Consider the following 72089-nt stretch of genomic DNA (forward strand, 5'->3'; position numbering starts at 1 on the left):
ATGACGAGGCCACCCCTGTCCCAAGAAAATATTTCCCGGACCATGACGCTCGCTCCTCCGGCCTGACACTTTCCGATGATTCTTGTAGTCTGTTTGATTTCAGATATTTCGCGCCATACGTGATTCATCTGAAAAGGCCACCTGTCGTCATTCAATGGACATCCAGTTGCGGTACTGGCGTGCAAATTACAGCCCTCGTAGCCGATGAACAGCAGTCAACATTTGTGTATGAACCAGGCGCCTGCTGCTGAAGCCCACACGTAGCAATGTTCGGCGAACAGTCGTTGAGGAGACACTATTGTTAGCCCCTTGGCTCATCTGGTCTGTTAGTTGTTTAGAAGTTGACCTCAGTTCGCCCGTACACAATTCGACAGCTGCCGTTCATCCCTGTCATCTATGGCCTATGGTACATCACAGCTGCCTCGGCGCCGATTTCGCTTAGCAGCGACCAGTTTACAGACTTAGCCGTTTCGAAGATGCTTCCACTCTTGACCCGAAAGCCAATGACAATGGCCTTTTGCGCGTCAGATAAGTCACTTCATTTCCGCATTACGACAGTGACTGCATTGTAGTCGGCGTCCTCTGACACTCTTTACATACAAATAATTAGAACTGTAGACGCTAAAAAATGCCAAGTGGAGAAATCGGAAAATTTCCGACATATTCCTCCTTTCTTGAGTTCAGTAGAGGGGCGAGAGCAGTGGAGGCAGCCAGAAACATTTGCGCCGTGTGTGGGGACAATGGCATTGGACAGAGAACACACACAAAAAAATGGCATTCTCGTTTTGAGCAGGATCGTTTTGATATTAGTGGCCATGCAAGTTCAGGAATACCTTCGAGATTTGATGAATATCATTTAAAAGCGTCAGTCCACAATGATCCCGCTCAGTGTACTCGAGAACTGGCAAATGTTGTGAACAGTCACTATTTCACTACCGTGCGACGTTTACTTGCAGTGTGGAAGGTTCAAAAATAGTGTGTGTAGGTACCTCATGCACTAAGCCAAAATCACAAAAACCAGTGGGTCGTCAATGTGTGAATGTCTGATTGCTCGTCATGAATTGTCCCGTGAACGACACCGACCATTCATATCCTGCATCGTTACTGGTGACGAGGAATGGTGCCTTTATGCAAACGTGAGGAAAAGCAAGAAATTCTTGAACTCGAACAAAGCAGCAGCTCCCCGTACAAAGAACTTCGAACATCCGCAAAAGATAAATGTTATGCATCTGGTGAAATAGCGACGGTGTGTACCAAGAATTGCTTCACAGAGGACCCAGCGGTTGTAGGCGCCTCAGTCTGGAACCGAGCAACCGCTATGGTCGCAGGTTCGAATCCTGCCTCGGGCATGGATGTGTGTGGTGTCCTTAGGTTAACTAGGTTTCAGTAGTTCTAAGTTCTAGGGGACCGATGACCTCAGATGTTAAGTCCCATAGTGCTCAGAGCCATTTGAACCATTTGAGCTTCACAGAGATGTAACAGGAAGACTGTGTGAAGTGATGATAGTCCACGATAACGCCCCCCCCCCCCCATTCTACTAAATTGACGAAAGACACTATACAGAACATGTGTCAGGAAGGTATCTTGCACCCTCAGATTTTCACCTTTCCAGTTCTCTATCAAACAGCCTTCAGGAATTTCCTTTCTGGTTCAAAATACACTCCGAACATGACTCGTCGAATTCTTCACCTCAAAACCAAGTGATTTCTACAGTAACGAGATCAGGAAGTTGCCCCAACGTTGGAAGACTTGTAAATAGTAAAAGAGAGTATCTTATTGATGACTAAAGTGTCTGTTCCTTGTATGTTTTATGTTTATTATACTTATGGAAAATCGCTACTAACTTATGCATCACCCTAACATTTTTGTGTTTTTTACCTCGTGGATTCGACACACCACAGCCTCTTTCACTGACGACAACTTCAATTGGAGAGAAAGGGCTCGACTGCTTGTCCCCGAGTTCCAGTCGTACGGTACACACGAAGATTCGCGGACTGAGTGCAGCCACACACGTGGAGTGAGTAACATGTGGCGACCGTTCGGAGGGTTGAGCTATTTATTTCAGACGAAATGAACGGAGCGCTCACGCCCGCGCCGCCACCCTTACGTAACCACGGCGGCCGCTGCTTGCGTAATGGCAAACGGCTTCGCGACGACTGCGGGAGGCAGTCTGGTCCGTGGGGCGTCTCGCGTGGTGCAAGGTCTGCTAGCGCTTCCACAGAGAACACATTCTGCAAAAACAGCTTCCACCGTCCTCCGCTGTCAAGAACCTTGCGAATTGGACGGAAACGCTAAACGATTAACGACTCGTATGGAGATATACAGACACCACCACACAACTTGACTGGTATGTTATACCGAGTAAGGATGCACAATAGGGTCAGAACCTCTTGCAGGAATACAGGAAACGATGCGAGCAAATGAGACAAACGGATAGGGACGCTACTTAGAACCGAGCAATAAATTGAGAATTTGAGTCAGACGCAAAGCGTGCTCGGGTAGCCGAAGTGGTTAAATCGACCGTTCGTGTGACGCTGGAAATCCGGAATCGAGTCCCGGACCGGCACAAATGTCCAACTTTGGCCACTGATTTATATCAATGCCCAGTTGCGGCCGATGGCGGTATCTCCCACGAAGTATCGAAGTACTGTAGCTGACCCGAATGTGGTGCCCAGGAATTTCTGTAGAACTGATGGCTCCAGAAACACAAATGGCATAACTTTGAGTAATATTTGGTGGTAAAATCGCTATAGGGTAAGGGAGTTGTTTTCCCCTTGAAAACATAATTCAAAAACCCCGACCAAGAGCAAAAGATTACTTTTCATGTGTATAAATGTAAGACAGTAACTATAAAAACGAGAAACAATTCGATAGTATCCGATTACAAGATTAGTTATGAAATCTTTAAAATATGACATTGCATAAGTATTTAGGAGTAATACCAAGAAGCAGTAGGGAAGGTGAAGAGATGATTCAGATTTCTTCGAAGAGTTCTTTGAAAGTGAAATGCATCTGTAAAGAAAACAGTGTATAACACGCTAGTGTGGCCACTTCTAGATTATTGTTCCAATATTTGAAGTCCCTATTAGATTGTCATGATAGTGTACATCGAATGAATTCAGGTGAAGGATATAGAACCGTAAAAGGTTACTATAGCCCTTATCAATGCCTGACACAAATTATGAGTCAGCTATGTACAGAACTTGATGGGAGTAAATACATTGCCTAACAAAAATGTTATTCACCACGAAGGGGCTGAGACAACCACCTGAAACTACACGGTTTGAGAGATTATGTGATATTATTTCAGTAATTACAATATTAAGTCAAATTCACAAAGAATTTCGCTGTAGGAGCGCATTTGACACTATGACGTTTCATCTCCTCGGAAGCAAGCACTGAGCCGATCGGGAGAGGTCTGATAAAACCATTGTATCCTCTCTTGAGCCAAGATGGCCCGTAACTGTTGCAAATGGTTCGTGATATCCTGGACGGAGTCAACATCCAAGCTGATTCCAACCATGTTCTATCGAAGAAAGATATGGGGCTCTTCGTGGCACTGAAGAACCTCAACATGTTGCAGAGAGTTCACAGTCACTTCTGCCATGTGTTGATGAGCAATGTCCTTTTGAAAAATAGCACCACGGTAGTGTCACATGAGTCCTAGCACATGAGCACGTACGATGTCCGTGACTTTATTTATCAATTTGGAGAATATTTTGCACTTCGCTTATTTTGATTAAACAATATACTAGAAGTTGAAGTTTTAATAACGATCTGGTAGGAACGTTCTGATTGATCATTCAGATCAACAGCCAATCATAATTAAGCTGTTCCCACGCAAATATAGTGGAGTGGGCAGTGAGTAGAATAGTCCGAGATAGTCGCTTGCTAACCGACCTAGGGATAACACCATGTTAGATAACTCCTTAAAAATAGTCTGCAAGAGGAAGAACAAGTGAGTTCATTTCGGATAGAACGTGTCGTGACTGAAGCGACTGGAGCTACGAACATTTTAATGAAATTTTGGTGTTTCTGCATTAAATAGTTTGAGAATTATGAGCGTGTGAACTTTCTGGTCGAAGTAACAATTCCGGATGGCATATTTAGTGCGCTATACATAATATTTTGGCGAGCAGTTCTTACTAAGAAGACCACTGAAACGACCGAATGTTTAACTCGCGAATAGTTGTGGGTCTGTGACTGTTAGAACGTGAAAATTAGTCGTGTCGGACTTGCAAAAATTCTGGCTGCTTTTCGAGTGAAACTATGTGGTACAAACAGTGAACTTTGAATGATAGAGCATTACCGTATTAAATACGGACTTGATAGCCATTTTATGTGTTTCCATATGAATAAAAAGCAGATTCAATCTAATTTTAAATGCTCTCTACAAGTAGACTGCATCCTCCGGACGCCCGATTTTTTGAATATGAACTTTCAGGAACTGACATTCAACTTGAGATGCGCGGCCTCTGTGTGGTAGGTATTAGGTAGTGGTTTCATCAACTCTGCTTTACACTGCCTAGCACGTATCTGCTACTACAGAGTGAAGGGACGTTAGAAGGAAGGAATGTCGAGGTAGATGGACTTTCGATAATTCAGAGGGAGAACGAAGACGGCCAACCCCTCCCCGCCGCAATTGGTGCATTTATCATCTGAAGTGTGGGAAATGTGAAGTTCAGCTGAATGCGAACATTAAAAGTAGCAGTGTAGTTAACCTGATAAAACTAAGACCCACACGTGCATAAATAAACTTTGATCAGAAAGGACAGCAACAGCAAAGTGGAAGATTTGGCGGCTAGAAAAACCAGTGGAGAAGGCGGCTGGCAACGTCAGCAACAGCTGAACATCGCGCGACAACGAGCAACAGCGGCCGGGAGTCTGCGGCAGTTGGCAGCAGTGGACGCAGTGTGGACCCAGAAGCTTCACCTGCGGGGGGGGGGGGGGGGGCAGAGCTTGGCGAACGGACCCACTGTAACATCTCGCTGTGCTGACGACGATCGAGAAAAGCTGAGTTGTATTCTACTTCGTTTGGTGGGAGTGTGTGCAAAGAAACTTGTGAACATGGCGGAAAATAAAAACCATGCTATAGTAGACGAGAATGTGGTGTTAAATTTCGGTAAAGTAATATATGCAGATGATGCAGTGGCTAGTGAATTTAGTTTTGATACATCACAAGCAAATGATAGTGGCTCGCCAGATTCAATGTATGCTAATTATGGGACAGACAATGAACAGAACACGGTGGAAACCGATGTCAAATTTACACCGTTTCGTGTTCAAAGGCTAAAAAGGGAATTGAAGGTTGAAAACTCCGTACCTATTTCTATTTATGAGGCAAAATGTGAAGCAGCACCTGAGGTTAATGTTAAGTTTATATCTGCTACTGTTACAGAGATAAAGCAGGAACCATTCTCAATTGCTTGTGAGCAGAAAGATAGTGTTTCAAAAATGTTAGCGAATATTTTTATACATATGAAGGAAACGAGTTCTGATATTGACACTAAAATGAATGGGCTGCATTCTGAAGTTAATCAAGGATTTACTAACAATTCTGTAGAAATGGAATCCAGAATGGAAAACAAGAGATTCATGGAACACGATATGAATCTGTTTAGTGACAGTGAGATTACTAAAGTAAAACAAGAATGTAATAATCTGTTGTAACAGTAAAAAATGAATTGACATCTCAGACTAAGCAAGTTGCTGATGACAGCAAACAGTTAAAGGAACAAGTAAATGCAGATTTAAATAAAATCCAGAAACAAGTGAATAATGTGGGAAAACAATATGAGGATAATCAAATTATAATGGAAAATCAAGTCGAGGAAGGAAAGGATGTGTGTGCGAAATTTGGTGTGCAAGTGGCTGCTAAATTGACTAACCTGGAAACTAACATAAATCAGTTTAGTACAGCTGTAGATGAACAACGGCGTAACCATGATGGTAGACTAAAAAGAGTAGAGCAAAGTGTTACTAACAGCAGTGGCTGTGTAATATCTAATGTTGTGGTAGAACCCTCAGAAATTGCATATGTGACACATCGGCAGTTTTTGCGATTCGATCCAAGTAAAAATTACACATCGTAATGAATTTTGGGGTGATTTTGAGGACTTTTGCCCAAATCATGGAACGATAAGCAAAAAATTGGTTTCATTATGTGAAGTTTGATGGGAGAAGCTATAGTGTGGGGAAATTGGGCAGTGGATAAGTGTGACAAGATAGAGGACTTTAAGCAGGCATTTTTCGAGAAATATTGGAGCAAACGAAAACAGATGGAAGTTTTAAACAAATTCTGGTCAGGTTAAAAATATGATCCAAAGAAAGAGACTATTGAGAGGTTTGTACAAAAATGGGTCACATTTTTGTCGTATTTGAAATCTAAAGTGGAGACAGAACAAATCATTAAGAGGATAGAGAATAAGTTGCCTTTGTACTGGCATAATAAAATAATCTCAGTGCCTAAGAATGATAATGATAAATTTATTCATTATCTTGAGAGGGTATAAAATACTTTAAAAGAGGAGGAGAATGCTAGAAGGGATTATAGGCCTCCGGTTAGACAAAATGAGAACAGAGCTGAGGTACATGTAAATGGAATAGGAGTGCAAAGATCTAGTAATTACAGAGGCAGATACCGAGGGCGAGGGGATCCTGTTGGAAGTAGGTATAATAACAGGGACCGAAACATTGAATATAGACAGCAACAGTCCGCTGACTGGGTGAAGTAGCGAAGACCGCCAGCCAAAAGGAATATCAGTGGCAATGATCGCCAGTGGAGAGGGGGAAAACTAATGGCAGTCTGTAATGGTGCTAGCGATTGCAGGTTGTGGCAGCGTAGTTTAAATCCGCTAGCAAAACCTCTTGTAAGGCAGGAGGTGGTATCGTAGAATCAGATGTTGAAGAGCAGAGGGACACTGTTAAAAATTATGTTTTCAAGAAAGTGTAGTCGACTTTTGAGAAAGACAAGGTCAAAACAGCGATTCCAGGAACCATGTTAATGAGGAACAGTTATTAGAAAGTAGCGATTCAGAACAGGATGTTAGTGTGAGTGAGCACCGCAAAGCAGATGAGGGGCATACAGTGAATTGTGGAATTAGTACGATAATAGGGTTAACGGTATTAGAAGTACCTGAGAAAAAATATAGAAGAGCAGAGGAAGTTTTACGAAGATTAGAAGGAGTAGTTTCTGATAATGACGAAGAAGGAACAGAATTGTAACAAGCAGGAGGTTATTTTGATGATTCTGACAACACGATGGGAATGGTTGGAAAATTTGATATTATTATTAAATAAGGATACTTCTAACATTCTGCGTGGTGTCTGTTTGTTCTATATCGTGTCATCCCTACCACTTTCGCGCAACGACTCTCTGAGCGTGTTTTTTAGGGAATTGACTAGTTTGAACCTGGGACCAGTTGCTGGTAAGGAGACGCCAGACCACACATGACGTAGAGTTCAGAAGAGTTCATTGAGACTAGCGATGATATAACCAAATACTTAACGATTTCAGCGTCAGCTCCACTGCACTCCCTGTAAAAGAATCTTAATACTAACTAAATTTAGAGGAAGGGGTCCAAGGCTTTTCTATTTATAGTTAGCTGGTAAAATAACGTCGAAAAATCAGGTTAAGTTTACCATTGGAAATTTTTTTCTACTTACAAAACATTGTTTATAAATTGCACTATTGATAAAGGGAAATGTTTTAATACAGGATGGTAAAAACCAACTGCGTTCAACAAAAATGTGAACAAATATTCCCTGAATGGGTTTCCAAGTTCTACAATGGACCTATGCCATATCACATCTATAATCTAGGTTTAAATTAAGTTTCACAAAAGAGAAAACTATCAAAATGGTCTACAGTGACCCATATTATCTTTAATTGCTTATCTAACTTGTCGTAAATTACAGTGGCTGATGCGACTTCTCAATAACTATATAACAGAAAAATCATCGCGTTTCAGATTTTTACTTCAAGTGGCAAATGTGAACACAATGAGCTTTAATTGACGATCGACACTAGTATTACGCAAAAAGGGGGGTGTGACAGATGAGACTTCTGCAGTTCTGAGTGAAGCTTTATGCGCTGTTATGCAGCATTACGTGCGTTCATTACCTTGTTGGTGTTCGTCAGGGGGTGGCGGGCAGCACAGCTCAGCTCACCTCGCCATCTCGGAAGCAACTCTCCTAACTTCTCCTTACTACAATTTACCGAAGTTGGTTTAAAAACCTATCTGGCTGTGGTTTCATCTGACCAATCAGGGTCTCAATGTTAACCTTAAGCTGCGCCTACAAAACTTCTGTCTATCCAATGAGAAACGTTATACTTTTCGTGGTGAGGCAATGTTTTTAAAGTTTGCAACGTACCAGAGACGCAAAAAAGTCTCACGCTAAAACTTGCAGGTGGTGTGGTCCTTTTAATGTTATCGTAAGATCTATACTGTTCTTCTGGAGGGCTCTAGCTCTTAACATGGGCTGGGGGGTGGTCCTGACGTAACAGAGACGCGTAAAATTCTCACGCTAATGCTCAAGCTTTCAACATTGGCTAGGGGGTGGTCCTAACGGTTAGCTGGCCACGAGGGTGTCCGTCCCTTATCGTAGAGCCTTCTAACTTAACACGGTTCTGCTCTCGGCTTCTGTTCTCGTTTCTCACCATGGAACTGCATCTGTCTTACGGTGGGAAGGTATGACATGCATTTAGGCATGCTTGTGTTAGTCTGTGGTATTCCATTTGCTCAGTCGTTACTCTTATTACTTTGGTTAATTTAATGTCACGATTTATTCGGAGCTATGTGACAAAAACAAAGAATAAAAAAATTATCTTGTTGGATGTTTTTCCTTCTTTTTTACATTTGTACCATTTGTTAGGATAATATCTCAATACTTGTAAATGTATATTTCTTTGTCAAAGCAATTCTTGGAAATAAGTCTTATTTGTTAGTGTAACAATGTTGAATTGAGTGTCTAGAAACAAAAACATTTTACTTGTACATGATCTTTAGAAAATGTGTTAGGAATTGATTTTACTTAATTACTAAATTTATAAAAGAAAATTTCTAAGAAAATCCATGTAAAATACTTCTCACTTTCGATAACAAACTTCTTAAAAAACAAACTTCACAGTTAAATAAAGAAAGAAAATAATTAAAAATTAATAGTAGCATAAAAATATTCTTCTCTTGTCATTTTTGAGAATAATGTGGAAGAATATAAAAATAGAAATTAGTAATACAAACTAGCATAGAACCAGAATGACATGGCTGAACAGTAGGCAACAAAATTTAGATAAAGGCATAATTTTTGACTGACTTATACAACGAATCAATCATTACCTAAATTCAGTGCAAAATTTAAGTTCTAAGGGTGGTGATATGTAAGGTGTCAGGCAAATCCAACACCTTCCATGAAAACCCTGACATGATAAGCAAATCCAGTAGTATGCCATATAACTCCAAATAAATCGAGACATTAAATTAACCAAAGTTATACGAGTAACGAGTGAGCAAATGGAATACCACAGACTAACACAAGAATGCTTAAATGCATGTCATACCTTCCCACCGTGACACAGACGCAGTTCTGAGGGGAGAAACGAGAACAGAAGCCGAGAGCAGAACCGTGTTAAGCTAGAAGGCCCTACGATAACGGACGGTCTGGACACCCACGTCGCCAGCTAACCACTAGGACCACCCCAGCTGCAAGTTTTAGTGTGAGACTTTCTCGCATCTCTGTTACGTCAGGACCACCCCCCAGCCCATGTTGAAAGCTAAAGCACTCCAGAAGAACAGTATAGATCTTACGATAACACAAAAAGGGCCACACCACAGCCGCAAGATTTAGCGTGAGACTTTTTCGTCTCTCTGTTACATCAGGACCACCCCCCAGCCCATGTTAAAAGCTAGAGCCCTCCAGAAGAACAGTATAGATCTTACGATAACACAAAAAGGACCACACCATCTGCAAGTTTTAGCGTGAGACTTTTTCGTGTCTCTGTTACGTTGCAAACTTTAAAAACATTGCCCCACCACGAGAAGTATAACGTTTCTCATTGGATGGACATAATTTTTGTAGATGGAGCTTAAGGTTAACATTGAGACCCTGATTGGTCAGATGAAACCACAGCCAGATAGTTTTCTTAAACCAACTTCGGTAAATTGTAGTAAGGAGAAGTTAGGAGAGTTGCTTCCGAGACGGCGAGGTGAGCTGAGCTGTGCTGCTCGCCGCCCCCTGCCGAACACCGACAAGGTAATGAACACACGCGATGCCGCATAACAGCGCATAAAGCTTCACTCAGAACTGCAGAAGTACCATCTGTTACACCCCTCTTTGCGTAATACTAGTGTTGATCGTCAATTAAAGCTCATGGTGTTCACATTTGCCACTTGAAGTAAAAATCTGAAACGCGATGATGTTTTTGTTATATAGTTATTGAGAAGCCACATCAGCCACTGTAATTTACGACAAGTTAGAGAAGTAATTAAAGATAATTGAGGGTCACTGTAGACCATTTGGATAGTTTTCTCTTTTGTGAAACTTAATTTAAACCTAGATTACAGATGTGATATGGCATAGGTCCATTGTAGAACTTGGAAACCCATTCAGGGAATATTTGTTCACATTTTTGTTGAACCCAGTTGGTTTTTACCATCCTGTATTAAAACATTTCCTTTTATCAATAGTGCAATTTATAAACAATGTTTTGTGAGTAGAATAAAATTTCCAATGGTAAACCTAACTGCTTTTTCGACGTTATTTTACCACCTAACTAAAAATAGGAAAGCCTTGAACCCCTTCCTCTAAATTTACTTAGTTTTAAGATTCTTTTACAGGGAGTGCAGTGGAGCTGACGCTGAAATCATTGTATTGGGTTACATCATCGCTAGTCTCACTGAACTCTTCTGAATTTTACATATGTGTGGTCTGGCGTCTCCTTACTTGCAACAGGTCCCAGGTTCAAACTAGTCAATTCCCTAAAAAACACACTGAGAGCGTCGTTGCGCGAAAGTGGTAGGGGGTGGTCCTAACGGTTAGCTGGCCACGAGGGTGTCCGTCCCTTATCGTAGGGCCTTCTAACTTAACACGTTTCTGCTCTCGGCTTCTGTTCTCGTTTCTCCCCTCGGAACTGCGTCTGTCTTACGGTGGGAAGGTATGACATGCATTTAGGCATTCTTTTGTTAGTCCGTGATATTCCATTTGCTCACTCGTTACTCGTATTACTTTGGTTAATTTAATGTCACGATTTATTCGGAGCTATGTGACATATTACTGGATTTGCTTATCATGTCAGGGTTTTCAAGGAAGGTGTTGGATTTGCCTGACACCTTACATAGTTCGGAAGAAATGTCTTGATTTGTCATTAGTGGACAGACTAATTGAAGCTGCCACAGTTAAAGAGGAAGAAGACCCAGTGAATGTGTGCGTAATTTCCACAGAATGTGTAGGATTCAATAGACGTGATATAGTGCAAGATTTGTTCGATGAACCTGATTCTGAAATCGTAGAAAAAACTGCAGGACAACCTATAATAGAAGTTACAATTTTCAAGAGATATTTCCTTGTTTATTGGATAGTGGTTCTAATTTATGTGCAGTGTCACAGGGTTTGATAGTAGGGATGTGGTTGATAGTAAGGATGTGGTTATAAAGCCAGTGAATGACATAAATATTATTGTAGCCACAGGGAAAAGTAAGAAAATAATTAAACATGAAGTTATGATACCTGTCAGGATCAGTGAGGTAGAACTGGATCAAAATTTTTCGATAATAAATGGATCAAGCGTGGAAATGCTGGTAGGAGCAGATTTCTTACTAAATTACCAAAGAAAAGTGGATTTTGGATGTAATGAAGCTGTCATTGTGGTACTGGGAACAACAGTAGCTATTCCTTTTATTGGAAAAAGGCAATATGAATCCGACAATCAAAGTGACATGACTATATGTTACTGCAGAAAGAAAGAGGATATTGTGGGATGTTATGAGTATGGTGAAAATAAGGAAGTAGATCCTTCTCAGGTAGAGGGGTTGAGAAAGATCAATGATTTGAAGAAGTACATACAGAAGGATGATGGAGACAGTAGTAACTAACTGGCCTCAGGGGACGCGCATTCTTAGCATCTTCAGGTGTTTGACGAACACCAGGCATCCTGAGTTGTTGACAATATTATTTCCTTTTCATTCATATTGTCAACCTAACTCTTCATCATTCAGAACTTTTTTGCTATTTTCTTTCGTTCTTCCCTATCGTAGTAAATAAGGTATATAAAAAAGTACATAGAGAGTAAAAGCCATCTGAAAATAAGAGAACTGGTAAAAGAAATTTCTGGAGGTATACGATTACTAAAGACTAACACAAATAAATGTGGAATGAAGGTAATGAAAAAAGGGATACTGAAAGGAATAATGTAATGTGACTATGTAATAAGTGATTTCAAAGCAATTACTAGAACATGTAGAAATGTTCTTGGAAGATGTTTGTGGTAAAGGCATAAGGAATGTGCTTGGTAGAACTAAGTAAACAGTTTATGTATCTGATGTGTTTTCGAGAGCCACATAAGTTGGCATAAATATTTTCATCATTTCCAGTAATTTTGCATTCTATGTGTATAAAGCTTATTTCATGTAAAGTCATGAGATTTTAATAGTAGCTGTAAAGTAAATACTTTTTCGGAAAAATGTTAATGAAGAAAATGTTTGTGAATTTTAGGCTTGCTTAAATAGGAATAAGTATTGCTTTCAGCAGGAACTTGCTTAAGAATTGTCTCATTATAAAATATTTATAATGATTTTTTGAAAAAATGTAAAGTAATAGTGGCGATTTGGTTACTGTTATTATTTATGAATAATGTATAATTCATTCTTTACTGAAAGTAATTAGTATAACAGAGGATTATTTGACAAAAGATGATGAATTTCAATGAATATTGAGTTTTCTTGAACAAAAAGTTTTTTGAAAATAAGCAGTAATTTTCGAGTACGTTAAAATTCTCGAAGGTTCCTCGCAAAGTTTTCCTTTAAATTTGAAAAAAAAATACGAACTATGATACATGTATAGGTGTAAAGTTAGGGTGCAGAAATTAAAAATGGTGGCTTAGATGTCCTGTATTTTGCGAGTACGAAATTTTGAAAAACATGATACGATACTATAAGAAACCAGGTCTAGGACTGAGGGCTGGAGTGTGAAAAAGAAAATATATATATATATATATATATATATATATATATATATATATATATATATAAAGGATGCTCCACAAAGCTAATAAAATAATATATTACGTTTTATGAACGCTAACATAGCGACTGTAAAGTGTTTAATTCATTTCAAAACGATATAGAAATTTAATTATTTTCATCATGGCAGCAGTACCAGCAACCGCTACGAAATTGTTTCGAATGAAAAACAGACCACAGTTGCACTAATTATGTTTATTTTACATCTTAAACATAACTAGTGCAACTGTGGACTGTTTTTCATTTGAAACAATGTATAAAAATTTGTAAAGAAATTCTTCAAAGAAAAATTTAATTTCGAAGAAGTCTTCAGTATTTACAAGGTAAATGGTTTGATAAGCAATTTTTTTGGGAAATGTTAAAAATGCGGAATTTTGTACGAAAGATATTATTTCTGAAGAAAAAAAAGGAAATTTTGTAAATCAATTTTGTTATTCGCTATCATGTCCAAGCCTTTAAAATCTGATGTAACATTGTAAAGAACTGTAATGTAATTTTGATATTTCTTTCATTTGAAAAAAAATTGTAAGTAGGAACAATTTTCATTAGAAATCCCATAGTTAAATTTGTCAGTTCAATTAAAGAATTCAGTAATAACATCGCCGTTATATGAACCTTAAATGCACTTAAATGCCGTTCTGTTTGTCGCAGAGAACAGCAACTATAAACACGTTTACATGTCCGCCAATCGTGTACATTTGTACAAAATTACATAGACAATCGATCACGCTTCACTTCTTTTGTCAGGCAGGGTATGTAATAGAGATGGTCTAGGATCTTAAATGGGATTCATTGGAAGAAAGACGACGATTTTCTCTAGAGCCCCAGTGCGTGAGGTTAGAGAATCTGCGTTTGAGCAATATTGTGCGACAATTGTGTTTCTGGCATCGCGCATCCCGCGTGGGGTCGATGAAAACCAGGGAGATTTGGTCGCGTACATAGGCGTATTATGGTATTCCCTCACGCAATAGGGGAATGGAATACGACAGAATCTCGGCAATATTGGTACTATCTACCGTCAGCCATTTCTGTGCTGTGGTTGACGTACTATGCAATGAAGCGCCTAAGAAACTGGTATAGGCATGCGTATTCAAATACAGAGTTATGTAAACAGGCAGAATACGACGCTACGTTCGGCAATGCCTATACAAGACAACAATTGTCTGGCGTAGATGTTAGATCAATTACTGCTGCTACATTGGCAGATTATCAAGATTTAAGTGAAATAGAACGTAGTGTTAAAGTCTCCCCACGAGCTATGGGACACAGCATCTCTGAGGTAGCGATGAAGTAGGGATTTTCCTGTACGACCATTTCATGAGTGTACGTGACAGTCAGGAATCCGGTAAAACATCAAATCTCCGACATCGCTGAGGCCGGAAAAAGATCCTGCGAGAACGGGACCAGTGACGACTGCAGAGAATTGTCCAACGTGACAGAAGTACAACCCTTCCGCAAACTGCTGCAGATTTCAGTGCTGGTCCATCAACAAGTGTCAGCGTGCGAACCATTCAAGGAAACATCATCGATACGGGCTTTCGGAGCCGAAGACCCACTCGTGTACCCTTGATGACTGCACGAGACAAAGTTTTACGCCTCGCCTGGGCCCGTAAACACCGACATTGAACTTTTGATGACTGGAAACATGTTGCCTGGTCGGACGAGTCTCGTTTCACATTTTATCGAGCGCATGGACGTTTAAGGGTACAGAGACAACAATCCATGGACTCTGCATGTCAGCTGGGGACTGTTAAAGCTTGTAGAGGCTCTGTAATGGTGTGGGGCGTGTGCAGTTGGAGTGATATGGAACCCCTGATACGTCTAGACGCGACTCTGACAGGTGACACGTACGTGAGCACCCTGTCTGATGCATTGATGTACATTGTGATTCTGACGGACTTGGGCAATTCCAGCAGGACAATGCGACACCCCACACGTGCAGAATTGCTATAGAGTGGCTCCAGAAACACTCTACTGAGTTTAAATACTTCCGCTGTCCACCAAACTCCCCAGACATGAACATTATTGAGCATATCTGGGATGCCTTGCAACGTGCCGTTCAGAAGAGATCCCCATCCCCTTATACTCTTACGGATTTATGGAGAGCCCTGCAGAATTTATGGTGTCAGTTCCTTCCAGCACCACTTCAGACATTATTCGAGTCCATACCACCTAGTGTTGCGACACTCTTGCGTGCTGGCGGGGGCCCTACATGATATTAGACAGGTGTCTCAGTTTCTTTGACTTTTTAGTCTATATCAAGATGTGGGTATCCAGCGATCCATAGTAAAATTACAAATTATACCATTTGTTTGTAATGAGCATAGAATGATGTTTTCCAGTGATTCTAGACAACGTACGAAACACCTATGACCAGTCTTTCCCGATAATGACTTTTCCTAACATGTCAAAAACAGAGTAAAAGTACATTTAGCAATCCCTAGAAATGGCATCTAACTATTGTTAGTTGGGACGTCTGCATATACAGGGTATTTCAGGTGTGTATACCAAGTGGTTTTATGCATAGATTTTGTTGAACTTTCAAGTTAATCTTAAAAATGGTTAACGGACTCTTTAACTTCCGTTAACTCCCTTTGAGTCCGTTAATATTTCATAAGGTACCTATCATTTTTTAGAAAAATGACGCCACGTCGCTCTCGGAAATCATGGTTTGACAAGTTCGGGTTGTGTATGTGTGTGGTTACGTTGATGCGCGTGTGATTGATGGCCGCGTAAACAATCGAGTGCGAGCGAGAATAACTAGCTGTTATATATCTGAAAGGACAGATACCTCTGTGACCATGCAGCTATCTTAGAATGAAATGATAATTAAATCAAGACCATAAGCTGCCGACACGTGTTGATATACATCAACGGGGGCAGTTGAAAATGTGTGCCTCGACCGAGACTCGAACCTGGGATCTCCTGCTTGCATGGCAGACGTTCTATCCATCTGAGCCACCGAGGGCACAGAGAATAGTGCGACTGCAGAGATTTATCCCTTGCACGCTCCCCGTGAGACCCATATTCCCAACTTAATGTTCACACACTACATTCGTAGTGCCCCTACCCATTATACTCATTACTCGCGGCAGACAATCTTACCGAGTGCCGTAAGAGCTCGGGCAATGCGTGTGCGTCCAGCAGAGAAGGAGAAGGTCAATGGCTGGTTAGCCTTAACTATATGAAGATGGTGTCTTGTCCTAAAGAACAGATACTGCTAATGTCAAGTTTGTTACTTATCCTTCTGAAGAAGACGGGTTTAAATCTGATGATACCAGGGTTAAGATTAATCGAAAACCACCATTTATTGCAACAGGTTGGCTGTCTCATTCACCTGCTACATCAATTGTACTTTTTTTGTCACGAGTCTTGAGAATTTTTTACTTTGTGTTATAAAACAACTTTGCCTCACGATTACACAGATGGCGACGAGGTCGTTCTGATTGTTCACATATGCAGTTGATCTTTAGTGAGTGACGCCTATTGCAAAATTTTATATATTCTATCGGCTTTTTGGGCACTACAATGAGTTGCACAATATATTATGTGCATGCCTGTAAACTACTGTCACAAGTAACGCTCCATCTTCCACAACTTATGGCGAAAAATGAACAGTGGCAGGCACAAATGCGGATACCTCACTGACGACTGTGTAATTTTTTTCAAGGAAGAGCCTCCAAAATCGATGCTGCAGTTCATTTTCTTCCTAGTTGTGAAACATTAGCACTTTAAAAACACTTGTCCTATCTGCATAGATGATTAAGACCTCAAATTGTCTATAATTTTCATGTGAATTTCTTCTTTTATCTAAAAATAATCAACTGAGGCTTATCTACTCCCATAGAATTTTGACTTACAGCTATGTCACAGTGTATATACACTCCTGGAAATGGAAAAAAGAACACATTGACACCGGTGTGTCAGACCCACCATACTTGCTCCGGACACTGCGAGAGGGCTGTACAAGCAATGATCACACGCACGGCACAGCGGACACACCAGGAACCGCGGTGTTGGCCGTCGAATGGCGCTAGCTGCGCAGCATTTGTGCACCGCCGCCGTGAGTGTCAGCCAGTTTGCCGTGGCATACGGAGCTCCGTCGCAGTCTTTAACACTGGTAGCATGCCGCGACAGCGTGGACGTGAACCGTATGTGCAGTTGACGGACTTTGAGCGAGGGCGTATAGTGGGCATGCGGGAGGCCGGGTGGACGTACCGCCGAATTGCTCAACACGTGGGGCGTGAGGTCTCCACAGTACATCGATGTTGTCGCCAGTGGTCGGCGGATGGTGCACGTGCCCGTCGACCTGGGACCGGACCGCAGCGACGCACGGATGCACGCCAAGACCGTAGGATCCTACGCAGTGCCGTAGGGGACCGCACCGCCACTTCCCAGCAAATTAGGGACACTGTTGCTCCTGGGGTATCGGCGAGGACCATTCGCAACCGTCTCCATGAAGCTGGGCTACGGTCCCGCACACCGTTAGGCCGTCTTCCGCTCACGCCCCAACATCGTGCAGCCCGCCTCCTGTGGTGTCGCGACAGGCGTGAATGGAGGGACGAATGGAGACGTGTCGTCTTCAGCGATGAGAGTCGCTTCTGTATGGGTTTAAATACAAAAAGTTTCATTTTAATTCAGATTACTCATAATATCTTGAGGACTATCTAGTATACACAGGACGATATCGTCACTATCAGAAGGACAACGTTTTAATCTTACCATATTTCAGAAGAATGGTTGTTGTTTCCTGGAAGGGAAGCGGAAAAACGTTAAAATGTGTGTGAAATCTTATGGGACTTAACTGCTAAGGTCATCAGTCCCTAAGCTTACACACTACTTAATCTAAACTATCCTAAGGACAAACACACACACTCATGCCCGAGGAAGGACTCGAACCTACGCTGGGACCAGCCGTACAGTCCACGACTGCATAGCCATAGACCGCTCGGCTAATCCCGCGCGGCGAAGGTAAGCGGATTCTCGTGGGATATATGTGAGGACATTGAAGGAAAACTTTCGTAGTTTTGGAAAGTTACCTATATGGTCCTATGGATATATACTGACGAAATCGCACCACCAAAAAATAACTAATATAGAGTAATGAAATTTCGGGAAAACATTTGTCTAAGCAACATGTTTAAGTAATTAACATTGGAAGGTCACAGGTTAACGTAAGCACAAGATATGCCATTGAAAATGTGAAATGCTGCTACATTGTGACCGCCAGAATGTTGAATGGAAGCAAATGGCAAATGGCGGTGGTGTGGGATCGGCAGAATTCACGCTTCATTGCATCTGGCTCGGGCCTATCTTTGAAGTAACGGGTTTGTAACAGTTTGTTGTGTCACTGTGGTGCCAGCTGCTGCTCAGATTGCGGTAGCAGACGCAGTACGATGCGCCGGAGCCATACGCCGAACACGACGGTCCTCCCTCCCGCCAGTGCGAGGTGGCCGTCCAGAGCACCGCTGCCGCAGTCATGTGCAGTGGCTGCACTTCTGCCCTGCCAAATCTTTCTGCAGAGCTGCAGAAGGAACATCCAGCTTCTCGTAGCCCTACTTCTCGACCGCCTTCAAACTTAGTGAGGCGCTGATAATGGCATTTTTGTCGCCTTAAAGTCATTCTTTACTAACATCAGGACACCACGTCCAATCTCAAAGACAACTAACATTAACGACAGTTACAGCGTGTATTTCAAGCAAGCACTGGCGCTACCAGAGCTATTCTTATGCGACTGGCACGAAATCTTGATAGACATCATCCTTCAGATGGAGAAACACGCCTACCAACATTTGGGGTGTGTCGCACAACTCCTTCTTGGAGTTGCGATGGTTTTCGTCAGTCTATAAGCTCTCTAAATTACTAGTCGGTAACATTATCATTAAGTACACAGTCGATAGATTAATCAAATTTGTATTTTAATATCTAATGTGGCAATGAAAGTCTAAATAATACTTCTTAAGTTAGATTAATATAAAGTGAATCTGAAGGCAAAACAGGGAACGATATTAATAATAATAATAATAATAGTAATAATACCAAAATAGAAGTTATTAGTGAAATATGCAGAATAGGAATAATTTTAGTGCTTTAGAAGTCGTGTATCGTATAAAACATAGGAGACAGTGGCAGTGACTTTTGGAAAAGAGAAGACAGCCTACAAGGCAGAGAAAGGGTGTGCTGCAGACAAGTATGTGAAAGAGACTGCTGTTGTGATAGCTAGTGGGTCATACAACTGCCTCGAATAGATCTGTGAACAACATCGAACTAGTTACTCGATTTGTTTAGACACTTTTTGTTATTCTTGTTGTGTTCTCCGGTCGGAAGGCTGGTGTTATTCACCTCCCCATGATGATCTACCTAGTGCAAACATCTTCATCTTTGAGTAATTAATGCAGCCTATATAAGTCTACTTACCATACTCACCTCTTCGCCTCCCTCTACAATTTTTACTCCCGTACTACACTCCAATAAATCCCTTCTTGTACTCATGCTGCCCCACAATTTTTTTCTTCCCAATTCTATCCATTACTTCATTGGCTACATGATCTACCCACCCAACCTCCAGCATTCGTCTGCTGCACCGAATTTCAAAAGCTTCTGTTCTCTTTTTATATGAACTGTTTATCGTTCATGTTTCCCATCGATACTAGGATAAACTGCAGACAAATTCATTTACATCACATTCATACAGAGGAAGCCACCGCAATAAGCTCGGCGGACAGCCTGTACCATTACCAGATATTTCCGTACCTGTTCCACTCGAAAACAGAACGAGGGAAAACTGACTGTCTATATAAAAAATTATTGATGATGTACAGCAACAAGCCAAAAACGGGTTTTAGGTTACTTTATTTAAAAAGTACCCTTACCGGTTTCGAATTTTTCACTGTTCATCAGACTGTTTTTTCATGCTTTCTTCAAAACAAACTATATATTGAAATTATAATTAAATCAAGGCCCTAAGCTGTCGACAGGCGTTGATATACATCAACGGGGACAATTGAAAACGTGCGCCACGACCGGAACTCGAACGCGGGATATCCTCATTACATGGCAGACGCGCTAGCCATCTGAGTCAGTGAGGGCACAGAGGACACTGCGACTGCAGGGATTTATCCGTTGCACGCTCCCCGTGAGTCCCCATTCCCAACTTAATGTCCACACACTACATTCGTAGTGCCCCTGCCCACTGCATTCATTATTCGCGGTAGACAATCTTACCGAGTCCCGTAAGAGTTCGGGCAGTGTGTGTGCATCCAGTACAGAAGAAGAAGGTCAGTGGCCGTGTAGGGAAGCAGCATAGTCACGCCTTATAAAATTCACATCAGTCTTTCCATTGTGTGCCAGCCTAGTCCGCTATAACTAGCTCTGACGTCATAAATGTTGCGCAATACTTTAAAAATCAAGTAAATAACCTGAAACGTTTCTAGCATGTCAGGAATAATACTAAATCAATATGTGTTGAATATCAGTTCAATAGCTTTAACCCTTTTCGAAATTTGGATGTTTTTCTGTAAAAATCATTGGCGCAACAGAAAAGAGCTAGAAACTTATAAATTTATATTTAGATTCCTTTTGCATAATAATTTAGTAGAAACAGTATTCTGGATCTCACAAATTAAAATTTTAGTTGAAATTCATTATTATCTGGTTTTTGTCTTAATAATTAAGGAAGCAAGATAGATTAAGTAGGCGAATAAATAAAGCTAGGATGTTTAAATGTAAGTAGAAGGAAGATCCGCTATAATCATAAAGATGTGAGAAGTTTCAACTGAATAACTATAAAACTATAGCGATAGCATATCTTCAAAGGGCAAGTTCAGAGCTCGTCTACTGCATGTCGTTTAATTAAATTAATTCTCTCGCCCAAAATATTTGACTTAGCCTCGTCAGGCTTTTATTATGATTACTTACCTGTGTGCTGATTGCACATTTAAATTGAGAGCTTCATAGCTTCATCAGCCATCAGCAAAGGAAGCAATGATTTGTTCAATAACTTAAAGTGGTTCATTACTAGCCCAGCGGCTAGTCGGGAGAGCGGATTTGATCAGGCGTTCCCTTGGCCGTCCGCACCGTGGTTTTATATGTAAGAATGCTGCGCGAGAGAGGAAGGCCCAGTTCTCTCCAGATGCTGATTAGCGCACCACCTGTGCCGGGAGTCACGTCGCGTCGGTATCATTGCTATGAACAGCCTCGGATGCCGTAATAAGTTACTCGGGATACGTGTAACCATGAAATCGTTTTCGAGTGAAGTGATAATTTTGGGATGACTTTAATGATCTATCTTCAGATTGTGTATGTCGTATTTTCACGTGCCGTCGCGCGACAGACATTCTACCATTATATAGCGTGGCGTTTGATGAACATTATCATCAAATTATGGCGAGCATTCACTTAAACATTTAATTTGGACAGTTATAGTTGCATCAGTGCATAAACTCTGAACTGCTCTGGTAGTTGGATTGTGTGGATTCTTTTTGGTCTGTGACTTTCAGAATATAGTGAACAGTTTAGAGAAAATGGTTTTAGATTATGAATCCCAGACAGTCTCCTAATTCCTCAGAGCTATAAGCTGTAGCTATAACTGTATTTCTCAGATGAAGTGGGCACTAGGAATTCTAATTACAGGCTTCACGTTTTGCTAATCACTTTCTGGTTGCCAATATTGTAGTTAGAGAGCCAGTGTTGAGAACGGCAAACAACAGCATAAATAATAGGAACAATTAATATAACAATAAAAATATCCCACCCGCCGCCCCACATATGGTGCATCGGCCGGGAAAGAAACTGAGTAAAAGTGAAAGTGATTTTTAAATATTCGGGTTCGGGAGTGAAATAGACCAGGGATAGTGTTACGTGTGTATGTGGACGATGCAATTGGATTAACAACGCATCTAGATTGACGGAGCTGGCACTGAGTCTAGCGGCGCTGCCGGCATTGCGAGAAGCCAGTTTCGCCTCACCGCAGTTGTCCGCCGGAGCAACCGGAGCCGCGCCTGCAATTGCGGGCCATGCAAACACACAGCAGCCGTCGAGTGCCATCTGCAGTTCAACACGCCGCGTCGCAGCAGTAATCCTGGTACGCCGCGCCGGCAACGCCATACGTCGTGCAGAAGGAACTAAGTTAAGTGAAAAGCTGTTAAAACTTTTACTAACCTGCACTAAAAGACTGTTGGCGATGGAACCGCAAAAAGAAACAGAAGTTAAACCTAAATCAGGACCTATGTCTGTTGAGGGAACTGTAAATCCAGGCAACGGTTCAAGTTTAAATATGCATGAAAATAGTAATGTTAAAGTGATATATGAAGTATTGACTCCTGACAGTAGTGTAAAAAGGGGCAATGATTCAATAATAGAGACCCCTGTAGTAAAGCAGAAATCAGAAATAGTTAATTTATTGGATGATAGTTTCTGTGATGATTTAAAAATGAAACAGTCATCAGAGATGGTAGAGTTTAAGAAGGAGAAGTTAGATATGACTGATCAATCAGAAGTTTCATTTAGTTTTGATGACTCTGGTGTTGGAGTGTGATAAAAAGCCAGCTAGTGAGCAACCCAAAGATACTGGGGCTATTGATTTAAATATAATATTACAAGTAATAGCTACCAGTAATGCTGAATTAAAGTCTGAAATAACTGAGGTCAAAAGCAGTAATGCTGAATTACAATATGAGATTGTGGCCAGCAAACTAATTTTAATAAACGATTGGAGGTACTGGACAATACCTTCAAGGCTGGTTGCAATAAGTTGAAAGAGGATCTGGACAGTTCGAATTATAAAATTGATTACAATCATGAGAATGTTAAGAAAAAGGTTGCTCAACAATTTTCTGAAATGTATAAAACAGTAAAATCCGAAGTTGCTGAGGTTCGCAAAGACTTCCAAATGGAAGATGCGAAGCTGGAGCACAAGTTAACAGAAAAGATCGAGGCGGAATCTGGACTGTGCTCAGATAGGTTTAAAGATGTTAGTATAAAAGCAAACATATGTCAAGCAGAAGTTGAAGCAATCAAAACTGATACTACTCATATTGTGCAAAGAGTAGATAATGTTGAAATGAGAGTAGAAAATATTGTACTAACATTGCTAACATTGAGAGTAAAGTAGCTTCAGTAACTTCTGGTAATGGTAGTATACAACAAGTTGTAGCTGCAAACGCCGCTTTTATCGGGTGTCGGCAGTTCTTGCGGTTCGATCCAGATAAAAATATCCACCCGCTAGATTTCTGGAACGATTTTGAAACTATGATTCCACCAACTTGGCCTGAACGAGAGAAAATCTCATTTATTAGAAGCCATTTAGCAGGTGACGCCATGCGTTGGTCAGCTGATGTTATGTTGAAGTGTAAAACATTAGCGGAATTTAAAACAGCTTTCATTAACGAGTATTGGTCTAGCAATATGCAAAATGAAGTGTTGAGAGAATTTTGGAGTGGAAAACGCTTCAATGCAGGCTAGGAATCTATTAAAGAGTTTGCCAGGTCATGGAGCTCACGTTTGTCACATTTGGCCGAAAAGCTAAAACCTGAAATGATAATACTACTTCTTGAAGCCAAACTGCCATGGTATTGGCAAACTAGAATTATATCTGCCCCTAGAGACAATCTGGATCGTTTCATTGAATATTTGGAACGTGTAGAGCGTGAGGCTGCCAATGAGGAGCAAGCACGTAATAACAGAAATGCTAATAACACTAGTAGTAATTTTAAGAACGAGCAGAATGGCAATGTAAACATCAGAACAGTAGGTGTTCGCCATCCTAAGAGAGGTAGGAATTGGAGAAATAATTATCAGAAACAACAATGGCGTCCAAATGATAGTAATTTTGTTCCAAGCAAAATTATGCATGTAAACAACAGTGCGGAAAGCAATGCTGTGCCAGTTAACTATAATGGAAATAAAGGAAACAGTAATAGGCCGAGGCAGGAAAACTAGTTCCCGTCTATGAGGATACCGGCGCTCACCAAGCGGTTACTTTTCCTAAGCCAGTAATTACAGTAACTGGTAAGACAGATCAGAATACTCAGACTGATCATGTGGATGAGGGGTCGGTAGCATCTAAGGATACAGCAGAAACATTAGATCACTCACAGTATTTGATAGATACCGTGTTAGAGACGCTTTCTAAGTGGGAAGAGAAGGAGAAGGCGCATCAGTGTAACGGTAGGAAAGAGCTGCAAAATACTGAATGTCAGGTGAAGAAGTAGAAGAAATTCATGCTTATATTTACGATGAGGATGATGTGCTCTTCTCTAAAGTGCCTGTGCAGGATGTTGATACTGTACTAATAGATTTAGGACAGGAGGTAAGTGAGAATGTAGAGGATAGCCTGTTGGGGGTCGATGAACCCAGTAGCTGTGACCAGTTGTCACTTGAGAAAGAACCCGACGATAATAGTGAAAGTGGTTTAGCTGTAACTAGTGTTATGCCCGGTCTGGAGGCGCAGAATCGCTCAGAATACAGTAATTTGGGTCATGTTCAGCAAACTATATGTAATGAAGTCGTGCGGTGTTTCGATTTGAAATTAGTAGACCGACTGGAAAAGGCAGCTGAAAATGTAATTCAGGAAACCCCTACACACTTTGACCTAAATTTAATGAAGACAGATGTCGATCACTTTAGTTGGAGACAAATCCAAAAGGAACTATTGGATGAGTTTGAGGAACCACCTGTACAAACTAGAATAAGCCATCCTATAATAATAGTGAATATGTTGGGTATCAATTTACGTTGTCTCTTAGACAGTGGGAGTGAGGTGAGTGCGATATCTCAGTCCTTCTTTGATGCATTACCTGGTAAAGACAAGCTTACAGTAATGAGGGTATCAGGACTAAGAATAATTGGTGCTACTGGCAAGGTGTCAAAAACGGTAAAACAAGAAGCTTTGCTGCCCTTTGAAATGAATGGTAATTTAATTGATCATCCATGCTTAATTGTAAACAATCTCAGTATTGAGGTTTTAATTGGCATAGATTTCTTGTCGAAATATCAGAGTGTTGTTGACTTTGAAAGAAGCCAGTTAAAATTGGTCTTGCCAATATCCGAAGTAATTACGGTGCCTTTTATTGATAAACATGTAGTAACTAATGATGAAACTTGGGAGCTGCCTATACGAGTTCTGAAAAATAGGAGATATTGGGACGAAGGTGTTAATCTTAGTAAAAGTAAGCTAAACACAGAAGAAGAAGAAGCAATTACTTTGGACAAAATAGAAGCTAAATTGCAGGAAATCGATAAAATTTCAGCTAGTCAGAAGGAAGAACTGAGACAGGTTTTAAAAAGGCATCATAAGGTATTTTCAAATCGACCTGGCGTGGTCAAAGGTTATGAATGTCAACTAAAGGTGAAACCTGGCCAAGTGTTTTTCAGAAAACCACATGCCAATGCATATAAGCTAGAGTACCCTAAGAGTAAAAAGCTATTAGGTCTCAGGAACGGGATCGACCTAAAGAAGTTCATAGGTAGTGAACGAATTCTGTAGGGAGGAGGTTGTTCTGTAGCCTCTACACAGTGTGGCAGCTGTGCAGTCTCAGCTGTGTGAGATCTTCTTTCCTTCTAAGGTCTCACTCATTCTTCATCTTTCCTATCAACAAAAATTTCGGCTCTTACTCTCAAATACTAAAATCTTCCGGTATGACTATCAAGCCATGAGTTCTGTAACCATTCTATCTACCGATTAGTGAAGAAAATACCTAATGTGACAAACCTAACAGGACATAAACAACAGAGAAGTATGATGTAATTAAGATACAAAGGTATTTGAGTAACAAGTATGTATAGAACCCTGGTAATATTATAAGTACAAAGTTGTTGTTTTATTGGAAATGGTCCACCAACAGTAATTTAAAAAGATATACAAATTTGTGTACAAGCTGGATCTGAAGTGTCAATGAAACGTGTTGTATGCTGTAGATCTAACTTATTAATAGTAAAAGAGATTGCTTAGTGTTATGAAAAATATGCAGATAAGTTGTAAAAATGAACTCACCTTGTGTAGAAAGGAATGGCAGTGTAATAGAATTGAACAGTGTTTGTGGTTGAGGCGTGAAGGACACGTCTTTGAAATATTTAAAAGGTTGGAAATGGCCGTTATTTGGTGTAGTGTGTGACAGAACACTCCTACACGTATTGAGGTTATGAGATAGGGGCGTGAATGCGACCCTAGGTACCCTAATGTTAGATGAGACAGAGCAGCTCATGTTGTCCTACAGGTTTAAGGAATTTAGCATTACGCTCGGCCATAATTACTTAAAGCACTTTAGTGATAGGTCGAGAGAGACTACCTGTGGTTTCAGCGTCTGATCAAGTGGAAATGGATTGCCACGTGAGCAAACTGATCAGCTGCAATACACTATAGATATGAAATAAATGTGCTATCCTATGCGTTAAATGTTAATAGAGTGAGTGTTAAATAAGTACATACACTAGCAACATAATTGAGTAACATAATGGCAGACGTGAAACATTATTTATGGCTCGGCATAAATACAATTCGATGAAGTAAGTACATAATTGCAGATGTGGAACTGACACAGCAGCAGAGGACCAATAAGTGGATTTAGTAGTCAACTAAACTTAGTGTGTTTTGAACACTCAGAACTTTACTATTACCACAAGTTACTCACATGTACAAAGAAGCTGAGAAGACAACTACTAATCAAATATACTAATACTATCTCTAAGAATAAGATAATCAAAGATTAGTCAGCTAACTAAATAAAATACAAATGTATCAGAAATGTACCGAGCATTGGTTCAGTGTTCTGGCCCAGAAATAATACATTGAGATTAAATAGGATTTATCATTATATGCCTTGAGCATAAATTTTCTCTAGTGCGTGACTAACGGCGTTTTTGAGCCATTTGTTTACCGATTTTATGACAGTTAAGTAGCCGCGAGAGTGAAATTGAAAAAGTTCTGTTAACTTTGTTCCTGTAACTTATTGAAAGATACAATGTATATATCCCCGTTTCATTGTGACCCACCCTTAGATATTAAGTGAACTGAGTCTGAGGCACTCTTTTTGTTTGTTCTACAGGACAAACCAGATAATGGCAGCCTGGTAGCTGCGTGAAAGTGTGGAGTGACTTGCGCACAACTCACAGTGACCCCTCCCCTTTCCCCATGTAATTTAGAGTGGACGTGAAGGACGCACTCCATAGCAACTTCCCCTCCTCTACCCTTGTGAATGGAAGTGTAGAACGCCAGCCAAGTCGGCTACAACCACCTGTGTAAAAATGAGATTTTCTTTCAGGTTTAGAAAAGACTGCTAAGATATAATAATCTGTTTATGTATCATGAATAACTGTGTTATTTCCTTTGAGTTGTGTATGTAAAAAAGTATTTAATGGATTTAAGACTTTCATAATTTTACATATTTTATGTGTTTGTCTGTCTAAGGCAATATGTATGCCAAAGTGTGTCATTGATTTTGCTTAAATTTTGAGTGATAATGTTGCTTATTAAGCAGTGAACATGCTAGCAATTTAAATAATTGAAGTAGGTAATAAGTTTTCTTTTAATATTTCTATATGTTTAATTTCAATTTTAATTTTCATAGGGAGTTAAGCTGTACTCTTGCTCCCCTTTTTGTAATTAATTTTTTTTCCTATTTACATTTAAAAAAAATTAAGTAGAGGGTGATGTAGGGAAGCAGCATACTCACGCCTTATAAAATTCACATCAGTCTTTCCATTGTGTGCCAGCCTAGTCCGCTATAACTAGCTCTGACGTCATAAATGTTGCGCTATACTTTAAAAATCAAGTAAATAATCTGAAACGTTTCTAGCATGTCAGGAGTAATACTAAATCAATATGTGTTGAATATCAGTTCAATAACTTTAACCATTTTCGAAATTTGGATGTTTTTCTGTAAAAATCATTGGCGCAACAGAAAAGAGCTAGAAACTTAAAAATTTATATTTATATTCCCTTTGCATAATAATTTAGTAGAAACAGTATTCTGGACTCACAAATTAAAATTTTAGTTGAAATTCATTATTTTCTGGTTTTTGTTATAAAATTAAGGAAGCAAGATAGATTAAGTAGGCGAATAAATAAAGCTAGGTTGTTTAAATGTAAGTAGAAGGGAGATACGCTATAATCATAAAGATGTGAGAAGTTCCAACTGAATAACTATAAAACTATAGCGATAGCGTATCTTCAAAGGGCAAGTTCAGAACTCGTCTACTGCGTGTCGTGTAATTAAATTAATTCTCTCGCCCAAAATATTTAACTTAGCCACGTCAGGCTTTTATTATGATTACTTACTTGTGTGCTGATTGCACATTTAAATTGAGAGCTTCATCGGCTATCAGCAGAGGAAGCAATGATTTATTCAATAACTTAAAGTGGTGCATTACTAGCCCAGCGGCTAGTCGGGAGAGCGGATTTGATCAGGCGTTCCCTTGGCCGTCCGCACCGTGGTTTTATATGTAAGAACGCTGCGTGAGAGAGGAAGGCCCAGTTCTCTCCAGACGCTGATTAGCGCACCACCTGTGCCGGGAGTCGCGTCGCATCAGTATCATTGCTATGAACAGCCTCGGATGCCGTAATAAGTTACTCGGGATACGCGTAACCATGAATTCGTTTTCGAGTGAAGTGTTAATTCTGGGATGACTTTAATGATCTATCTTCAGATTGCGTATGTCGTATTTTCACGTGCCGTCGCGCGACAGACATTCTACCATTATGTAGCGTGGCGTTTGATGAACATTATCATCAAATTATGGCGAGCATTCACTTAAACATTTAATTTGGACAGTTATAGTTGTATCAGCGGATTAGACTCTGAACTGCTCTGGTATTTGGATTGTGTGGATTCTTTTTGGTCTGTGACTTTCAGAATATAGCGAACATTTAGGAGAAAAAGGTTTTTGATTATGAATCCCAGACAATCTCCTAATTCCTCAGAGCTATAAGCTGTACCTATAAATGTATTTCTCAGATGAAGTGGGCACGAGGAATTCTAATTACAGGCTTCACGTTTTGCTAATCACTTTCTGGTTGCCAATATTGTAGTTAGAGAGCCAGTGTTGAGAACGGCAAACAACAGCATAAATAATAGGAACAATTAATATAACAATAAAAATATCCCATCTGCCGCCCCCAGCTGGTTAGCCTTAACTATACGAAGATGGTATCTGTTCCTTCGGACATGTCCGAAAGAATAGATACCATCTTCATAAAATAGTACATTGTTTTCCTGTGGGTAACCCTAGGGCAAACAATAATTCACAATTATAAAGCTGTAACCAAATGACTGTGCTACATACTTGTGTTACAACTTACACGAAATATCCATCTGGTGCATTTGTTTTCGCAGTTCTGTTGCAATGAAACCCATTCTCAAGGATGTCTGTATTTTCACAGTCACTGTATACCTCCGTACGAGCGTCAATTTCTCTTATCTTATATTCGTGGCCCTTAACGCGAAATGTATCTTGGCGGCAGCAAAATCGTTCTGCAGCGAGCTCCTAATGGCGGATCTCTAAATTTTCTCAACCGTGGTTCTCGAAAAAAACGCTGTCTTCGTTCCCAGATTTCCCATTTGAGTTCATGAGGTATCTCCATAACTCCTGCGTGTTGTACGAAGCTACCGGTAACACATCTAGCAGAACGTTTGTGAATGCCTTCAATGTCCTTCAATCCCACCTACTATGGATTCCAAACACTCAAGCAGTATTCAAGAATGGATTGCATTTGTGTCCTATGCACGGCCTCCTTTACAGGTGTATCACACTTTCTTAAAATTTTACCAATAAAACATTGTCGACCATTCACCTTCCCTCCTACAATACTTACATGCTAGTTGCTGTCTCAACACCATCAACATTTGTTTTCAAATAACAGCCACGGTCACAAATCATGTCATCATATGACAAAAGTGCCCTTAGATGCCAGTTCCATTTCAAATCGTTTTGCAGCGTTATGCCTAGGTATTTAATCGACGTTCCTGCGTCAAGCAACATACTACTAATACTGTATCCGAAACTTATGGGATTATTTTTCTAACTTATCTGCATTAATTCACATTTTTCTACGTTTAGAACTAGCTGCCATTCATCCCACCAAATATAAATTTGTCTAAGTCAAATTGTACCCACCTACAGTCACTCAGCGATGACACCTTCCCGTACGCCACAGCATCATCAGCAACAGCTGCAGTTTGCTGTTCACTCAGCCCGCTAGATCGTATATGTACATAGAAATGAACAGTGTTTCTGTCACACCTCCGTAGGGCATTCCTGAGATACCTTTATCTCTGATCAGCACTAGCTGTCAAGGACAACTTCTATTATTTAAAATGCCTTCGAGCCATTCGCATAACTGGGAACCTATTCCGCATGCTCGCACCTTGGTTGACGGTTTGCAGTGACGCACCGTGTGAAATGCTATTCGGAAATCTAGGAATATGGAGTTTACCTGTTGCCCTTAATCCATGGTTAGCAGGATATGTGAGAAAAGGGCAAGACGAATTTCGCACGAGCAGTGCTTTCTAAAACCGTGTGATTCTGGACGGAAGCTTTTCCGTCTCAACAAAACTTATCATATTCGAGCTGAGAATGTATTCAATAATTCTGCAGTAAACCGATGTTAATGATACCTGTCTGTAATTTTGTGGGTCCGTTCTCTTAGCCTCCTTATATACAGACATTTTTCCTGTCGCTTGGATCTTTGCGCTGGGCGAGAGATTCGCGATAAGCGCAAGGTTTTACTTTGCTCCTCGGCTCTACAGACCTTGCAGGGCCTTGGTCTACATCACGATATCCTGCAATTCTATCCGGTCCATGGCTTTCCATTTCCATCCTCTCACACCCAGCTTTTTCATGCCTTCTTCAGTTCCGTCCATCCATCTCTTTATGGGACGTCCTTTCCGTCGTCTGCCTCCAGACTTGCCATCAAGAATCTTCTTACATGTTCTATATTCCTCCATTCTGACCACGTGTCCTGCCCACCGCAGTATTCTTATTTCAATGGTAGTGACAATGTCAGGTTCTTCAAAAAGTTGTTCTAATACTGAATTCGTACGGATGCGCCAACCCTCTTCTTCGTATATTGGGCCGTATATTTTACGCAGAACCTCCAAAATGCTAAGGATTCTTTCCTCATTTGCAGTCATGGTCCATGTCTCGGCACCATACATAACAACTGGTCTTACAACTGTTTGTAAATGAGGATTTTAGATTTTCGTGATAGAAGTGAGCTCCTAAGCACATGGGTAGTGCGGCAAAGTAGCATCTGTTGTAATGTTGCTTCTTTTAATTTTGGTATGCTGAAATCGGAGCTAATAGACAATGAAAGTGGGTTAAAAGCCAGGATCTGTCTGGGAACGTTAAACGTGGATTACTGGGCAACTGTTTCATCAGATATTTAGTCTAGGTTTAGCAAGCAGACTAACATTAATAATAATCTTTTAATAGTCATACAAAACCGGTAATATATATATATATATATATAAAGGATAATTTAAATAAAAAGAAAGAAATCCGTTTATATTTGGAAATTTATTTTAAGATTGTTCATTAAAATTTCAGCGTATTATGCGTGAGTTATAACTGAGCTGGTGCCTTATTTACGATTGAAAAAATGTGAGATTGTAATCTTACGGAACACATAAAATATGGACCCAAGATTGGGAGACTGGATACAACACTGCATTCATAAAATAACACACGAAGAACATTGAAACATAAGCAAGAAGAAATTAACCACAACCAACAGATTCAGTTTTTTACCCAAAGAAATTACGTTCATACCACAATCCTGTCCGTCATGTAATTACCACACACTGGTATACTAAATTCATATTAACTCTTTGTGAAGTCTTCGCAAAAAGAATAGCTGGGGGCTACTTTGATGATTACACCACATGCTTCACGTGGTCAACTTGGTTTACACAAAGCGTACAACTCCACAATAATTTTGATAATTAAAATACATTAGATCGATAAGCAATTGACAAAAGAAAAACCTTGAACTGGTTACTAACGTCTTACTATTAACCTGATGGGTCAAACAGTTATATAAGCACGTGGTAGTGGTCTCGCAAAGTACACCCCACGTGAGCTGAACATAAAGAAAAGTTACTATATTGAAAATATAGTCAAGACGAGACGTTATAATCACACAAACATTCGCATTTAAGATTGATGAACTTAGTTAGAGTTACTGATCAACACGTGGTTCCACTTTACTCACAAAGTAGTAACAAAGCAACTACCGCAAAATAATCTGAATTTAACACGAGAATTACACTCCGCTGCACTTTAAGATAGCATTAGATATTTTAGAGCTAAACCTGAAATCAAAGTGATTAAATTTTCAGTTAGGCTGAACTTAAGAAATCCATTGTCCTACGGACTTAACAGACACGCGCTTAGCCGGAGATCTTACCACTTCAGACGCTCGCCACGGCCACACAGCAACTGCCCTACTGCCGAGCGTACTTCCTGGGGGTAGCTCACAAAGACCAACGGAAGTGGCCAGAGGGGCAGCTTCCTATACCAACATGACAACGGACGGACAGGACCATACTAAGGATAGAAACCTCTTTGCTTTTAGGAAGCGTAGCTACCTGTTCCGACGTTGGTCCTACTGTTCTCTAGCAGACAGCCTTGTCTGCTACCCTCAAGCATGCAACTAGAAATACATATGCTCATTCATCCTCTCACACAAAAGGGAAGGGGGATGACAGTATCTTATCATATACAGTATATAAAAGAAAGAGGATGTAGGTTCCGTATGAGACTGTGTGACATGAATTACATATAAGAATTACATATAAACTGTGCTTTAAAGTGTAGTAGTGTGACAGATCGTTCTTGTTTATGTGTAAAAGTAACACGTTCCACTGCTCAGTCTCCTCCCAGATATTCAGAAACGCCACAGTACATTTAGAAGAGGAATTTATTCCATAAATGTCAACAGATTTAAGAAATTAAACATGAAAGGAATCCAACAGAGACCTTTCATAACCCCAACGCTCCGGGAAAAGACTGTGCAGGGAATTTTCTGGCCATGCTAGGACATTCCCAAGCAGGCTTCTCACACCCTACTTAAACCAAAAGTGTAAAAGAAAAGGCAAAAGGACACCAGCTACTTGCTAAAACACAATAATTTCAACACATCTTTAGAATCTACCAATTTCAAACAGAAAAAAAAGAACACAATCTGTGACACCTATTTAAAAGGTAGTGTAGACCTAATTCGGTCAGCAAGTAAAAACAATGGTTCCTGTGTCATTAATATGAAAACAATTTCTGGTTGTTACCCTTATGGAGTTCACCAGTATTTGCTCATTGCAAGAGCCAACTGATCACAGGAAAATTTATGACTGTTTATTAACAAGCAAAATTTATGAAAATAGCAAAGGTGCCACAGCAATTAAAAAAAGAACATCAAATAACATCGGTATTAAAAAGCAGAACATTACAATGCATAATCTGCAAAAGCAACAAAATGATAAGAGAAAAAAACATGTTTTACAAAGTGGTTATCGCAAAAAAATTCTATATCGTATAAAACTAATAATTTGTAGAATTAAAATAACTATGTGGCACTCATTTAATCACTCTACTATATTTCAATTAGCTAGCAAACAAGGAGCACTGTGTCATTATACTGAAACTACAATAATTATGTGATTGTTACCCTTAAGGGGTTCCTCACAGTAAATATGCTCCATGCAAAGGCTAATCGATCACAGTTCAATGAGAATAAAAAGCTATCTGACTGATAAACGAAGCAAGGCCACAGCAATGAATTTACGAAACAAAATATCACAAATCTAATACATCACACAAAAACAAACATTGATAAATAAAACCGTACAATAGTCAACATCTAAAACAAAAAAAACACCTATAAATAAAACACCTGCAAAATACAAGAGTCAAAGTCTAAAAAAAGATAAATAGAACACCTGCAAAATACAAGAGTCAGTCTAAGAAACACCAATAAATCGAACTCCTGCAAAACACACGAGTCAGAGTTTCTCTGACAGAAACACACGTATATGCACTGGACTAAGAACCGTATAATCACTGTTCACTGACACACTCAGTACTTCCACTGTTCCGAGGCACAATATAGGGGAAAGGGGGGGGGGGTTCGTCGCCGCAGCTGTCAGTAGGAATTTTTGTCCATCTGTTGCGTGCGATCCCGCCGTCTCTGCCCTCTCATGAAGTTTCTCTCGTGTCACGTACATCTCGATTTGGTTCCATGTTTGTATTGTCAAATTCGTGCGGTATCCTCGTTTGACACGCCAGGTTGATATTCTCGGGCAAGGATGACACTTAATGGCTCTTCTTTTGTGCCACCCTTAGCGACCAGAGAACATCGAACCAAGATTTACTGTCGCTTGACAGTAGGCATCCATCAGGAAATGTCGATAGGCGTCGTTGACGCCTGCAAGTTTCTCTGGGCAGTACCTGTCAAAAGGCTCCACGCCCCTTGTGTTGTTTCACCGCGGCCGTCTCGTCACGGTCGCGTGCGTGTGGTGCGTTGCCAGCAGATGGATTTCCGCGCGGTGGACCGCTCGCCCATCTCAGGTCATCGCCTCGAGGAAAGGTCGCCCGGGGCGGCCGCCCATTAGCTCCAGGTACAAGGGAAAGTGTTTGCCGCTTACTCTCCTTTTGTTGTCGGCCGCGCTCCCAAAGTGGCCCGGATGACAGCGTGTCCCGCTGGGAAACCCGCCAGTTTACAACTAGTCCGGCTGCTCCCGCTGTCTCTTAAGAGTTTTGCCGGTTCGCTTTCAGGTTCTCAACTGCATTCACAGAAATTTTTCATCATCCTTATGTGATTACAAAATGTCATACATAATACCACTTAGTATTGTCTTTCACAATTTTTAAGAACAAAGTGAGACTTAATTTTTTTTAAATAAAAAAATTAGATGAATCGACAATATAAAATAAAATTTAAATGACTTGACAATGTAAAAAAAATAAAAGTGAAATGACTTGACAGTATAAAAATAAAAATTTAAATGAACTGACAATATAATATTTAAATCCACATCACTAATGTGGTTCACTTACGTTTTAATAAATCAAATGCTATTTATTAATTCACTAAAATGAATAGGATTATGCCTTGTGCAAGTATAGGTCAGGACAGCATAGGGTTCACATGTTATTTACACACACATACATGCACACCTGTTGTCTATTCTACAAACTAACTACCCATAAACATGCATTACTCAATATTCTACTTCTATCCACTACTAGTTAACCCAATAAGCTACTTCAATGCTATTTCAACACCGTGTATATACCACTACAACATTCTTCTTGACGCTCGCGGCATACGTCTTGTCACATGATAAATATGGAGAACTTTCCTTAAACATACACATTAAAAAGAACAATGGTTATTTACAAGCCAAAACATTTATACCAGTTCGCACACCTGAAAAGAGACTCGCAATTATACATTTATCATACTCATATATTCACACATAAAACAGTAAGAAAATTTCACCTAAAATTACGTTATCACGACAATTAATCACGCAGATGACTCTGAGAAGGTTAAAAATGTTTGCATTATACAGGTTATATTACATTTTCTTACCCATTTTGCTGCGATTTCGTTCCTTCTTTACGTTACCTTTCGCTTCCAAATCAGTTATTTCGCCTGTGGTGGTTATTCTGGATTCATTTCTCATGAATGGCAAAATTGTGGTCACCTCTATTCTGTAAAACAGTATCATCTTAACATATTGAACTTACAACAGACACAAAAGATCCGAATCCTCCTGTAGTTTAAATGACAAATGTTTTGCTTTATCCTTATTACCTTAAACCAAGCTTTCCTTCGTTCCCATAATCAAAATTATTTAATCATCCTCTACCTTCAAGAGGGAAATTTCCTCAGTACAAATCATATAGGCTGCAGTGCATCCCGCACCAGCGAAAACAGTAAGCTGTAATGCTCACAGCATCAGCAAAACACATAAACGTCGCTTTTCTAGGACAAGTATTAACGCAGAATAATTTTTTAGGCTTTGGCTCAACATCAATCAAGACTACAAAAAGGATCCATATTTCCGTTCCATTCTCCATTTGCTGAAAAGCTGCTCGTATTTGACTACCACAATAATATTTCAGAGCCACGTAAATTACACAAACCACAATTCTTCTTTCACCTTGAAGGGAATCAATATACTTACGAAATCCACAGACAGCACTTTACGTACTCAGCTATAAAGAACAAAAAACACATATATCATCAATATTAACATATCATCGCATATTGGAAGCCAATGGTTCAACAATCGTATTATCGCATCCTGTTTTCAAGATTCCTAACTTACTCATTCCTTTCTCAGAGTTCTCCTATCTTAAAATATTCATACAGCACGCATACTATAGTAAGAGATCCTCATTTATACTGACAGATATAGAATAGTAATAGATAGATAGTAGCACTGAAAGCAGAAAATCGGAAACAAGGCTACTAACAGCTGGGGACCTGGGTTTGCCAGACCCATAATACCCACAGATCGGATATTCCCCTGAGTTTATGCACTAATTCAGCAACGATCTTGCTTTCCTCAGGAGCGACTCTTTTCAATTTACACACAAAAAAAACATAAACAGCATTTTACTCGTTCACAAAGAAACCTTTTATCTTCACGTTTGAATCAAACTAAATCCTAATTGCACAAGGAGAAAAAAAATTAAAACACCACTTCAATCCATCACATAGAAACATCTTTATCACTATTTTTACCAACATATTATTCAAAATGCATGTTATAAATTTAAACTAATGAATTGTCTCTCTTCACCGTCCTCTCTACTCCTCACTGCTCTTTCTACTCAATGTATGGTTTTACATTTGACACATGGTGTAGCCCTTTTGATTTCTTCGATCGAAGAGTTTCCACTTCTATGGCGTTTTCATGGGGAATCTTCCTTATCCGATACGGCCCGTTAAAGAGATTAAAAAATTTCTTGCAGACACCTGACCGTTTGTAAGACAGCTTGTGTGATCTGATAAGGACTTTTTGTCCTACATGAAACACTGCTTTTCTCACGTGTTTCTTATACGCCTTGACTCTGGCTTCTGCTGCACGCCTGATGTTGCGTATAGCTAAGTCAACAATTGCGTTCCGGCGTAGTCTCGGCTCTAATGGCCAAGGCACCACCTCTTTGATTTTGCTTGGGGGCTCCTTGTTTTTTAGCACAGTGACTGGCGGAAGCTTTGTTGACGTATTAGGCAACTCATTAATTATATTCTGAAATCCTTTTAGGTGAATGTCCCACGATCGGTGATCACGACTGCAGTATAACCTACATAATTTTCCTAATTCACGCATAATACGCTCACTGGGGTTCGAACTGGGGTGAAACAGAGATATATATATAGGTTTAATTCTTCTTCTTCGAAGCATCCGCTGCCAGTATTGTGATCTAAATTGTGGTCCATTATCGGAGATAACCCTTTTTACGCTCCCAACTTCATGCAGAAACTGCTTTGCAAATGCAGTTGCCACTGCCCTTCCCGTGGCTCGCTTCAACGGAGTCAGACACACAAACTTGGAGGTTAGCTCCACCGCTACGAAAACATATGCAAAACCTGCTTTAGATCTTATTAGTGGCCCAAATAGATCCACGGCCGCGAGGTCACAAAGTTTTCTTGGTATTATCGGGTGCAATGATGCAGCATAAGTCACTGTGGCCGCCTTTGCTCGCTGACAAGCTCCGCACACTCTAAGTACACCACGAATACGCCGTAGCATGTTATTAAAATAGCATGTCTCTTTCAGTTTTTCACAACATTTCTGTGCTCCGAAGTGACCATAACTCAAATGTATGTACCATATAATTTTGTTTATGAGTTCCTCCGGAATCACCAACACCCATCTGGAGTCGTCCGGGGCTCGTTTCTTGAATAATATTCTATTGCGCACTAAGTAGTACTGGCGTATTCCTACATTCTCCTTGTCCTCCCACTTCTTCTTTATATCTTTCAATACTGCGTCCTTATCCTGTTCGTCCGCTATACTCCCTAAAGAGGTGGTAACAAAATTCTCGAACGCTACATTCTGTAAGTATAGGATGCTAAAATTATTTTCACCGAGTTCCCTTTCTTCTGTGTGAACCAAACCTATAGGAATGCGCGATAAAGCGTCAGCAATTACATTTTTCTGTCCAGGAATGTATTCTACAGTGAAGTTATATTCCTGTAGGTATAGTGCCCAGCGTCCTAGTCTCCCATGCGTGATTTTTGTGCTCATAAGAAATTGGAGTGCACGATGGTCAGTGTACACCTTGGTGGTCCTCCCAAATAAAAAATACCTAAATTTTGAGAATGCCCAAACTATCGCGAGTGCTTCGAGTTCCGTGACAGAATAATTTTTTTCACATCGAGAGAGCACCCTGCTCCCAAACGAGATTGTTTTCCAAGTTGTAATATCATCATTTCCTCCCGTTTGAAACAGTACCGCACCTAATCCTGACAAGGAACTGTCCGTCATTAAACAGAATTCTTGTGTCAGGTCGGGATGCACGAGGATGGGAGCCTCTACCAATGCCTTTTTTAATTTATAAAATTCATCCTGTGCCTCTTGATCCCAGACCCACAAAGCGTTCTTCCCTGTTAGTCCACATAGACGGGGTGTACCAAGTACACTAAAATTTATAAATCGCTTATAAAAATTACACAGGCCTAAGAATGCTCGCAACTGTTTTTTATTTGTCGGAATTGCACACTCCGCTATCGCCGCAATTTTCTCCGGGTCAGGTTGTATTCCATTTGCTGAGACAATATGGCCTAAGAATTTTATGTTCTCTCGTCCGAACTGTGACTTATCTAAGTTGACTGTTACACCTGCCTTCTCAAAAACATCCAGTAGTCTGTTCAGAACGTCATTATGGTCCTCCCACGACTTTTCCGCAATTAATATGTCATCCACGTAAATTGTCACTCGCTGTTTCAAATCATCAGGTAAAATGCTATTTAATCCCCTTATAAAAGCAGCTGATGAGACGTTTAGTCCGAACGGGAGACGCCGGAATTGGAAACAATTTCCGTAACACAGGAACGCTGTATATAATCTGCAAGATGGGTGTAGCACGATTTGCCAAAAACTCGAACGGAGGTCGACAGATGATAGTACCTTTACTCCGTGGAAACGTTGTAAGAGTTCCTCAAGGCTCTCAGGCCTGTCCGTTTCCGACATAATAATTGTGTTTATCTGTCTCGAGTCTAGCACCAAACGAACCGAGTTGTCGCGTTTTGGCACGACAAGCAAGGGTGAGTTGTACGAGCTTACTGCCCGCTCAATTATTCCTTGTTCTAACATCTTGTTTATTTCCTTCTCCACCTGGGCTTTATATGCCACGGGAATAGGGTATGGTCTAACAGAAAACTTCTGATGTTCTCGTACCCTGAATTGGTAAGTAAAACCCTTAATCGCCCCGGGAGTCTCAGAAAATACCCGTTCATGATTCCGAAGTAGGCAATACAATTTCTCCTTTTCCCTGTCCGTGGTTCTGACACCCGCGATGCTCTTTCTCAGTGCATCAGCAAAAGCAATATCGTTTCCCTGCTCACCAGAGGTAGAGCACGACTCACTTACGTAGTTCACGAGTAGCTCCAGTCTGGGTTGCGACTCGGTTTGAGTTTGAAATTTTAGGCAACTAATTTCTGATTCGGCACGTAATATGCATTCATCAAATACTAAATTAATTGGCTGATCCCCAACATGAACTGTCATTACTCCTCCACCCATGTCAATTACTGCATGGTGGGCATTCATGAAGTCATTTCCTAAAATCATTGCCACATTCAGCATTGGGAGCACAAAGAAATTGTACTCAAACTCTCTTCCCTGGCAGGTAAAATTAAGCCGAGTCTGCCTTCGGATTTCTATGCTCTTACCGTAGATTGCGCCCTTCACCTTTATTCCTCGCACTTGAAAAACGGGCCAAGTCCCAGTCCCTTCGCATTTTTGAAATGCTGCCTCGCTCACTATCGAGAAAGGGCTTCCAGTGTCAATGACACACTTAAAACATATTTCGTTTACTGCAACTGTCACGACTGGATTTACGCCAGAAATTTTAGCACTCGTAGTTTCTTGCAACAAATCCTCTCTAATATCTTCCCTCTCTATATACCGTATGCAGTCCTTTGCCATGTCGCTCATTTGTTCCGATTGGGCGCCTTCTGCGCTGATCGTTTGTCATTGCCGGTTTTGTTCATTTCCATTTGCTGAATTATGTCTAGGGTTAGCCGGCCGAATTTCAACATCATGAGGTGCTCCGCCTACAGTCCTATTCCCACCGTGTTCACCGTGATATCGATTCTGGTTGCCGTAACTGTTCCGTTCACGATTCTGTCCACGTCCTCGATCATTTCTGTTGTTCCACCTGTGTTCGCGACTGTTACCCCAATTTCTATACGGCCTGTCCCGATTATTGTTCCGTTCGCGTCGCGACGACCAGTCACGCCGTTGATTAGTACTACGGCCACGACTGCGATCGCGCTGCTGTGCCCCGTAATAACTTTGTGCCTGATTAGGCGGGCATTCTCCTGTATTGTATTCCAACTCTTGGAGAAGCGTCTTGAACGTTTCCACGTCCTCTTTGCATCGTCCCGCAAGAATGACGTGCCGCAAGTGCATCGGCAATTTGGTGATGCATATCCTAATTAGTTCCGCAGGCCCGTATGGGTCGTATAGGAATTGATTTGCCTGCAGCATGTGGTCGAATAGGCGTGCAGGGCTGCCGAAACCAGACTGGTTCAAATTTGGCAGCATAATTATGCCATGTTTGACCCTATCTTGTGCCGCTTCCGACCAATAGGCGGACAGAAAGGCTTGTCGAAACTCCCGAGTGGAGTTGCAGTGACGCGCTGCCGACCTCATGCGAATCGCCGGTTCGCCTTCCAAATAGCCACACATATATTCTATCTTATGTGAACTTGCCCAGTCGGGGGGAAGACAAAACTCAAATTGCTCGAGCCATGCACGTGGATGTATTCCTTTTTGCGAATTTCGGAATATCTCAAACTTTCTTACCGTAAGGAAATGTTTGAAATCAAATCCCCGCATTTCCTCCTGGCGAGGCCCTTGAATGTTTCTGTTTCTCTCATGTCTGCCCCTTAAATTACATTCTTCCCTGTCGTCAAAATCTCCCTCGTGGCCGGAGTCCCTCTCTGCACTGTTCGTACGGCTATTTTTAGTGCTATTGGCGAGTTCGGAATCACACGCCATGCGGTTTTCCAGATGCGCCACGCGTTCTTGTAATTCGCCTGTTACAGCTTTGTGTTGTCTGTTCACTTCAAACTGTCCCTTCTGAAATCTAAGAAGCGAACGCACTTCTTCGGACTCTGCGGCCGCTACCGGTGTAGTATTGTTCTCGCTTTCCGTCAGCTTCATCGTGCCTACAGTGTCCGCTAATGCCGCAATCTTATCATCAATTTGTCTCTTGTCCTCCGCCCCAGTCTGCTTCAATTGTTCAATTTGCTGTTCCAACGCGTGGATCGCTAAACTGTTGTCCGCTATTGTGTTGCTAACGGACGTGGGACAATGCGTTTCCGCCTCTTGAACCCTCGAGATTACCTGCTGGTGTTCCCTTTGGCATTCTTCCCTCAGCTCTAGGAAATTCCTAAGCAGCCGTTCTCCGCTTTCTTTAGATTCGGCATCGCCCCTCCGCTTGCTCTGTTCTAAAGCTTGCAGACGATCATCGATTTGTTCAAATGTACGGCCTAATTCTTTCATAATATCACTTTTTATCTCACTTGCCAGATTGTTTATTCTTTGTGAGATATCATCCGACACTCTCTGCATCGACTTGTCGACTTTATTTGTCTGCTGGATTAGTTTTTCGTCTATTTGTTCGCCTAGCTCTCGGATCGATTTTTCAGATTTCTGCGTCATTTGTTCGCCTAGCTCGCGGATCGATTTCTCAGATTTCTCTGCGTTTTCTTTATTTTGTTGCAATAAGGCTTTCATGAGTTCTGCTACATCAATTTGGTTAGTTGGAGGCAAATTAATTTGTGGCTCTGATGTGAGCCCGTTCGTCCTGTCTTGCATTTCGTCTGAAGTATTCCCCATTGCATTTTCGGAACCGCCCGACGCGTTAACATTCGAAATTAAATTATCCCCTTGGTCCATGTTGCTTAGGTTGTCGGACCGCTTACTTTTAGTTTGGTTACGTGTCTGCATTAGTGCAATTTATAACCGGTATGCGACACACTAATCAAAATAAATGTGTCCCACAAGAATTACGACAGTCACACGAAAGATACCCAACCTAGTACGCACTTTTTCACACGCAAAACAAATTTTTATCTTAGATCGAAACAGTGGAATTTACAAGCGAGAATAAAAAACACACAGACATATAAAACACACAAGTATAAAAAAACACAACAAGACAAATAACGCAACGCCGATCAACAACGCCGTGAATCTTTTGAAAGTCTGCTCGGAAACAACGCAGAAGTTGTTTGAGCGCTGTAGGGAAAAAAAATTAAGATTATAACACGCTCGCAATCTAACATTTCAGAGATTCCAGAGTCTAGCGGAATCACAGAACAGGGTCGCCATGTGTAATGTTGCTTCTTTTAATTTTGGTATGCTGAAATCGGAGCTAATAGACAATGAAAGTGGGTTAAAAGCCAGGATCTGTCTGGGAACGTTAAACGTGGATTACTGGGCAACTGTTTCATCAGATATTTAGTCTAGGTTTAGCAAGCAGACTAACATTAATAATAATCTTTTAATAGTCATACAAAACCGGTAATATATATATATATATATAAAGGATAATTTAAATAAAAAGAAAGAAATCCGTTTATATTTGGAAATTTATTTTAAGATTGTTCATTAAAATTTCAGCGTATTATGCGTGAGTTATAACTGAGCTGGTGCCTTATTTACGATTGAAAAAATGTGAGATTGTAATCTTACGGAACACATAAAATATGGACCCAAGATTGGGAGACTGGATACAACACTGCATTCATAAAATAACACACGAAGAACATTGAAACATAAGGAAGAAGAAATTAACCACAACCAACAGATTCAGTTTTTTACCCAAAGAAATTACGTTCATACCACAATCCTGTCCGTCATGTAATTACCACACACTGGTATACTAAATTCATATTAACTCTTTGTGAAGTCTTCGCAAAAAGAATAGCTGGGGGCTACTTTGATGATTACACCACATGCTTCACGTGGTCAACTTGGTTTACACAAAGCGTACAACTCCACAATAATTTTGATAATTAAAATACATTAGATCGATAAGCAATTGACAAAAGAAAAACCTTGAACTGGTTACTAACGTCTTACTATTAACCTGATGGGTCAAACAGTTATATAAGCACGTGGTAGTGGTCTCGCAAAGTACACCCCACGTGAGCTGAACATAAAGAAAAGTTACTATATTGAAAATATAGTCAAGACGAGACGTTATAATCACACAAACATTCGCATTTAAGATTGATGAACTTAGTTAGAGTTACTGATCAACACGTGGTTCCACTTTACTCACAAAGTAGTAACAAAGCAACTACCGCAAAATAATCTGAATTTAACACGAGAATTACACTCCGCTGCACTTTAAGATAGCATTAGATATTTTAGAGCTAAACCTGAAATCAAAGTGATTAAATTTTCAGTTAAGCTGAACTTAAGAAATCCATTGTCCTACGGACTTAACAGACACGCGCTTAGCCGGAGATCTTACCACTTCAGACGCTCGCCACGGCCACACAGCAACTGCCCTACTGCCGAGCGTACTTCCTGGGGGTAGCTCACAAAGACCAACGGAAGTGGCCAGAGGGGCAGCTTCCTATACCAACATGACAACGGACGGACAGGACCATACTAAGGATAGAAACCTCTTTGCTTTTAGGAAGCGTAGCTACCTGTTCCGACGTTGGTCCTACTGTTCTCTAGCAGACAGCCTTGTCTGCTACCCTCAAGCATGCAACTAGAAATACATATGCTCATTCATCCTCTCACACAAAAGGGAAGGGGGATGACAGTATCTTATCATATACAGTATATAAAAGAAAGAGGATGTAGGTTCCGTATGAGACTGTGTGACATGAATTACATATAAGAATTACATATAAACTGTGCTTTAAAGTGTAGTAGTGTGACAGATCGTTCTTGTTTATGTGTAAAAGTAACACGTTCCACTGCTCAGTCTCCTCCCAGATATTCAGAAACGCCACAGTACATTTAGAAGAGGAATTTATTCCATAAATGTCAACAGATTTAAGAAATTAAACATGAAAGGAATCCAACAGAGACCTTTCACTGTTGTCTGCTGCTATTCTACCTATCACCTAGCTGCTGACGTCATTTGTCTCTGTGATAATTGAAGTCTCTCACCCTTTCAAACCCTTGTCAGCTATCCTGAGATTTGGTAGGTTTCGTTGGTTGGTCATTGCCAAATAATTGCCCTTTTCGACATTGACTACCAGGAGAAGTTCCCTTGTACCTCTCTCCATTTGTTGATAGGCATTAGAGAGCACAGCAGTGTTTCGTGACAGTAATGCCACGTCCTCTGCGTACGCTAGGTACTGCAGTGAACGATTAAAAATTGTCCCTCCTCTGTTTACCTCTATTTGACTTATGACTTTTTCTAGGCAGAGGTTGATTAGCAGTGAGGAGATATTGTCACCCCGTCTCAGTCCCTTCTTCACTTCCACTTCTCTGGAGATTTCGCCCTGTATTTTTACTTTACAGTTGGTTTCATTGAGGTTCATGATAGTAAGTTTAACGAGCTTCTTAGGTATTCCAGCCTCTTCCATCACATTCTGCAGTGCCATTCTTGTGATGCTATCATAAGCTTATTTCAAATCGATATAAAGCTGATGTATGTTTACTTGATGTTCATAACATTTTCAAGTAGTATGCGCAATGTGAAAATTGGACAGTTGTTGACCTATTTCTTCTAAAGCTTCTCTGACAGTCTCCAATTCTCTCTTCCACATAGGGAGTAAGCCTCCTATTTAGGATCTTTGAGAACACTTTATGTGTAGTACTTAGCAGGGAATTCTTTGGTAATTCTGGCAGTTTCATTTATCTCCTGTTTTATGTATGGGACACATAATAGCCGTTTTCAACTCCATTGCCATGCTCTCCTCCTGCCAGTTGCTATTACCATATGTATAGCTTTCCACAATACTTACTCACCATATTTGAGAAGTTCCGCCTGGATCTGATCTTCTCCAGGTGCCTTACTATTTTTTAAGGTCTTAATGGCTTGTATCACTTCCTCCAGTGTGGGTTCTGGTGTTGAGACCTTCTGTCTATAATAAGTTATTGCTACCAGTTCTTCTTCTTCTAATCCTTCTTCTTTTGGGGTCAGTAAATCTTGGAAGTATTCTGCCCATCTGCGAAGTATTTTATTTCTCTCCCCTATCAAACCATCTCCTTTATTTCTACATATATTTGTTCTGGCTTGAAATCCAGGCTTTCCATTTTTAATATTTTGGTACATTTCACGTGCTTGCTTCTCTTCTCATAGATTTCAATTTCTTCCAATTTTTTTCTTTTCTAGTGCTCTTTTCTTCTTTCTACAAACACTCTTAGCAACACACTCTTCTCCTTATATTCATTCAGATTAGATCTAGTTCTTTTCTGAAATAATTTCATTCATGCTATGTTACGCTCCCATCTCATACATGCTTCATAAAATCCATGTACCTTCCTTTGAGCCCGTGCACGTCCCAAAACCTCCCAAGCTGCCTCTATAATTGCAGTCTTACATTGTTCCCACATTATTTCTATATGTTCGTTTAATGTGTCGGTATCGTTTTTAATCCCCTCTTCTATTTTCCTCTGATATGCTCTCCGTATTTCTTCTAACTTCAGTTTCTAAATGTCAAAACTCTTCTGTTTGTGGCCTTTTTGTTTACTCAATAGTGAGATCCTTTGCCTGTACTTAATTCTCAATAGGTGATAGTCTGAACTGCAGTCAGCTCCACGTTGGTTCCTGACGTCCATTATGTCTGATCCGTGCCTCCGGTCAGTCAGTATATGGTCTATCTGATTTCTAGTTTCTCCGTCTGGTGACATCCATGTTCTTGAGTATCTTTTTGTATGGAAAAAAAGTACAGCTGACGGTCATGTTTTTACTTATAGCAAAATCTGCAACCATAATTCCATTCTCATTTGATATTTCATGCAGGCTGTGTAGTTGTTTACTTACGCTAGCAGCTGCCGTAGGGCTCCAGCTTGGAATAGGCTCCACCCATTCCATGTTCCTATGTACATATCTTTTTCCTGTTTTTTGTTTGCTGGGGTAGTCGTCAAAATATTTATCCAGCTTATTCCTTTACTTGCATTCTCAACAAGTGATTTTTTCAGGGGAAGATTGTTAATCTTCTGCCCAATCATTTGAGGAGTTGCCCCTTACAGCGCGCTGGGTAGCTGGTTCCATTTTCAAGGGAACATCCTTAGCCTTTGTAGATCCCTCTACTGACTGCAAGGCAACAATTGATAGTTGGGGGCTCCTCTGCCATTCTTCCAAGCCACTGGCCCACATACTTGCTGGTTTTCATCTGCACTAGGTATTTTATTTCCCTGGTACCCTCTATATCTGGAGAATGTTCCCCTATCCGCCACTTCGGGAGGCTCCCAATGGGGGTCCAGCAACCCCACACGGGAAATGCAAGTTTGAGTAAGGGAACAATGATATAGGACGCTCTTTGTAGAACTGAATTGAGATTATTGATTTCAGCTACCCAGCGCGCTGTTTTTCTATGCCACAGACTTATTTGATTTCAACTCTCTGAGTTGTTTCTCTACTCCGTGGACACTTATTACTATATCGTTCATACAAGAGTCCTTTTGATGTTCAAACGCCGGTATGTTCGTACGATTCTCCTATGTGATTCTTTCTTAAATGCGAAATTTAAAACTTCAGATTTCCTTTTGTCGTACTTTACTGCACACCAGACTGGTCAACGAGTGACTGGAAATTTATGGAAATTTGTGGTAAAGTCTTATGGGACCAAACTGCTGACGTCATTGGTCCCTAAGCTTACGCACTACTTAATCTAACTAAAACTAGTTTACGGTAAGGACAACACACACACCTATGCCCGAGGGAGGACTCGAAATTCCAACGGGGGGAGAGTGACTTGATAGAAGCATTCGACTCGCTTACTGACTTCACGTAGGACTAGAATATTCTGGCGGCTGAAGTGGCCGTGCGGTTCTAGGCGCTGCAGTCCGGATCCGCGCGACTGCTACGGTCGCAGGTTCGAATCCTGCCTCGGGCATGGATGTGTGTGATGTCCTTAGGTTAGTTAGGTTTAAGTAGTTCTAAGTTCTAGGGGACTGATGACCTCAGCAGTTAGGTCCCATAGTGCTCAGAGCCATTTGAACCATTTGAACCAGAATATTCTCAGGTCCTCGGAAAGATCTTTTGCTAAGGTATGACTGTGGTAGTAGTTGTATACATCGTGCATCGATCTTCTTACAGCCGCACCAATTTCTACTAACTTTTGCCTCTTCTCATCTGCGTGTTCTGTTCTGTACCTAGAGTGCAACGCCCTTTGCTTCCTCGTGATCTTCCGAATTTCGTTGTTAAACCACCATGAATTTTTCTGTGCGTGCTTAGGCCACTTACTCGGCACACACTTCTCCAGAGCATGGTTTACAGTCTTTGCTCATAATTCCTGTACGTCTGTCAAACTAGAACTAAATAATGTCAATTCTTTGTTTAAGTGGGATGCTAACAACTTCTTACCTGATCTTTCTAGCTGAAATGCTCTCCTACATTTCTTAATAGACTTATAACTTCAGTAATCGTATTCGCTATGATGACACCTTGGTAACTCATCGCTGTATCCACATGGGCACCATCGATAAAGTTAGGCCAGTTTGTGGCTACGACGTATACTTTCTGCCAGTGACTCTAAAAACGTCACATAGCCTTTTATATGCCACCAGATAACGTCACTGCCGCACTCAAATTCGACTTCAGTAGGGACAATACTTCTATCTAACCTGTTGAAAGGTCTCTGTTGGATTCCTTTCATGTTAATTTCTTAAATCTGTTGTCATTTACGGCATAAATTCCTGTTCTAAATTTACTGTGATGTTTCTGACTATCTGGGAGGAGACTGAGCAGTGAAACGTGTTACTTTTACACATAAACAAGAACGATCTGTCACACTACTATACTTTAAAACACAGTTTATATGTAATTCATGTCACACAGTCTCATACGGAACCTACATCCGATTTCTTTTATATACTGTATATGATAAGATACTGTCATTCCCCTTCCCTTCTGTGTGAGAGGATGAATGAGCAAATGTATTTCTAGTTGCATGCTTGATGGTAGCAGACAAGCCTGTCTGCTAGAGAGCAGTAGGACCAACGTCGGAACAGGTAGCTACGCTTCTAAAAGCAGAGAGGTTTCTATTCTTAGTATGGTCCTGTCCGTCCCTTGTCATGTTGGTATAGGAAGCTCCCTCACTGGTCACTTACGTTTGTATCGGTTAAGCACGCTCGGTAGGAGCCCAGGTCAGTCTAACCGCAGCGAACGTCTGAAGTGGTAAGATCTCCGGCTAAGCGCGTGTCTGCTAAGTCTGTAGGACAATGGATTTCTTAAGTTCAGCCTAACTGAAAATTTAATCACCTTTATTTCTGGTTTAGCTCTAAAATATCTAATGTTATCTTAAATTGCAACGCAGTGTAATTCTCGTGTGAAGTTCAGAATATCTTCCGGTAGTTGCTTTGTCACTACTTTGTGAGTAAAGTGGAACCACTTGTTGATCAGTAACTCTAACTAAGATCATCAATCTTAAATGCAAATGTGCGTGAGATTATAGCGTTTCGTCTTGACAATATTTTTCAATATAGCAACTTTTCTTTATGTTCAACCCACGTGGGGTGTACTTTGTGAAACCAGTACCACGTGCTTATACAATTGTTTGGCCCATCAGGTTAATAGTAAGATGATAGTAACCAGTTCGAGGTTTTTCTTTTGTAAATTGCGTTTCGCTGTAATTTATTTTAATTATCAAAATTATTGTGGAGATACACTCTTTGTGTAAACCAAGTTGACCACGGGAAGCATGTGGTGTAATCATCAAAATAGCCCTCAGCTACTCTTTTAGGGAAGATTTCACAGGGAGTTAGTATGAATTTAGTATACCAGTGTGTGGTAATTTCTTGACGTACAGGACTACGCTACGAACGTAACTTCTTTGGGTGAAAATTGAACAGGTTGGTTGTGGTTGATTTCCTCTTGCATATGTTTCAAGGTTCTTCGTGTGTTATTTTATGAATGCAGTGTTTTATGTAGTCTCACAATCTTGGCTCCCTATTTGATGTGTTCTGTAAGATTACAAACTCACATTTATACAATCCTAAATAAGACACCAGTTTAGTTATGAATCAAGTTTGATATGCTGAAATCTTAACGTTAAATTAACGTCCAAATATAAACTGATTTCTTTCTTTTTATTTAATTTGTCTTTATATATATATATATATATATATATATATATATATATATATATATATATATATATATATATCACCGGTTATCGTAAGATGAGTACTAAAAGATTATAATTAATGTTAGTCTGGTTAGGAATTTGGTAAGCTAGACTGGATACCTGGTGAAACAGTTGCGCAGTAACGCAGGGTTAACTTCCTCAGATAGCTCACAGCTTTTAACTCACTTTTATGGTCTTGAATATCAGCACCGCTTACACCACAAATTAATGCAACAACATTAAACATGGCGACCCTGTTCTGTGATTCCGCTAGACTCTGGACTCTCTGATACGTTAGATTGCGAGCGTTGTATAATCTTAATGTTTTTTCCCTGTAGCGCTCAAACAACTTCTGCGTTGTTTCTGAGCAGACTTTTAAAAGATTCACGGCCTTGTTGAGCGGCGTTGTTTTGTTTGTCTTGTTTTGTTTTCTATATTTGTGTGTTTTATATGTATGTGTTTTTTCTCTTGCTTGTAAATTGCACTGACTTCAATCAAAGATATAAATTATTTTGCGTGTGAAAAAGTGCGTACTAGGTTGGGTACCTTTCGTGTGACTGTCCTAATTTTTGGGGGATACATTTATTCTGATTAGTGTGTTGCGTACCGGGTATAAATTGAACTAATGCAGACACGTAACCAAGCTAAAAGTAGGCGGTCCAACAAAGTAAGCAACATGGACCAAGGGGGTAATCTGATTTCGAATATTAAGGCTTTGGACGGTTCCGAAAATGCAATGGGGAATACTTCAGAGGAAATGCAAAACAGGACGATCGGGCTCCAATCAGAGCCAGAAATTAATTTGCCTCCAACTAACCGAATTGATTTGGCAGAACTCATGAAAGCCTTATTGCAACAAAATAAAGAAAACGCAGAGAAATCTGAAAAATCGATACAAGAGCTAGGCGAGCAAAGATGAAAAACTAATCCAGCAAACAAATAAAGTCGACAGGTCGATGCAGAGATTGTCCGATGATATCTCACAAAGAATAAACAACCTGGCAAGTGAAATAAAAAGTGATATTATGAAATAATTAGGCCGTACATTTGAACAAATCGATGATTGTCTGCAAGCCTTAGAACAGGGCAAGTGAAGGCGCGATGCGGAATCGAAAGAGAGCGAGGAACAGCTACTTAGGAATTTCCAAGCGCTGAGAGAAGAATGCCAAAGGGAACGCCAGCAGGTACTCTCCAGGGTTCTGGAGGCGGAAACGCATTGTCCCGCGTCCGTTAGCAACACAGTAGCGGACAACAGTCAAGCGATTCACGCACTGGAACAGCAAGTAGAACAATTGAAGCAAACTGGGGCAGAGGACAACAGACAAATACATGATAAGACTGCGGCATTAGCGGACATCGTAGGCACGACGAAGGTGATGGAGAGCGATAACAATACTATACCGGTAGCGGTCGTAGAGACCGAAGAAGTGCGTTCGCTTCTTAGATTTCAGAAGGGACAGTTCGAAGTGAACAGGTGGCTCAAAACTGTAACAGGCGAATTACAAGAACGCGTGGCGCAACTGGAAAGCCACATGGGGTGTGATTCCGAACTCGCCAATAGCACTAAAAATAGCTGTACGAACAGTGCAGAGAGGGACTCCGGCCACGAGGGAGATTTTGACGACAGGGAAGAATGTATTTTGAGGGGCAGACATGAGAAGAATAGAAGCATTCAAGGGCCTCGCCGGGAGGAAATGCGGGGATTTTATTTCAAACATTTCCTTACGGTGAGAAAGTTTGAGAAATTTCGAAATTCGCAAAAAGGAATACATCCACGAGCTTGGCTTGAGGAATTTGAGTTCTGCCTTCCCCCCGACTGGGCAAGTTCACATAAGATAGAATATATGTGTGGCTATTTGGAAGGCAAACCGGCGACTTGCATGAGGTCGGCAGCGCATCACTGCAACTCCACTCGGGAGTTTCGACAAGCCTTTCTGTCCGCGTATTGGTCGGAAGCGGCAGAAGATAGGGTCAAGCATGGCATAATTATGCTGCCAAATTAGCACCAGTCTGGTTTCGGCAGCCCAACACGTCTATTCGACCACATGGTGCAAGCAAATCAATTTCTATTATGACCCATATGGGTGTGCGGATGCACTTGCGCCACGTCATTCTTGCGGGTCGATGCAAAGAGGACGTGGAAACGTTTAAGACACTTCTCCAAGAGTTGGAATATAATACAGCAGAATGCCCGCCTAATCAGGCACAAAGTTATTACGGGGCACAGCAGCGCGATCGCAGTCGTGGCCGTAGTACTAATCAGCGGCGTGACTGGTCGTCGCGACGCGAACTCAACAATAATCGCGACCGGCCGTATAGAAACTGGGGTAACAGATGCGAACACAGGTGGAACAACGGAAATGATCGAGGATGTGGACAGGATCGTGAACGCAACAGTTACGGCAACCAGAATCGATACTACGGTGAACACGGTGGGAATAGGACTGTAGGCGGAGCACCACATGATATTGAAATTCGGCCGGCTAACCCTAGACATAATCCAGCAAATGGAAATGAACGAAACCGGCAACGACAAACGATCAGCGCAGAAGGCGCCCAATCAGAACAAATGGGCGACATGGCAAATGAGTGCATACGGTATATAGAGAGGGAAGATATTAGAGATGATTTGTTGCGAGAAACTACGAGTGCTAAAATTTCGGGAATAAATTCAGTCGTGACAGTTGCAGTAAACGAAATATGTTTTAAGTGTGTCATTGACACTGGAAGCCCTTTCTCCATAGTGAGCGAGGCAGCATTTCAAAAATGGGTCCAGTGCGTGGCGTAGCGGCGCTGGAGGAGACGTCTCCATTGAGGGCCTCAGCGGCTGGTGGGTCGGCGGCCGGATACTTGAGACGCGGCCGCCGTGCTGCAGTGCGTGCCTCGCCGACGCGACGCCTGGCGCAGCAGGCTTTCATGAATGGGAATGGCCACGGAGCGAAGGAGAGGCGAAGAGACGAGAGGAGGAGAGAGAGATGTTTTGAGACAGGCGCGGGCCGGGTACTTAGCTCACTTGTGTTAATTTGAAGCGAGGCAGCGGCGGAGCAGGCGGCGGCACCGGCTGCGTTGTCATCTGCTGCCCGACGTCTGCTGTCTGCGGCGCCCCTCACAGTTTTTTCGCCGCGGACCGCTTTCCTTCAGCAGCCGGCCTTAAGCTCGTGTCTGCCGGCGTTGCTCCATAACGTCGGCGGCCAAGACCGGAGGAGAGCTTTACCTCTCACCGCTTACGTCGTACGTCTATCGGGTTTACTACTTCAGAATTTGATAAACTCCGATAGTAGACTAATACATTGCTCTCCAAAGCGTAATGACGAGATGTTAACTGCTCTGTGGAAATGAATGAAGCCGGCCGGAGTGGCTGAGCGATTTTAGGCGCTACAGTCTGCAACCGCGCGACCGCTACGGTCGCAGATTCGAATCCTACTTCGGGCATGGATGTGTGTGATCTTAGGTTAGTTAGGTTTAAATAGTTCTAAGTTCTAGGGGACTGAAGACCTCAAGAGTTAAGTCCTATAGTGCTCAGAGCCATTTGAAATGAATGAAGGCATGTCGTCAGAAGAGTCTTAGTCGTGCACAGAACACAGCGCGTGGCATCACACCACATGCAGTTGCGTGCCACTGTCAACTACTGACCGCTATACTGTGCATCGGGTATAAAGGGACCACATTCAAACAGCATGTGTGGTTTGCAACCACACTTAACAATACTACGTCATGGTTTTAAGAGCATGGAAACTGGGCCAGTTAGGAATGGGTTAGTGAGTTCGGCTGAGAGCAGATTAACTATGAGTTAATAAGGTGAGAGGTGGGAATACGTAATATATCAACGAATGTTTTCGTGGTTAAGGTGGTACGGTGAATGGAGATCAGAATGTTTCATGGGCGTATCGCTTCCACATGTCTGGACGCTTTTCGCTGACGATCAACACATTCTGAGATTGTACTCTTTCTACACGTGCTACTTTTTAGGGGTGCGTTGGGCTCTGACTTCATTTTTATGTGGGGCAATGAGTGGTCGCATCATGCAGGTGGGGGAGCTCTTGGAAGAAGAGGATACACGGCGAATGGACGGGCCTGCCCGTTTCCCGACTTAAATCTCATCGAGGCGTACTGCAGCTCATCCGATTACACTAAAGACCGTCCAGCAGCGGATGAATGGAGCGCCCTACTACAAGAATTTTCCATCCTTTAGGTCGCTATATTAGCACGTTGCAGACCATGACCTGCCTTTCTTATCCTATTATAAGCCATATTCTGCCTTTTTTAATGCCCAGGGGATCGTCATGAATTGCCGTGACTTCAGTGTAATTATTGTTTTTGAATAAAAGTGTCATTTCATTTCGTCTCATTACGTATTTATTTTAGTTACGTTATTTACTATACTGTAGCTATTCTTTCTGTGTATGGTACAAGTTTCATTTAACTATATTACTTGGCAGTGACATATCATACGAAAGTTACTTTCGACCTTAATTTCTGCTCAGAAGTCTATTTGTGAAATAGCTGTGAAAGTATGCTGAGACTATGCGAAAGAACATTTCTGCCAGTAATTCATCGTAGGTTTCTGGAGTGACGAAGAATACCTAATGATCGGATATAAACTGCAGACTACCGACGTTTTCTAAACATGCAGTAGGATAGATATAAACCAGTACCCTCACGCCGCTTCTTTAAGCAATTGAACTCCCATGCATACAACGACATCATCCGTGTAATTACTTTACGTATGAGTTAATATGCAAAATGTTCGACGTTAAGTATGTAACGGAGAAAGAGTCAAAAACGTCTCAGATTATGTGTAAACTTTGAAGTCGCTAAGGGATTTCATTCTCAAAAACGGGCTGGATATAATCTGGGTAACCATGAGTTACGCTACCTCAAGGTATGTGCACAGGTTCGAACATCATTAATACTTATTGTGCTAAACCTTTAACATGAAGACTTTACCTGTTAATGAACTGAGGACAGCATTTTAAATTTTCAGAGTCTTTCAGTAACTATACAAAATCACTAAATCCAAATTTTTGTTGCCCCTCGAAACCGTTAGGCAGCCAACTTGCAGCTGGGTCTGTACGCCACGAACTGGGTTGATCGTTTAGTAATATAGATAATCAGAGGCCTAAATCACTGACATCAGCCTCTTGTAGACTTATGAAAATATTTTCTACTCACGTAATGTGACGAAAAAGCTGCAATACAAAAATTAACATGAATCCACAAACGGACATCTTATAAAATTTTGTTCGTCCATGAGATGAGTAGCGTCGTACGCAATCGCACCCAGGATAATTCCGTGTTCCTTGACCTCACGAAGGCATTCGACACATTTTCGCAATGTCGTTTAGTGATAAACAGGTATGTAGATAGATAGAAACTGTAGATGAATTATTAACCAGTAAACGAAAAAAAGTTGGACTGAGATAGGGACGGCAGTTACGGGCAAATACAACGATAGATTGTAACGTTTGATAATGTCAATCCGCTTCAAGATACTAACTCGCCAAAGGTGATTTTGAAAGGAATAAGTATACTGTCGAAAATAAGAAATTCAGAGATTGAACTATGTTGCTGTGTAGAAACAAGTACTACGTGTTTTGAACAGGTACTTGATTTGGAGATAACAAAAGCAATGAATTATAACCACAATGCCCCAGGTTTGTTTACCCTATCGTTGGGAGCTTGTAGAGGTTTGCAACGTAGTTACTTGAATATATCATTTGGATCCTATTTTACTGGATACTGGTAATCCTAGGAAGCTATAAAACAGTTTCACGAGCAATTTAGTGATAGCTCAATTTTGAGCAGTTTCATGTGTCATGATACCTGCTGTGCACATTAATTTTGCGGTAATAATAAAAATCTGGTGTGGCTCAGCGGCCTTATTAGCGATGGACATTTTACGTTAGCTAGCTACAGAAACGATCTTAAATCAGTGACGTGTGTTGTAACCTCCCCACAAAATTTTGAAAAAACAATAATCATATATAAATGGAACCAAGTGTAACCTCCCAGCAAATTCTTACAAGACAATAGAAATGTTAATGTGAATAGAGCCAAGTCTGATTTCCCAGCAAAAATAAAAAGAAAAGCCTATGATAATGAAAACGTGCCAAAAGTTATTTCCCCAGAAGATTACTGAATAATAATAACCCAAATGTTGTTGAGCTCCCACAAAACATCGTTAAATTGAAATAAAAACGACTGTACCTTCCCTACAAAAATATTGAAAAATAATAGCCCAATGTAAACTCGACACAAAAATTGATAAATGAACATTCAATTGTAATGATTTTTTCTTTTTAATAACGATTGCTTTAAAAACAGAATTATTATTGGGGCATTTCTTGAACAAATTAATTAAAATTACAATACATTATTAGCTGAGCGCAATGCTGCTTCATTACCTTATTAAACAATATACCTCGTCCCGAACCTTGACCAGAGACCCATGTCGACGCCCGCCGACTCCTCACACACAACTACCGACTGACTACTACTCTCCAACTGCACTGCACTCTCGCGCGGTCAAGCGCAGACTAGCAACGATAAATAACTCTCTGGTCAGAGATTCTCTCATGGCTCGCCGTCGCTGTTCTGAATACACTGAACACATACGTGTTTCAGTGTTAACTATAAAATTTTGCCCTTGAGTGTAGCATTTCCGCTCAGTGTCAAGTAAAAGGATTATGACACCAGATGCAGGGATATAATACAGTATATTATAATAGCTTTTATGTCTACTGGGGACCCTGCCTATTTTAGACAGTACTCAAATAGATTAAATAATGCTTTACAAAACGTATTTAGAAACATTAAAACCTTTTCATGTTCGTGGGGGTTTAGTGGGTAGGGGACTAGGTTCCGGGCCTGGAGATACCGGGTTCAATCCTGAGTAGGAGAGGGGATTTTCCTCGTTCCAGTCTCTTCAATAGACCCATATACACTCAGCCTGCTGTCTAAATGAATACTGACGATCTTTCTTGGGGTCAATGAGCCATCGGCGCAGCGGACGCGCCACCCTTCCTCCTCATAGTGCCACGGCGGATAAAAGGTGTGCACCCTGCATCGTCACAAGCCGAGAGTCTGGTCACGAGACTGCTCCACAGACTTTACCTTATCTTTTGATGCATTACAGCATTAAATCATCTGTCGCGAGACTCAAGAAATATACAGTGTGAACTGCTGCATTTGTACGTCCCTTTACGATACTATACGGGAAGAAGGTGTAGATTCTTGACCAGGTGGGCACCCTTATGGAAGGTTCTGGATTCAGAATCTTTGACTTCCGCCACTTCAGTACTGTTCTATTACTCCTTTAATTGTGGATTTGAAATCCGTACTCTGTTATTTAATTACGTCCTAATTAGGTAGACACAACATTATCTCCGAAAAATGACAGTATCTAGTGCTTTGCCGACGTTGAACATCCTCGTATCTTACTTTATCAGTCCACCAAATTTTCAACACTCGTCTGTAGTACCATATCCCAAACGCTTCGATTCTCTTCTGGTCGCGTTGTCCACTGTCCAAGATTCACTACCATTCAATGCTGTGCTACAAACGTACATTTTCAGACTTTCTTCCTCAAATTAAAGCCTATGTCTGATACGAGAAAGACCAGAAATGCCTTTTTTGGCTGTGCTACTCTGCTTCGTTCTTACAGGTCACTTCGCTTCCAAGGTGGTGGAATTCCTTAACTTCACCTATTTCGCAATCAACACTGTAATGTTAAATTTCTCGCGACCTTCATTTTTACTACGTTTCTTAGCCTTTTGTCTTTTTCTGGTTTACTATCAATCCATGTTCTGTATTCATTACCGTTCGTTCCATCCAGTTGAAAACTTATCACTGATATCCTTTCTCCCTGAATTTTAATCCCGCTTTTGAAACTTTCTTTTATTTCCGTTATTGTTTTTTCGATGTGTAGGCTGATCTATGCGGACGAAAGATGCATCCCTGTCTTACACCTTTCCCGTGCACTTAGTTCTTGTTTATCCAGTCTTACTGTTCCCTCTTGGTTCTTGTATATTTTGTATATTACCCGTCTTTCCCTACAGCTTACTCATATTTTTTTCAGAATTTCGACTCTAGTGTATCGTCTTACCTTGTCGAACGCTTTTTCTAAGTCGACAAATCCTATGACCGTGTCTTGATTTCTCTTCAGCTTTGGTTCCAGTATCCACCCCAACGTCAAAACTGCTTCCCTAGTGCCTTTATCTTTCCTGATGCCAAAGTAATCATCATCTAACTGATCCTTAGTTTTCTTTTCTTGTGTATATTATTCACGTCATTAGATGGATGCATGAGCTGTTCAGCAACTGTGTGATATATTCCGCATTTATCTTACCGTCATGTCTTCGTGTTACAGCATAAAGTCAGCGCCGACACGCCAGTCGGGAACGAAAAAGGAAGGGACGGCTGTGAGAAGAGATCAGCCAACCGCACACTGACCGAACCTCCCATCGGGACGACAACACGACAGGACATAACCGCCGCGACCGACTGGTGATGGCCCAGTTCAATAGCAGCTTCAAGATTAGCCACTTGGATAGCAGCGTCAACGTTAGGTACTTCGATAGCAGTTCAGGAAAGACTTTTGTCAGTTATAGATCAGCAACCACTGCAAAGACATTACTTCGTACGTCGCCCTTTGCTTTCGACACATCAATGTAATTGTCAAAGTTAAGTATTTGTCATTCTCTTATTGTAATAAAACTTATTAATACGAGTTGTTTGATTGTTTGTCTAGCGAACCGAGTACGCAGGCTTCCTAGACAAAAAGATGACGACGAGGCTGAAAGAAACACTTCGGAATTGTGTGGATGACTTTTTTTCCGAAAGTTTGTTGATACACTCTAACTTGAATAGTCATTTGGTTGTCACTTCTGTCAATAATTTTAGAAATTCCGATGGAACGTTGTCTATCCCTTGTACCTTGTTTGATCTTAAGTCTTTCAAATCTGTTTGCTATTTTAAAACTGGATGCCCTACCTCTTCCATATCGACTCCAGTTTCCTTTTCCGTCATGTCGTCAGACAAGTCGTCATCTTATAGATGCAACATTGTACCCTTTCCACCACTCCGCCCCTCCTCTGAATTTAACAGTGGAATTCCCATTGCACTCCTGATGTTACCGACCTGGCTTTTGATTCCACCAAAGGTTCTTTTGTCTTTTGTAAATACTGAATCTGTTCTCCCTACGGTCATTTCTTTTTCGATTTCTTCACATCTTTCCTGCAGCTATTTCGCTCAGCTGTCTTGCTCTTACTATTTATTTCACTCCTAAGGGATTGCTGTATTTCTGTCCTCCCCAGAACATTTTTGTACTTCCTACTTTCGTCGATCAAGTGAAGTATTTCATCTGTTACCCATTTTTTCTTCGCAGTTACCTTCCTCGTACCTATGTTTGTCTCTCCAACATCTGTGATTGCCCTCTTTAGAGATGCCCACTCCTCTTCTACTGAATTGACTGCTCTGGCGTTTCTTATAGCAGTATCTACGTCCTTGGTGAACTTGAAACACGTCTATATTCCTCAGCACTTCAGGATCCAGTTCCTTCCACACTGACGCTTTTGGACAATTCCCTTAAACTTCAGCGCACTCGTCACCATTACTGAATTATAATCTGAGTCTATATCTGCACCTGGGTATGACTTGCAATCCAACATCTTATTTTGGAATCTCTTTCTAACCATGATGTTATCCATCTGGAAAATTTCCGTGCCTCCGTGTCTCTTCCAAGTATACCTCCTCCTATTGAACATCGTATTCGCTGTTACCATCTGCAATTTATTGAAGAAATCAGTTAGTCTTTCCTCTCTCTCTTTTCAACTACCCAGACATCATTCTTCCATAAAGCTTTCATCTGTTCTTCCCTCTACAACTTCGTGCCAACCTTTAACGATTATTCCATTTTCATCTCCATTAGCATACTGAATTTCCCGTTCAGTATTCTCCCATACTTTCTTTGTCTCAATGTTTGTTGCTTGCGGCGTTGGCACGTTTACCTGAAATATCGTTGTCGGCGTTGGTTTGTTGTCTGATGAGAACACCCTATCGGTGAACTGTGCACTACGCTTTGTACTACTTCCCTACTCATAACAATTATTAATCTTGTTGTACCATTTTCTGCTGCTGTTAGCATTACCATATATTCGTCTGACCAAAAATCCTTATTTTTCTCCCATTTCATTTTACTGACCCCAACCATATCTGGATTGAACTTTTGCATTTGCCTTTTCAGATTTTATAGCTTTCCTACTACGTTCAGACTTCTGACATTCCGTGCTCCATGCCGGCGGCTGTGGCCAAGCGGTTCTAGGCGCTTCAGTCCGGAACCGCGCAGCTATTACGGTCGCAGGTTCGAATCATACACTCCACAAAAAGGAGAGCTAGAGGAGGCGTAGGTATTTTCGTCAGGACGGACTACCACTCCTCGCCTCTCTCGCTTCCGACGACTTTACAGGCCGTCGCTGTGTCCGTACACGTGCGTCATTCATTGACTGTCTGTTCACTTTACTTGCCCCTACATGACGCACTTGATGAAGTGGCCCTCACCGACCTTCTTACACAGCTCCCCCAGCCATTCATTATTTGTGGTGATTTTAATGACCACAGTGTGCTTTGGGGCTCTGCGATTACCTGACCCCGGGGTAGATCAATTGAGAGGTTTCTCCTTTCATCCTGTGCCTACTTGCTCAATGAAGGACAGAGTACTTATTTCTGCACAGCGACTGGGTCGTTCTCTGCCATTGATCTCTCGCTATGCTCTCCAGCTTTTGCCACCAGTGCTCACTGGGAAGTGGTTGCTGACTTGCACGGCAGTGATCATTTCCCAGTCTGGATTCACCTGCCAGATGGCGTGGGCCTCGAAAGGAGACCACCACGATGGGTGCTCAGTGGAGGTGACTGGACACTTTATAGCCAGTTGGCCCAATTCGAACACTGTGCGAATGTTGAGGTGTGGGTAGATCATATTACCAAACGGTCCACCACACCGCTGCAGCATCCGTTCCACAGTCCACAGGCCACCGGAAGAGGCCACCTGTGCCTTGGTGGAGTGCCGAATGCCGCTCTGCAATCAGGACCAGGCGCGCGGCTCTGCGTCGGTTCAAGTGCCGGTCGACTGCTGAGAATCTTGCAGCCTTTCGGGTGGCGAGGGCACGATGTCGCCGCATTATTCGTGAGAGCAAGAAGAGGTCATGGCAACACTTCCTGAACACCATTAATCGGTCCACCAAAAGTTCCATTGTGTGGGAGACCATCAGGAGAATTTCTGGCGGAGGAGGTGTCCCATAGCTACTGTAATGAATAACGGCACTCTCCACACGGATCCGCGAGACATTGCCCAGACTATGGCAGCGTATTTTGCCACAGTTACTGCAACAACCAGTCAGGATCCAGGTTTCCAGTGCCAAAGAGCCGTTGCTGAGAGATGTAATGTGGACTTCCAGTCCACCTCTCATGAAGTTTACAACTGCCAATTTTCTATGTGGGAGCTGGATTCTGCATTGTCTGGAGCTCGTGACACATCCTCTGGTCACGACAGGATCCATTACAGTGTGCTATGGCACCTCACAAAGCGCAACAAAGAAATCCTACTCGCACTTTTTAATGCCATTTGGGCGTCGGGTCACTTTCCTGGCGCGTGGCCTGAGGCAGTTTTAATTCCTTTTTTAAAACCTAGGACAGACCGCACGATCCCGAATAGCTACCGTAGTGTTGCCCTCACTAGTTGCATGGGGAAGACCTTGGAGCGGATGGTCAACCGCCGCCTTGTCTGGATGTTAGAATCCCGGCAACTCCTTAGTCGCTTTTAGTGTGGGTTCAGGAGGTTTCGTTCCACCTTCGATAACCTTGCCCTCCTGGAGGCGGCTATACAACAAGCTTTCCTACGCCGTCATCATCTTCTAGGTGTATTTTTCGACATCGAGAAGGCCTACGATAGAACTTGGAGGCGTCTCATCCTGGAGCAGCTTCACGAATGGGGTTTTCGTGGTTGTCTTCCTCTTTTTATTCAGTCTTTCCTCTCGCCACGATATTTTAGATACCGAATTGGTGACGTCCTGTCTGATCGCTTTGAGCAAGAGAACGGTATCCCTCAGGGTAGCGTTTTAAGTGTGACTCTCTTTGCCATCGCTATTAATAGCATTACGTCCATAGTGAAAATTCCTGTCCAGTATTCCTTGTTTGTGGATGATTTCTCTTTGTTTTGCTCTTCTTCAAGCCTTGCAACGACAACGCGTGAGTTGCAACTTATTATTAGACGTTTGGATGACTGGGCGAAGAAGAGTGGTTTTAAGTTTTCCACCGAGAAGTCTGTATGTGTTCTTTTTAACCGTTCTCGTTCGATTTTAACCTTTCCTGAGTTGAGGATGAGGGACACTATTCTTACTTTTAAAGACACGGTGAGATTTCTGGGGCTCATTTTTTACTCGAAGCTTACGTGGTTACCTCATCTTAAAGACCTGAAACGGCGGTCGCTTCAGGCTTTAAGTATTTTAAAATGTCTTAGCCACAGTACATGGGGAGCTGACAGGACTTGTGTGCTCCAGTTTTACAGGGCGTTTGTGCGATCTCGGCTCGATTATGGGTGCACGGTGTATGGGTCTGCGAGGCCTTCTTATTTAAAGATGTTGGACGTTGTGCACCATGAAGGGGTTTGGTTGGCCACTGGGGCATTCCGAACTAGCCCCATACCAAGGCTCTGTGCAGAGGCTGGTGAACCGCCACTTCATATGCGGCGACGGCTACTTACAGTACTCCAGGCGTATAAAACTTTGTCCACTCCATACACACCTGCATACCATACCGTTGCTCAGCCTCCTCTGGCACGGTTATTTCATAACCGGCAACGTGCGACACAGCCCTATGGGATTCGCACACAGGATTGCCTCGCTGCGATGTCTATGGCTGGTCTTCGTGTTTTACGTCGCGGTTGGAGCAGATCTCCACCTTGGCTCCTCCGGAGACCCAAATTTATTTTAGATTTGACTAATTTTAAGAATGATGGCACACCAGATTTTACATTCCAATCTCTGTTTTTTAACATTTTAGATGTGCATCACGGTTTCACTGTCGTTTACACTGATGGCTCCAAACAGGAGAATTTCCTTTGCTGTTCTGTGGTGTTCCCTGAACATGTTACCCGAATTCGCCTCCCTGCTGAATAAACCGTTTTTGCAGCAGAGCTCCACGCGATCATGAAGGCACTGGAGCAGATGAATCGTGTTCGGGGCGATCGATTTCTTCTCTGCTCCGATTCTCTTAGTGCCTTACAATCAAGCAGAACCTGTACCCGACTGAGGAGATGGTCCAGCTGATTTATGACCAACTGTACTTGCTCGAACGGCAGGGTAAAGAGGTATCCTTCTGCTGGGTGCCTGGTCATGTCGGAATATGGGGCAATGAACAGGCTGATCGGGGTGCCAACGAGGCCTGCAGAGAGCAGGATGTGGTCCAGTGTCCTATTCCCTTGCAGTCAGTCATCTCTGCACTCCACAGGAAGTACATGGAGTTGTGGGAGGACGAATGGCTGGCGGTGATGGCCAACAAACTGCGGTTGGTAAAGTCAACCACTCGGCCGTGGCGTTCCTCCTGGCGGTTGCTCAGGCGGGAAGAAGTGGCCCTCACACGTCTTCGGATCGGGCACTGTCCTCTCACACATAACTTTTTATTACGGCGGGAGGATCCTCCGTTTTGTGATGCTTGTGGTATGCACATCTCTGTCCGGCACATTTTAACAGACTGCATTTTATACCGTGATGCAAGGGCAGAAGCACAAGTTGATGGGGATCTGCCTTCTGTTTTAGCTAATGATGAGACGTGTGTGTCTAGGGTTTTTAAGTTTTGTGATGTGTCTGCACTCTGGCCTAAACTTTTAGGCTGGAGGTTTTAGTGTATTGCAGAGTGGCTGACTCCTCCCCTTTTTTTCCTTGCGGTCAGCCAGCCACTTCCATCTGCTACATTGTTTTAGCTCCCTCTACCATTTTCTTCCTGTGTTGTCCATGTTTTACTGCTGACACCCTGCTTCATCCCACGCTTCCGTGTGGGTGAGCACATATTTTTCAACGATTGTTCCCCGTGTTTTATGTTCCGTTTTATATTCCTCTTCTGGGATTTTTCTTGACCCCCGTTTTACTATGTTACTGAACGGGCGCTGAAGACCTTGCTGTCGTGCGCCCAAAAACCCCTCTACTACTACTACTACTACTACTACTACCTGCCTCGGGCGTGGACCTCTGTGCTGTCAGGTTAGTTACGTTTAAGTAGTTCTAAGTCTATGGGACTTATGACCTCAGATGTTATGTCCCATAGTACTTACAGCCATTTGAACCGTGCGCCGACTCGTAGAACATCATGCCGACGTTAGTTATTGCATCTCTCTTTCATGGTTAATGCCCGTTTGGTAGTACCCTCCTTGTGATCCGCATAGCGGCTTAATTCGGATGTTTTGCCAATGAAGAGGTCACTAGGATATTTTTTCAATCGAAATACATTTCACATGTCTTGTGGATACACATTATATGTCTTCAATGCAGTAATTTCCATTACCGTCTGCATACATCTGCCGTTGAGCAATGCTGATTCTTCTGTGTTTTGGGGAGATTTCCCATCCCAAGGGCTACATACTGTCTTTATTCTCTGTCCCCTCCTCTTCCATGTTTGACAAGGCCGTTGTCAGAACGAGAGCGACTCCGTACACTGTAAGTCTTCGGTCATCACGGCAGATTTTTTTTTTTTTTCAGAATTTAAGCATGCGCTGGGTTTGAACCAGAGATTCAGGACATTGCTAATTAGTAAATTAATTGTATTCGCAGTTGCGAATATGGAAAACCATCAGCTGTAGGATGGAATGACGATAATGTGCCGGATGGGACTCGAACCCGGATTTCCCCCTTATCGCTATCGGTCGCCCTACCGTCTGACAATCCGCGCACGACTCACGGCCACATCCAAACTTCCATAAGTCGTCAATTATGTGTCGGCAATCTGTATTACTACATCTGTTGTGTATATTCCCGTACAGGCGTGACATTTTACTTGAGAGTCGCTTCACCGCCATCGGCGGATAAGTACGATATTGAAGTGCCTGTTATCCCGAAATACGATGCATGTCCAAAGGTACATTGCATCATTATTCGGAATAACACAGACACCGCAATTTCGTGTTTCTGATTAGCTCAAAAAATGTCCAAATGTGTGTGAAATCTTATGGGACTTATCTGCTAAGGTCATCAGTCCCTAAGCTCACGCACTACTTAGCCTAAATTATCCTAAGTACAAACACACACAACAATGCCCGAGGAAGGACTCGAACCTCCGCCGGGACCAGCCGCACAGTCCATGAGCGCTCGGCTAATCTCGCGCGGCTTCTGATTAGTAATAAAAGACGCTACACTTTTTTTACTTCGTTTTGTTCGACATTTGCTATCATCATTTAGTGTGAATGGACATCACAAGATACCCCTTCATGTTTATCGTTGATTATTTCACTCAGGTTTTATGTAATATAGAGGCAGCCAACTCTCTGACCGAATGTGCTACCATGTTGGTACCCCTAGAACACAAGTGATTTTCGCATATCATTCTAGATGAAGACTGGTCTTTACAGGCACAAACATTCTTTTGGAACTTCACTAAAAAGGTGTCACTTGACAAGAAATTTTCTTTTTCCGCAGCGGTTGTTACGGTCTTCATTCCGAAGACAGGTCTGCTGCAGATCTCAATGTTACCCAATCATTTGCAAGCTTCTCATCTCCGCATAACTACTGAAAAATGCAGCATTAGAACTTGCTGATTATATTCAAGTTGTGGTTTCCCTATAAAATTTTTACCTCTATACTTCTTTCCATTACCGAGTTGACAGTGCCTTGATGCCTCAGGATGTGCCCTATCAATGTATCTTCAACTAAAGAAAGAAAATGTGAATGGGGGACTATTAATCTTAAAGTCCACAGAAAATAGATCACAGAGGTAGGCAACAGTAAACTATCACTAATATACCATACGTAACAAATCGCTGCGCTGTTCAAAGAGCTTTCCGCTTGGGATCAAATTTGCTTTTTACTTATTAGCAGGGTACAAGTTAGGTTTCATTTTTGTGGAAACCATCTTGATTACCACAGGCATAAATGTTTCATTTTAGACAGTTCATTATAATCAGATTGATAATTTAATCTAATATTCTGAAAAGCTGTTGAATTAGGATAATGGGAGTCGTGCTATAGCAATGACTGTACAAGTTGATTTCATTTCCCCTTCTTAACCTTCTGTAATATAACATGGTAAGGTGTACATCAATTTGCTTCATAGGTGAGCTTTGGAAATGAATTGTGCTGTGAATATGAGACAGATAACTTGGAGTGATGAGGCCAAGTGAAGCGAGGTATAGGGATCTGTGGCGTGCTGACCTTCACAGAAACATCGGGAGAAGAAGTGGAGGTGCAGTGTCTTCACCATGTTGGGTGGTGAAAGTCGCTTTGCCAAATGATGAACAGGGAGAGATGTCACTGTCTGGTTTATAGCATGGTATGCAGGATAACCAAGATAAAAAGCCTTCATTACAGAAGACAGACCTCTGTCATAGGTGGTAGGTACTAGGAGCTCGGTAAAAGAAGTACTTGAGCAGATAAGCATCTCCTGGCTTTCCTGAAAATATGAGAAAACGGCTCTGACATACTTAGTTCGGAATTTGCAGCAATGTTGGCGACTAGCCTTGTGGACAGTTTTTTAACATCTTCACAGGACCTGAAATACGAGTCTGGCCGGTGGCTTAATGCGCACCGATTGGCGTGTTATTAGTGACATCAAGAGCAGTGCAAAGTTTCTAGGAAAAGAGAGGAAAATTTTCAATTCATTGACTTGCTGACATTTCGCCGTTACTTAACAAAATATTTGGCAACTGGTGGGCTCTAGCCACTTGAGGAGATTGATGGACGTGTTTTGCTCGCAGGAAGAAAGGAGCACGCTGCGTTTTGGAGACTTACAAATACCAGTTGTGGCCAAGTCGCTGACAAGAGACCGTGGCATGATTTGTGGCCGCGCTCTCAAGTGGCAGAGTCGCCTGGGGTCCAGTGTCATCAGAGTCCTCTGCTGCCCAATTGTACTGCTGAACTTAAGACCAGGGAGCACTCTGTCCACATTACTCTGAAGGTTATAGTAAATGTCACTTACAGCTGTGGAATAATAGGACAAGGGACAGTATTAAAGTTTAATTTCAAAATAGTTTCATATTCGTCAGTGCTTCCTCAGATCTTTGGGATTCCTAAATTCTTGTTTCAGACGAATCGCCACTGTGGTCATCGTTGTCAGGCTGCAGGTCAGTTCATTGTGTCATATATGACATTATTAAGCAACTCCATCTCAATTAGTGACTTCGCCACATTAGAGTTTTAGTTTGCAATTTTCAACAGAAAGTACATCATTGTAAAATTCAAATTCACATAATTATTGTGATTCCAACTGTCGTTTGTAATGAACCATAGAGTTTACTTAGTTCTTGAATTTATCATCACTTTCATTCCATATCACTGATAAATAAGACGTAAATTCTCCTACCTTCAGACTCACTGTTAGGGCCTGAATAAATGGAACCGTTAATAAATCCGATGTGTGCATTAAATTCAGCTCACAGTCTCAATGGTTCAAAATGGTTGAAATGGCTCTGAGCACTATGGGACTTAACTTCTGAGGTCATCAGTCCCATAGAACTTAGAACTACTTAAACCTAACTAACTTAAGGACATCACACACATCCATGCCCGAGGCAGGATTCGAACCTGCGACCGTGGTGGTCTCGCGGTTCGAGACTGTAGCGCCTAGAACCGCTCGGCCACTCCGGCCGGCTAGTCTCAATGGTGTACCTGGTTCATGATTAATTCTGATTAAGTGTCACTTCCATACGAGCGGGGTTTTGCATAAAATGGTGTCCCCTTCCAGAACTGGACTGAAATAGGGTATTCTATGACGCTGTCAGATATCAAACTTTGTGAGTTTTTAATGAATCATCGACGAGCACCATTTAAAAACACAGTTGTATACAGAACATTTGCTGGGGCAAATAATTAATAAACGTATTTTATTTCAGATTTCTATGTACGTTTCACCAACGGCCTTGCCGCAGTGGTAACACCGGTTCCCGTCAGACCACAAAAGTTAAGAGCTGTCGGGCTGGGCTAGCACTTGGATGGTGACCATCCGGTTTACAGAGCGTGATTGAGAAGTAGCGGCTCCGGTATCGTAAACTGACATACGGCTGGGAGAGCGGTGTGCTGACCACATGCCCCTCCATATCCGCATCCAGTGATGCCTGTGGGCTGAGGACGACATGGCAACCAGTCGGTATCGTTGGGCCTTCCAAGGCCTGTTCGGACAGAGAGAGAGAGAGAGAGATGTATGTTTCTGTTCTATGTCTGAGTGATTATCTGCGTTTAGTACCAACGCCGAATATTTTGTATGGGATGTTTATTGATATATTATATGGGATTTGTTGAGTAATGTGATAGATTGAGTTCTTAGTTATAATGAGATTTTTTTTCTTTTTCGTGGTAGCAGTAGGGTACAGTGCATAATTTGATTGAGAGTGAGGAGTAAACTGAGAACAGATATAGAACTGTCACAGACTAAACCGATTAGTATCTTGGAGCATAGTCAGTGGTGATTTATGGGAGGAACTGATGGTCTTTCCCAGGGAACCGTCATGTCTAATCGTGAGCAATAGTGAAGTAAGTGAGTTAGGTCACATACACCTAGGTGACGAATTAAAGAATGGACACAATAACGTGGTCGCTTCACGACAAGCCGAAGTCGTAGAGATAATTCGAAATTACAAGGTAGACGAGAGTGATGGGCCGGAAACGCCGGTGACACGAGCTACTCAGCTGAGTTTACAAGCGTCTTCTCCAATAGACAGACAGTGAATAGCGAAGGTAATTTCGGAACGCTTCAGTTTTTAAAGAAAATGAATGAGGATGCACGGAAGAGGACGGACAAGGTGAGGTAGAACATAAGACATTCAGAAATGGACAGATGAATAACAAAAGAAGTGAATGATGTTACTGGCGCAGTACTTTTCGTATTGAGTAGACCCTGGAGAGATTCATAATGCTACTAACGCTAAATAAGTAATTCTCACAAAATCAGCAGCTGAATGTCTCTCTACTTCTAATGAAGCCAATAAAAGGAATTGCAAGCTGGTGTCTGGGTCTAAATATCCTTGATGACTTCCATGAAATACACAAATATCTCCTCTCACATAAATTGCATACTTCTTTAGGAATGAACGGACTCCAATAATTGAGGTTACTTAAATTTTTATTGATCTGTGATCGGTCTTCTGCTTCTTGGCTTTGCATGTTAACGTGAATTGATTAGTTATATTACGTAACAGCCCCAAGTCAGTGACTCGGTTATGGTATTATTTTTATATTTTCACATAGCAAATTGCATTTGTGCTTCGGTTTTGTATATTCTTGTGACTAATGGCATTGCTAGTAAGGCACTTTAGACATAACGCTATGATAAGTATCTGTATCCTTCGAAGTTCTTACTTACGCTTATGTGAATGTAAACTCTTTGTTGATCTGATGTACTGTTAGTACATCACTGCTGAAGGAATGTGATCCAGATTAACTAACGCGTCATACCAATTCTGAAATGAAATGAGCGTATGGCACCGTTGGCCGGGAGGGCTCTTTCGGGGAAGATCGGCAGCCAAGTGCAAGTCTTATTTCATTCGACGCCAGATTGAGCAACTTGCGCGCCGGTGATGAGGATGAAATGATGATGAGAACAACACAACACCCAGTCACCGAGTGGAGAAAATCTCGGCCCCGGCCGGAAATCGAACCCGGGCACCTTTCATGGGAGGCAAGCACGCTACCACTCAGCTAAGCAGGCGGACCCATACCATTCCTTATCACTTCACATGAGTGTGCTTATGACAATTTCTAATTATCTCTGCTGAAAATGTTTCAGCTATTAGGCTTAATAGTTATTGTTACTGGACAGTATTTTTTTCGTAAAAATTATATATAGTTGTTGCTACTGGACGTTACTTTTTTCCTAAAGAAAATGCATGTTCATTTAACACCTTTTAGCTGCGTATGTTAGTATGAATTAGATATTTGCAGTGGGTATTCACTCCATTTTCAGAATTTTTTACATTTCATTGTACAGATGTTATTCTTTAGTCTTCATGACGGTAAAGAATGTTGCTATCGTAGAGTCATTACGTATGTAAAAATGCTTTACTTAATGCTATTTGAAATGTTTATCACTTTGTCAAATGGCTCTGAGCACTATGGGACTTAACATCTGAGGTCATCAGTCCCCTAGAACTTAGAACTACTTAAACCTAACTAACCTAAAGACATCACACACATCCATGCCCGAGACAGGATTCGAACCTGCGACCGCAGCAGCTACACGGTTCCGGACTGAAGCGTCTTGAACAGCTCGCGATAAGCGGTAAATCCGGGTTCGAGTTCCGGTCGGGCCCAGATGGTTGATGGTTACTCATATTCGCAATTGCGAGTTAACCGAAGACCTTTTTCAGTCCTTGATCTTTGAATTGTTTTCTACAAGTTCTGGCCCTCAAATGCCACTCTATGTCTCGTACTGGTCCTCTTCGGTTAGTTGGCCTTCACACAGATATCATACTTGTAATGTTCGAAGTAAACGATAATTTTGGTTCTGACATGCAATGTTGGCTGTAGATTAATTTTTCGACGTAACGAACGTTTCGGCTGTTACATTCGAAATAATCTTGTGACCGTGTAGTCATTTCCTTTCTACACTTGACATGAATCTTGCTTTGTATTTCGTACAGAAACGTGAACAGTGTTTATGACAGAAAGCGATCAGAATCAAACATAAATAAAGTCAGCATTTGTGTGTCATGCATTATATACAGACCCCAATAAACCCATCAGCACTGTGTGTGTGGTTATTAAGCAGATCAACCAGAAAATTAAGATCACTGTCCACCGTATGACTGAATGCCACTTGGTGGTGCTGTGACGCTGTGAGAAGGTATATAAACGACGGAGCAGAGACACATGGGAAATAATACTAGTGACCCTACGGGCCACAAATGGAGAAATTTACTGGCATATGCGACTCTGACAAACGGCAGATAGTTACAGTGCCTGAAAACGAGAGCTCAGGAGAAGGTGAGGCTGGTCATGTGTTCATGCCCGTATCTATGGAAAGTAACTGAAAGACGTTGAAACCACGAGTAGGCGACAAGGTGTCTGACATCCACGCCTCATCACAGAACTTCGGGGGTTAGAGGCATGCTCTGTCGCTTAGCAAGGTACGTGTCTATCCATGGCAGATCTGACGACAAAGTACAAAGCACACTGTTCTGTGCATATTGTTGATCATGGCACTCCACGGCAGATAACTTCTAACGTTATAAAACGTTTATTATAAGGGACTATGTATCCTGGCAGTCTAATACTGAGAAATGTGTGGATACAGAATGTTACCTCATCATGGTGAGTTAAATGAAAGGGGTCTACCATTAATAACGAATATGTGGGGAGGAGCTCAGTATCCTGCCAGGTTGACATACATGAAACTTATCTATTACTATGTGGAGAGGAACTAAGTAAGCTGTTACTATTTGTTTCTAACCATGTCCGAATACAAGGGTCGCCAGATACCTGAGTATCAATGATTAACAAAAATTAAAAGAAAGTATCCCAAGGCCTGTAGGTTGATGGAAACTATCCGCTATTTAAAATAAGATTTGCACCATCGATTTGTCATAAGAAAACACGTCCTTCACACAATGGTGGATACAGAAAAACCTCAAGGAGGGAGCGCTAAAGATATCTTGAACTACCTTTACTTTTACCATAATAAAAAATAATCAAGTCATATACAAAGTTTAATTCGCGAATGAACACTTTATTCGCACTGAAAAATGCGACACTAGTAGACTTAGCACTAAAACACACACGGTCAACCCCCCCGTATTTCTACGTCACTAAGCACAACACTGACTGAAGTCCGTGATATTAGCCAACGTGTATTCGGCGAGTAGTTCGTATTTACAGCGCTACATATCTAAGGTTCTCTGTGCAAGGGAACAGTAGAAAATTCGAGACTTTTCTCGAAGAAATGCCAGGCAGAATAACGTATCGAGGTCACTAGAATGACCGCAACTTTCTTCGTAGGTATGCGTTAGCTGTCTACGTGCCAGACAGAAACGTATAACATACGATGAAGAGGACGCGCGTGCTACATAGGAAAGTACAACTACTCGATAACTCGATTCAGTCGAGTCAACTGACAGCGGCGTGGGTGGCAATGCGGGTGGCCTCGCTAGGGGGAGGTGGGGA

Source organism: Schistocerca cancellata, chromosome 3 (genome assembly GCF_023864275.1).
Source record: "Schistocerca cancellata isolate TAMUIC-IGC-003103 chromosome 3, iqSchCanc2.1, whole genome shotgun sequence".
In the NCBI taxonomy this organism is placed as follows: Eukaryota; Metazoa; Arthropoda; class Insecta; order Orthoptera; family Acrididae; genus Schistocerca; species Schistocerca cancellata.